The 72,089-nt window shown below is 42.5% G+C and overlaps 3 long non-coding RNA genes across 3 annotated transcripts; 2 read left to right on the top strand and 1 right to left on the bottom strand.

The window, feature by feature from the left end:
- Positions 1 to 51,118: 51,118 nt before the first annotated feature.
- On the top strand, positions 51,119 to 52,812 carry LOC146577170 (uncharacterized). The gene is made up of 2 exons (XR_014891631.1): positions 51,119 to 51,360; positions 51,686 to 52,812. It is a non-coding gene; the product is annotated as an uncharacterized LOC146577170 (long non-coding RNA).
- A 6,128-nt stretch (positions 52,813 to 58,940) lies between these two features.
- LOC146577169 (uncharacterized) lies at positions 58,941 to 59,411 on the top strand. The gene is made up of 3 exons (XR_014891630.1): positions 58,941 to 59,030; positions 59,122 to 59,182; positions 59,293 to 59,411. It is a non-coding gene; the product is annotated as an uncharacterized LOC146577169 (long non-coding RNA).
- A 6,108-nt stretch (positions 59,412 to 65,519) lies between these two features.
- Positions 65,520 to 66,068, bottom strand: LOC146577168 (uncharacterized). Its single transcript, XR_014891705.1, has 2 exons — positions 65,949 to 66,068; positions 65,520 to 65,623 (listed from the first exon to the last, which is right to left on the bottom strand). It is a non-coding gene; the product is annotated as an uncharacterized LOC146577168 (long non-coding RNA).
- Positions 66,069 to 72,089: the final 6,021 nt, after the last annotated feature.

Raw genomic sequence — 72,089 nt, 5'->3', positions numbered from 1 at the left:
AGCTGATGTTATTTGTTATATGTCACGGTGTCATTTCCGCTTCTTTCTCCTGTAACAACAGCCCGGCGCCGTGAGCAGTCGCCTTTTTTGCGCTCGCTATCCCTGCACTTTCTACCATCTGCAAACGCCACGGTGTTCGTGTCGTCATGAAAGACATGAACATCGAGCGTAAAAACAAAGGAGACTGCTACCGGCTTTTTATCTGCCGATCGCCGTGCTACGGTTGCAAGAAAAAGAAGCAGAAATGACGTTCTCTACGCGTTGAGACGTTCCCCGTCCGTCGGCTAAACGCTTGATTGAAACTTCAATGCGACAGTGACACCAAGTAGAATTATAAATGTCACATAGCGCCAAACATGTCTTTTTCAAAGCCTGCGGTGAAGAGAAAGGTTGGTGATGAGCACCGACAATTTCAGGAAAAGTGGGAAATGCAATATTTCTTTGTTGAGCACAGGGGCACCCCGACCTGTCTTATTTGCACAGAGAAAGTTGCGCTGCACAAGGAATACAATTTGAAACGTCATTACACAACTAGACATGCTGAGCTGGATGCAAAATACCAGGGAGACGAGAGAGCGAACCGGGTTGCCAGTCTTAAAACAGATCTACTGAGGCAGCAAGATTTCTCCAAGAAAGCAACCAAAGAGAATAATGCAGCAGTCGGAGCCACGTGGTTAGTGAGATGATTGCTAAAGCAGGGAAGCCATTCACAGAAGGTGCATTTGTCTAAAAGTGCATATTGCAGGCTGCAAATATAGTCTGTCCGGGAAAGAAAGGTCAGTTTAGCAACATCAGCCTTTCTGCCAACACCGCAGCAGATCGCATTTCTGACCTGTCAAGTGACATTTATGACCAACTGTGTGAGAAAGCCAAATGTTTCAGTGTATACTCAGTCGCTCTTGATGAGACCACAGACATCACCGACACTGCCCAGCTCCCAATGTATGTCCGTGGTGTTGATGACAGTTTTGAAGTGATGGAGGAGCTGCTCACAGTAATTCCAATGCATGGCCAGACCACCGCTCAGCAGATATTTACAAGCTGTGTGATGCCATTGAGAATGTTGGTTTGCCATGGAAGAGGTTTGTTGGAATAACAACAGATGGAGCGCCATCAATGACAGGGAGGAAACATGGACTGGTGGCACAAAACAAACTGGAAGAGGAAGGCGTGGAGGAGGCCATTGCTCTGCACTGCATCATCCATCAGCAGGTCCTTTGCAGCAAATGCCTGAAGTTTGACAATGTGATGTCTATTGTTGTGAAATGCATCAACCAAATCAGATCCAGGGGCTTAAAGCACCGAAGGTTCTGAGCTTTTTTAGAGGAAATGGAGTCAGAATATGGGGATGTGCTCGACTTCACTGAGGTACGTTGGCTCAGCAGGGGAAATGTATTAAAGAGACTTTTTGAGTTGAGAGCAGAAGTGAAGCCTTCATGGAGAAGGATGGAGTTAGTGTTCCTGTGCTAACTGATCCCAAATGGCTCATGGACTCAGCTTTTCTTGTTGATATGACACATGAGCTTAATGTACTGAACAAGACGTTACAAGGCCAGGGGCAACTTGTCAGTGCTGCCTATGACAACGTGAGAGCATTCTCCACAAAACTGGCGCTCTGGAAAGCTCAGCTCTCTCAGACAAACCTTTGCCATTTCCCAGCATGCAAGGCTCTCGTGGATGCAGGCACACCATTCAGTGCTGACGAGTATGTTGATGTCATTTTGAGGCTACAGGAGGAATTTGATCACAGATTTGCTGACTTCAAGACACACAGAGCCACCTTTCACATTTTTGCGGACCCCTTCTCCTTTGATGTGCAAGATGCCCCTTCTGTGCTTCAAATGGAGCTCATTGAGCTGCAGTGCAACTCTGAACTCAAAGCAAAGTTCAGGGAGGTGAGTGGAAAAGCAGACAAGCTTGGACAATTTTTGAGAGACTTGAGCCCTAGTTTCCCTCGGCTTTCCCGAATGTTCAAGCGGACCATGTGCCTTTTTGGTAGCACATACTTGTGCCAAAAGCTCTTCTCCACTTTGAACTTCAATAAGTCCAAGTACAGGTCCAGACTTACGGATGATCATCTTCAAGACATACTGAGGGCCGCAACTGCTTCCTCCCTCAGGCCAAATCTGGCTCGGCTATGCGAGAGGAAACGCTGCCAGGTCTCTAGCAGAAAGGAGTAGGCAAGAGAAGCCATGTTCAGAAGAACAGTTCATTTTCTACAGTGTTCCATTCATGTTCAGAAGAAGGTTATAGAACTGTTAATACAGACATTTCAATCTAAATACAGTAGATATAGAAGCCTGAAAGATACACACAAGTTCACTGACTAAAAATATCTTATTATTATTTTATTTATGTATTACAGATTGATTTATTTTCTTATTAATTCTTAATTTGTTTATTCATTTTTCATATTTTGTGTTAAAAAATAAAAATAAAGAGATTTGAGAAGATTGGAATTTTTTAACCATGCCTTTCTTGTAGAAAACCTAATGCGGCCCAGCCTCACCCAGACTCTGCCTGCAGTGGCCCCCAGCTAAATTGAGTTTGAGACCCCTGTCCTACACCATAAATCAGTAAGAGAGGGTACGACCTCTCTCATGGCCCCAAGTGGTGTGTGCATGCCAGAGCACTCTGGAAGGCACACAAAGTCTTTACAGACTACTAAGGATCAAACCTCTATCATCATGCAATCGATTATACAACTCTAAGCATATATGAGTAAATATTTCTAAGCATAAATGACAATCAACAATATAAACCTTACAGCTGGTTTTAATAACAGAGTTCATTTGTTTCTCAAATGAGAAAGAGCTATCGAGAAACACTCCTAAATCTTTAGTTCTGAACTTTTCCAGTGGGCCAAGGTCAACATTATTAGATAATGCTAATTCTTTTCCCTTACATTATAACAATGTGAGGAGTTAATGCTAAGTATACTGCCATTAGCGGCTAATTCTAATTAGGGGTGAATAATTATTAGTAGCTAATGCTAATATCGTTTTCTCTTCCCTTTTAACAATGTGAACAACTAGTGCTAGGTAGGCTGATGCTAGCAGCTAATGCTAATTTGACGTGAATTAGCATTATATTAGTGAGGAGTTAATGCTAAGTAGGCTGCCATTAGTGGCTAATGCTAATTTTAGATGAAAAAGCATTAGCAGCTAATGCTCATATTGTTTTCCTTTGCTTTGTAAGAACGACAGCAGCTAATGATACGAAGTCTACCATTATTAACAATTGTTAATTTGATGTAAATTAGCATTATCTGATAATGGTAACCCTTTTCCCCTGCATTATAACTATGTCAGGAGTTAATGCTAACTAGGCTTCCATTAGGGGCTAACTCTAATTAGGTGAATAATTATTAGCAGCTAATGCTAATATAGTTTTCCCTTCCCTTTTAACAATGTGAGCAGCTAATTCTAATTTGATGTGAATTAGCATTATATTAGTGAGCAGTTAATGCTAAGTAGGCTGCCATTATTAACTAATGCTACTTTGACGTGAATTAGCATTATGTGCTAATACTAATACTGTTTTCCCTTACTTTTTAACAATGTGAGCGGCTAATTCTAAGTACGCTCTTGTAAATAGCTAATTCTAATTTAGTGTGAATTAGCATTATTCAATAATGCTAACACTGTTTTCTCTTACTTATTAAAAATGATAGTAGCTAATACTAATACTCTTTCCCGTTGGGTAACAACGATGTGAGGAGTTAATGCTAAGTAGGCTGCTTTTAGAGGCTTATTCTAATTAGGGCTGAATAATTATTAGTAGCTAATGCTAATACCGTTTTCTCTTTCCTTATAACAATATGAGCAGCTAATGCTAATTTGATGTGAATTAGCATTATATTAGTGAGGAGTTAATGCTAAGTAGGCTACCATTAGCAGCTAAAGCTAATTTGAGGTGAATAAGCATTAGTAGCTAACGCTAATACCCTTTTCTCTTGTGTTATAATGATGTGAGACGTTAATGCTAAATAGGCTTCCATGAGTGACTCCTTTCCCTTGCATTATAAAGATGTGAACAGTTTATGCCAAGTAAGCTGCCATTAGCAGCTAATGCTAATACTGTTTTCCCTTTCTTTATACAACTTGAGCAGCTATTGCTAAGTAGGCCACTTTTCTCTGCTAAAGATTTCTGTGACCATGATAGAAACTCTGATAGGCTAATGCTGCTAAGCTAATGCTGTTTATGGGCCCTGTTAGAATCAATATTTCATTCTCATTCTGTTGTTTGAGAACAATAACAGAAAAATGTGCACTTCAGAACAAATTTATTGTGAATTCAGCTGTGAATGTACAGTTTGTGACCTAAATGTTCCTGCAAACAGACTCCTTGGAGACCCCTACATAAATATCCATGGACTATCCAGCTAGACTAGTGTGTCTGTCCCTGAAAATATTCCTGCATGTGTGATTGTTCATGTCTCATCTGCAGGAAACAAACAGGAAGTGAGTGAAAGACACGGGAAATGTTTCCAGCTCTTCCTCCTCTATCAGATTTTCTCTCCATACCTGAGAGTGTCCAGTCTCCAGCCTGGATCCTTCAGTCCAGCCGACAGCAGCTTCAGTCCTGAGGGACCTGGATGATTGTAGCTCAGGTCCAGCTCTCTCAGATGGGAGGGGTTGGAGCTCAGAGCTGAGGCCAGAGAAGTACAGCCTTCCTCTGTGATCAGACATCCTGACAGACTGCAAACACACAAAACAACAATCTATCTGTCAACAGTTGTTTTCTCTTTGTCACAATAACATCTATCCATTTACATCCATTCAATGTAACTTTATTTATAAGTGACAATACCCAACAGACAACAACAGTCATCTGAAGCTGTTTAACAGTGTAAGGTGACCGCCTCCACTGTGAGCAGCACTTGGTGATGGTGGGAAGAAGATCTCCCTTTGACACAAAGATCCTCCCAGTGAAAACAGGCTCCAGGAGGAGCATCTACCATGACTGGTTGCAGGGTGAGGGGAAAGAGAAGAGATGAGCTCAGAGAGACAAGAACAAAACAGAGAGACAAAAGTTAAGGACATGCAGTAGTGACATATAAAAGCATCAGGAGTGAAAAGAGGGGAGAAGAAAGCAGAGCATCATGGGAAGTCCACCAACAGCCTGAGCCTATAGCAGCATAACTAAGGGATGGTTCAGGGTCACCTGATCCAGCTCGAACTATAAGCTTTATCAAAAAGGAAAGTTTGAAGCTGATCTTCAAAGTAGAGAGGGTGTCTGTCTCCTGAACTCAAACTGGGAGCTGCTGCCACACCCAGTCCAACATAGCCAGGCTTTCTTTGCTGCTTTGACAAAACCTCAAATCCCAGTCAGAGACGATGAGCATCATCACAGTGATGATCATTTCTCTGTAACCCAGGCTTTCTGCTTCAGGATCTGTGCACGCTCACAGAACAAGGAGACCTTTAAACATCATTTCACTAACTGGATGGACTGAGCTCAGCCTACAGATGAACTGGTGCCAGAGATCATAAAGAACATCAAACAGTCAAATTCAACACTTTTAATGGAAATATGAGATTAATGCTGCAGACAATCATGAAGCTGCTGAATTCATGAACATCAAGAATGCAGCGAGTGGTAAAATAAAGATTTGACCTCAGTGTGCTCAGTGTTCCTGTCTATTCCTAACATATTCCTAACATGATAGCTGCACTTTAGAGCTCTAAAACTGGAACTGACACATGTTTAACCCTTTAAGACCTACCATAGAACCAAGTCCGCCAGAGCTTATATTATATTTTTACATGCTGTGGAGCCATTTTTGGGAGCATTTCAAGTTGCTATACATCAATACAACCATTATAGCCCAGATTTTAATAATATGTATTCATTAAGTGCATAGTAATTACATAAATTGCAAAAAAGTGCAATAAACTACAAAAAAATTGAAAATCGTTTTTGATTTTTTAACATATATTTGTAGTTAGAGAAATTTAAGAGTCTTATCCCTCAAAACTGTAAATACAAAAAAGTTGCACAAACTAGTTTCCCACCACAGGAAATTTATTTTGAGTGTCTTCATAGTTTTATTTTTGAAATACACCAATTTTTATACACTGCAGGAAAAATGAAAATAAATATTATACTGCAAATTTGCAAAAAAGCAGCATATGCATCAAAATAAACTATTTCCAGCAGTGCAATATGAGTCCTAAGCATCCCAGAAACGACACAGAAAGTCATAAAGTCAAAGATAACTTTTAAAAAGAGCAGTATAGGCCCTGAGGCCCTGATCGCAAAAAAGACTACATTTCCGCGAAAATGACGTCACTTCCGGTTTCGGGCAGGTAATGGCGGAAATGCAAAAGTTCGCGCTGACGTCTATTCCAACGTAGGAAGTGTTTTGAACAGCTGATCAGATCGGTAAAGCGTGTTTCTGGAATATTATGTTTTTGTTCCTGCAAGCGCTTTTTATGCAGTTTTTGCAAAGCTTTATGTGGAAGGAAACCGTGACCTAGGACACGCTGATGGCATCAGATGTAAGTACAACTCCTCCGGTTTCATATGCAAAAAAAATTTTTGCGCTAGCTCACGTGGTTGCAGTGCTACTGGGATTTAAAAATAGTTACGCATAACAGAGCGTTCCCGCTCCGATCGGCTCTAAAGGGTTAAACTCTACATGTTACTCAGTACATTCAGTTCTGACACTCGCCCACAGTCCAACAAAGGAAACATGGAGATCACATCAGTTTGTCAAAGTCTAATTATTAGGGCAACTTAACCTGTTATAATCTCGTTAACTCATTAACTGATTAACGTCAGCAATTATTTTAATCACAGTTTTTAAAATCATGATTATTGTGAAAGTGCTCACTGGCTCTGAATATAAAAGCCATGGGTCACAGGAGGGATGTTGATCAGTGCTGGCTTGAAATGGGCGTCATTATGCATCTCAGCCAATGGGAGCATTGAGGGTGGGCCTAATACTACTGCAGCGCTCACATGACCCAGGACAGAAAGAAAGGGGCGGGGACAGAAACATGGAGACAGGTGCAGATCTTTGACATGTTCATTTTAAACTGTTCCAGGAGGCAGTGTTGATACAACTAAAGTTATCTGTTGTTGAAGAAGTCGGTCTGAGGAACGTTCTTAGGATCAACAAATGACGGCATGTATGAGCCTCAAGACGCAGCATCACAAGAAGAACACATGAGCTGTAGAAAAAGGAGAGACTACGAAAGCCACGGCGTTACAACATGAACCAGCTGTTGGTCTCTCTGGAGACTACTGGGCGTGGCTGGGTAACCATGGTTACCTGGGAGTTACAGAAACGTGCAGAACATGTGATTCATGTTGCACAGCAGTGGGACATTTGAAATAAAGTCAGCACACTCAGTACAGATAGTGCATCAAATATGATGCTGCTGCCAGACGTCTGCCTTTGAACACGTCCCTGCATCGCCCACAACACCAAGGTTGCCATGGCAATCACAGCTGACAGGGACAAAGTGCACAGCTGGAAGCCTGCAGGTATATTTAACATGATGTATTTCTCAGTGTCCTGTCTGTGTGTGAGAGACAAACAGCCTCGGTATGTGTGTGTAAATACAGCATGAATATGTAGAGGACATGTTTGTGGATATAAGTAAATGAAAGCTCTGCGTCATTTGAATCTTCTTGTTTCTGTTGCAGGTCTGTGACTGAACTTCTGGGAGGAGAAACGTTGGTTTCATGCTCTGTGATTCTGTGTTTTGTCATCTCTCTCAGGTGATGGACAGCTCAGATGATGACCCCGCCTACGTGGTCAAATTCAAGTCTACATTCAGAACAGACCTGGAGACACGCAAGCAAAATGCCAACATTGTATATGTGAAAACTGCTGCTGGAGCCAGATTCAAGGAGCTCAAGTGTTTACCCAGATCTTACTGAACTTACTGCAGGAACAGAGGGTTGTTGGAGGGAAACCTGTGGAAGCAACAACATCCGAGCCACCAGAGAAGAAGTTGGCCCTGTTGGTGCTTCATCAGAGTGTGAACAGGAGGAAGACTCAGCTGAGAACAGTGTGGTGGATACAGAGCAGAGCCCACCATCAGTACAGAGGCCTGTCCATTAGAGTGCTGCTCCAACATGCAGCACATGTACTTGGCCACAGCTGCAACATCTGTACCTGTGAAAGCTTCTTCTCTGTTGCTGCTCATATTGTGCAGAAGAAGAGAGTTTCTTTATCATCAGAAAATGTCAATGAGCTTGTGAGTCTTAGCAGCTGGCTCGGTGCAGAGGAGGAAGAACATGTCAGTCAGAGGAAGATAAATGCAGTTCATGTTGTCAACTCAACCTGGACTGTTGAAAGAGTTTTTCTTTGTCTGGTTTCTGACTGAGATTCTCCAAAGGAAATCCAGCACAAACACACACTTCACACACTCAAAGTCCTGCACAGTAAATGAGCTGATGAGCGTTTGTGCTGCTGCCTGATAACAGAACAATAGTTCTGCTGCTTCCTGTTCTGCAAACACACATTTATAAATGTTCACTTGCTGTTGATCAAAGGTATGTTGGTGGCTCTGGACGCTGAGGGAACTTTGTAAAAAACTAGATCAAATGTTAACGTCCTGGCAGAGGCAAAGAACTTTGATTTGATATTTGATTAGATTCATGTTTCAGCTCAGACTGACAGAAATATTTGAACTGCTGCTGTGTTAAAGGGAACACTGCTGTTAGAAAGCACCTGATCTGTTTCTGCACACTGAATGTTGCACTTCTCATACTGCAGTACTATTAAAATAAGTACACAATGCACTACTTTTGAACTCATGATTGAATGTTGCTGTAACAAAGCCATTAATGTGATTCAAAGTGTTCATGGTTTCCCAGCACAACAAATGATTGCACAAGTGTGACTGATCCACTTTCTAATGTGTGTGTAGCCCACACTGTGTGTCACTGTGTCACAGGTGAGTCTGTGTGTCCAGGTTCTATGAGGACAACAGGATATAGTGACTGAGTCCAGCAGCTTAAAGTCTGACTCCATCCTCCATTTAAATAACTCACAGCAACAACTGAATAGCTTTGCCTTTGTGTAGCTGACACTTCATTTTAATGTCCTTCTATTCTGGTTCATCTGGTCTCAGTTTCTATAAGCACACAGGTTTCATCAGGACTCTATGACCTCAGTAATCTTTGCTGGGCCTTAATGCTCTGAACAAAGCTGCACATCACACGACTAAATAGAAATGAATCAGTCTTTCATTCTCACTGCTGTTTGACTTCAGCTCTCAATGTCCCACCATAACCCATGGAAAGAATTACTGTCCATCCAGGCTGCTGAACATGAAGCTGATGAAGGTGGAGTATTGTGAGGGCTGATGGAGATGATGATGAGGAATCCAGGAGCAGTGGGTGGATGGCAGCATCAGCATGAAGGATCAGTGTGAGAACACATCATCATCCACAAAGGAAACCAGTCTGAGTGTCTGACGCTCTTGTTAGAAAGACGCAGTCCCAGCAGTTAGCTTGTCTGCTAGTTAGCTGAGAGCTAGCTCACTTGTACATTGAATACCAAACTGTGTAAACCAGGGGTGTCAAACATATGGCCCGTGGGCCAAATCCAGCCCTTGAGATAATTTCATATGTCAAATATTGATGAATTTTCAGGCTTGCTGATAATCAATGTGAGCACGGCTGAGGTTTTATTCTGATGAGCAAACCATGTGGCCAAACACTTTAAGAGACAGACTGGGATCATACCATTATGTGAAAGAGGACATGTCCCATAGACAGCAAGGGTAGTGGTAGAGACCAGTACACAGAGAAATGGGAGCTGTACTGAAATGCAAGCGTGTCAGGAAAGAGTGAAAAGGCAAAATGAGCAGCATCTGGCTGCATTTCAGTGATATTGGAGACCACAAAGCTGAGTGCAACATTTATACAGGAGATATACAGGAGACGCTGAGAGCAGAACTGATAAAATTAGGAGCTGGCTAAAGTGAGACCCATTTTTATTTCCACCCATTTTCCACTGTGGAGGACAAAAGGTTTCAAACTGGTCCAGGTCTTAAACCTCACGTGTTCTTCCTAATAGCAGTAAATGGATAGAAATAAGGCTTTTATGAAAACACTGAATACAACTTGCTGCCTTTAAAAAGACTAAATGTACAGTTCAGTATTGAACACTACATAAAATAAACTATATATAAAGTGTGTCTGAATGGCAGAGATGCAGAAATATGTGCATGTAGCACAGAGCCACGGCTCAGTGTCTGAATGAGTCTCACAGACCTGAATGTGCTGTTGAAGCCATTTATAATTATAACGTAATTCTTTACTGGTTTGATCTGCTCCTTACCACAAGCCACCAGACGTAGAAGGTTTTGGACTTTTAACTATATTTTCTGAAGTTTTACAACTTTTCTTACTGTTAAAAACCTCGTTATGGCCATTCATGCTGTACAAAGTAATTAGACATGTGTGGTATCTACAGAAACGTCAGAATCTCAGCTAAAAGTTCACAAAACCATCTCAACAACCACCAAACAGCTGAAACAGCAGGTGAACAGATCACACAAAAAAGATGTAAACACAAATCCCCCTGATCATCTGTTTTTTAAACATGAAGCGTAGTTTTGGACGTTCATTTACTGCTGGTTCAGTGAATTTTGGTTGGACAGTGATGAAACCTGCAGCCTCAGAATCTGTGAGAAGTCTGCTTTCAGCACGCAACTGCATTGTTGTGTTGTGTCCTGTGGATCCACCTCTGCAAACTCATCACTGTTTTACCATCATGTTTCTACTTAGACAATAACAAAGGAAGCAGTTCCCAGGAACTACTTCCTGTCTTGTTAACATAAGAGTACGTTGCCCTTCAAAACACCTCCACTTCTCCTCTTATTAGAGGGCTGCCTTATTATTAATCTGCTAATTCTGTCAGTTGATGAAAGAAAAATGCTTGATCTCACCTGAGAGTTTCCAGTGTACAGCGTGGACTCTTCAGTCCTTCAGACAGAAGCTTCACGCCTGAATCCTTCAGGTTACTGTTACTCAGGTCCAGCTGTCTCAGATTAGAGGTCTGAGAGCTGAGACCTGAGGCCAGAGCTTCACAGCTTCTCTCTGACAGGTCACAGTGACTCAGTCTGAAAAATAACAGATAAACAATTACAAAAATAAAACACTTATGTTGAAGTGTAATGAGATACTATTATATTTAGCAATATTTCATCTTGTTTTGTCAGGAAACTGAGCACTGATGCAGAGCAACATGTGGAGAGAATCAGAGGAGAAGAAGTGAAGAGAGAACAGCAGTAAAACAACACTGAATTGTTCAGTGTGCTTTTGATATCAACAGAATGTGTCAAATTTCTTTATTTTGTATTTGTTTTAGTAGAATTGATGATTATCACTTAGATAACAACCACAGGCCAGGTCTAAATTGCACTTTGGTGACAGTTACACCCAGAAATATTTCAGAAACGTGGACAATTTGTGCTCCATTGTATTCAGTATTGAACAAACTGAGTACCGATGACCACTTAATATTTTTGATATTTTATTTGAGTTGTTCCACCTGATCTGTGTTAACTAGAATAAACATTTAAAAGCTAAAGCTATGATCACATATGTACTTACAGAGCTTTGTTGGAGGCTTTGACCACTGGCAGCATTCTCAGAAGAGCCTCCTCTGAAGCAGAGTATTTCTTCAGGTCAAACACATCCAGATCTTCTTCTGATGACAGTAAGATGAAGGTCAGAGCTGAGCACTGAGCAGGAGACAGTTTACCTGTGGAGAGACTTCCTGAAGTCCTGTATTGTTGGATCTCCTCCACTAGAGAACGATCATTCAGTTCATTCAGACAGTGGAACAGATTGATGCTTTTCTCTGCAGACAGATTCTTACTGAGCTTCTCCTTGATATACTGGACTGTTTTCTTATTGGTCAGTGAGCTGCTTCCTGTCTGTGTCAGCAGACCTCGTAGGAGAGTCTGATTGGTCTGCAGTGAAAGACCCAGGAGGAAGCGGAGGAACAAGTCCAGGTGTCCATTTGGACTCTGTAAGGCCTTGTTCACAGCACTCTGGTGGAGAGACTCTTTTTTTCTAAAAAAACTAGACCGCTTGGATGTTGTTTGTTGTTGTTCCATCAGATTGAGTCCAGAGTTGATGAAGGTCCGATGGACATGAAGAGCAGCCAGAAACTCCTGAACACTCAGATGGATGAAGCAGAACACCTTGTCCTGGTACAGTCCTCTCTCCTCTTTAAAGATCTGTGTGAACACTCCTGAGTACACTGAGGCTGCTCTGATATCGATGCCACACTCTGTCAGGTCTGATTCATAGAAGATCAGGTTTCCTTTCTGCAGCTGATCAAAAGCCAGTTTTCCCAGAGACTCCATCATCTTCCTGCTCTCTGGACTCCAGTGTGGATCTGTCTCAGCTCCTCCATCATACTTGACCTTCTTCACTTTGGCCTGAACCACCAGGAAGTGGATGTACATCTCAGTCAGGGTCTTGGGCAGCTGTCCTCCCTCTCTGGTTTCCAGCACATCCTCCAGAACTGTAGCAGTGATCCAGCAGAAGACTGGGATGTGGCACATGATGTGGAGGCTTCGTGATGTCTTGATGTGGGAGATGATCCTGCTGACCTGCTCCTCATCTCTGAATCTCTTCCTGAAGTACTCCTCCTTCTGTGGGTCAGTGAACCCTCTGACCTCTGTCACCATGCCAACACAGTCAGGAGGGATCTGATTGGCTGCTGCAGGTCGTGTGGTTATCCAGAGGCGAGCAGAGGGAAGCAGTTTCCCCCTGATGAGGTTTATCAGCAGCACATCCACTGAGGTGGACTTTCTAGGGTCAGTTAGGATTGTAGTTTTGTGGAAGTCCAGAGGAAGTCGACACTCATCCAGACCATCAAAGATGAACACAACCTGGAAGTCTTCAAAGCTGCAGATTCCTGCTTCTTTGGTTTCAGTAAAGAAGTGATGAACAAGTCCCACCAAGCTGAACTTTTCCTCTTTCAGCACATTCAGCTCTCTGAAAGTGAATGGAAATATGAACTGGATGTCCTGGTTGGCTTTGTCTTCAGCCCAGTCCAGGCTGTATTTCTGTGTTAAGACTGTTTTCCCAATGCCAGCCACTCCCTTTGTCAGCACTGTTCTGATTGGTTCGTCTCTTCCAGGTGAGGCTTTAAAGATGTCTTCTTGTCTGATGGTTGTTTCTGGTCTGTCTGGTTTCCTGGATGCTGTTTCAATCTGTCTGACCTCATGTTCATCATTGACCTCTGCAGTCCCTCCCTCTGTGATGTAGAGCTCTGTGTAGATCTGATTCAGGAGGGTTGGGTTTCCTGCTTTAGCGATGCCCTCAAACACACACTGGAACTTCTTCTTCAGGGTGGATTTAAGGTTACGATGACAAACTGCAGCTTGAAGTTCTGAATGAGAAGAAAAATAAACACTCAATTCCAAAAAGAACTAATCTTTAAAACATGTTGCTCCATCTTCCATCTCTGGAAAATGTTCATTTATCCAGCAGCTTAAATCTTTAGATAAATCCTCTTACTGCTCTGCAGACGGTCAGCCAGCTCCTCCTGCTTCATTCTCATCAGGAAGTCCACTGTGATCTTCACAAACGCCTCTCTGCTGCTGCTCCTCTGACTCTCTAAGCATTCTGGGTAATCTGGACTCAGAACCTTCTGGATCTTCTTCAGCTCGTTCTTCACAAAAGTGATGATGTTGTCCTCCAGCAGCTGGAACAGAATATTTATGAATGAGCCACCACTCTGAACCTCAGTATCCACAACATCCACTTCTTTACCATCAAGGGGCATATCATCCACGAACTCTTTACCAATTATAGGTTTGACTTTATCTGATTAACTGAGACTTTGTCCACAACTCCATGATCCCAAAACGTTGATGCTGTTCATATGAATGCAGCGATTTCAGTGGGAGAAACATTTCACTGGTGTTCAGAGCTGAACTACCAACAGGTTGATGATCAAAGCCAGAAACTTGGAGATGTTTCAGGTGACTGAGTTGATCGTACAGACAACTGGTCTTAAAGGTTCACTCTGTTTACACATACAGATCAGTATTTAAGGTTTGACTCTCATCATCCACTGGGGCACAAACTGGGCGTCATCAGGACACTACAACACAGAACAAACACCATCCCCACAGACACAGCAGCCAGGGAAGCAGAAGAACTTCACATCAAGAAGGTCCTGAGTAAATGTGAACGCTGGTTTGAGGGCGGAGTCAAGGAGGCCATTTATGTGAAAAGGAAAGACCATCTCTGAATGGAGGAGGGGCCTAAGGGTACAACTGTCACCATCTTACATGCTGTGATTGCAGCCATTCCCCAGCTCTCTGTGAACTGGACTCATGACCATTGATCAACAACCATTGATCAATGGTCCTGACAATATGCGTACCAATGATCAATGAACTGACCTCCCAGCCCATTGTTCCTTCAGTGGGCTGGTTTCAGTCATACAAATGTCCTGTTTATGAGATTGAAACCTGCAGTCAGCTGAGACTGAAGAAGTCACCTGATGATGATGAAACGTTTCTCCCACTGAAAACATCCAGATGAACAGAATCAAGCTTTTTGGGATTTACGTACCTGGATGATTGAGCATCAAGACACAACTCTGTGACTTTTCTCAGATGAATCAATCCTCTCCTCCAGCTTTGTTTACATCTACCAGCCCTGTGGCGCTGCCCAGGGACAATAATCTATGTGAGAGGTGGAAAGTCATACAGGTGTCTGCTCCTGCCTTCAGTTATTTTATCTACTGTGTGTCAACTGGCTGAACCTCCTCCAACTGTCTACTGTCTCCCTAAACTCAACAATGACTTCGTGATCTATCCATTCTCTGACCAAAGACATCCTGCTGCAGGAGGTTAACATAGCAGCCAATGATGATCCCACTCACTGTGAACAACACATTTGGACCTGATTTGCTGCTCTGGTTTACACGTGAACTTCCACTGCTGCTGTCACCAACTTGAGAGGCTCTACAGAAAAACTGGACTTGTCCATAAAAATCATAAACTACATTACAAGGACAGCATTGCTCAATCAACTCTAATTACTACTGACATGTTATCTCTTCTAACTAAGGTACAGACACTCAAACTTGCTGCTTTCAGTGAGAAGTCAAATGTCTGAATATGAGCTGGAAGCTGCTGAGAGTCCTCCTCCTTCCCGTGGGGTTTACTTTCTCTACTACTTTCACTATAAACACGCCCCTTTCATGCACCTGCAGAGGGCCACCAGCAGATGGAGCTGTCTTAAACAAATCCACTTGGATAGTTAGCTGTAGATGACTTTATCAGTATGATTGTAGGATTTTGAGTTATTCTTCAGATTTATTTAAACTCTTATATTATGCACAAGCGTTGAGCGACCCATAATTTCTCTGTACTTTTCATAAGAGCAGCCAGACTTTCAGCTGGTTTTTCTTTGCTCTGCAGGTTTTATGAAGGTGTGTCAAAGTTGTTCTTTGGACATTAGCTGCTTTTTAAATCATTTTCAGTCCTCGTACAGGAACATTCTTCAAGCTAAATCCAAGTGTGTTAGACCAGAGTTAACCTGATAGATATGTGTGGGTGTGTAACTCTTAGAAGCTGATTGGCTGCTTTTTATGGGGGCTGGGTCTTTGGAAAGTGTTTTAGTAATACACCCTGAACTGCACACTTTAACAAACAACATGAGATTTTAACTGTAATGTAAAACTCATGTGATTCACTGTTATTAAGCACAAACACATCTATGGCCCTGTTTCCATTAGTAGCTGCTCAGATCGACTCACCACAGGTCGCCACGACTGGACTGGATCCACTGGTTTCCATTACAGTTGAGGACCACCTAATGTGGTCGTCTCAATACAGCCGAGTGTCAGCTCACATCATTAGTAAGTGCTAATGCTGCTAATTTCCATCATATTTGTCATTTATTGCTCAAAGTTATTGAAGAAACAGTTATTCAGCTTCATCCCCACTGATCTCGACTACAAACTGTTTCACTTTGGTTTCTGTTTAAAGCCTCGATGTTTAAAACGTTTCCCTGTGATCACATTTGCACCGTCTGATTTCAAAGTTTGTTTCTTTTGGTCATTTAGTCCACAGAGTCCTTGGTGTTCTGAAAGGGACCTATAAATAAATGCATTATTATTAATATTAAAGTAGTTGTTGTACATGTACAGACCATAAATATGGAGTCCAGCTGTGTTTGATGCTGCTGGGCAGACTGACCACTGGGAACCTCTGAGCTCTGCTGCTCCACTCTGTGGAGGAACCATGAAGGATTAGATCAACACAGGATAAAGATCCAGGAGTTTCTGCTCAAATAACTTCATCTGAATCAAGTCTGTCAAGTTTTAAACTCTCAGATTGTGAACATATCAGTAATTTTCAGTCTGTTTTCATGGACGTCCTTTCAGTGGTGATGTCAGGGATGATTTTGAAGAAGCTCATCAAACTGAACCATCAGCAGATCACTGCTCCAAAACCAGAACATGATCCGAGTCTCCCTCCACCACCAGAACACCAGCTTTACTAACGTGGTAGATCAGTGTAGTACAGATCAATAACTGATGAGTCATTTGATCAAAATCACTGAGTGCTTCACGTCTGACCCTCTGATGCTTCTGTAGACATTTTGCATATTTAATGAATGTCTGACAGTTTTACATTCATTCTATGAACACAGTGGAAATGTTGTGTTATAGTCTCCATGTTGTTTCCAGCATCATAAATTCTTAAGTTCAGAAAATTAGATTCTTTCTTCACAGCTGAAAAACAACAACATTTATTCTCTATTGAAATCTGCATCGTCCACTCCAAAGGTCACAATCTGAAGGTAACATCTGGTTTTGTTCCCTGTGGTTAACTCTGAGCATCAGTATGGTGGGATTTATCCACTACATCCACACCACTGTGGTTCAGTGTTGTCCTGATGGAGTAACAGCAGCCAGTATGATCCAGGCTTTAGCTGCTGGGTCTCTGTGTGACCTCTCAGACTGTTTAACAGATCAGACACAAAGAGAATCAGAGCAGCTCTGTTCTTTAAAGACAAACATGAACCCACTCAGGTCACACTTTCCCCACAGATATGAGCATCACTGTCCTCAAACAGCAAATGACCAAGTCGAACATTTGGATCTTTTCTCTTTCATTGTTTTCTTTTTAATGAATCTTTGTAACAATCTGAGGATGTTTCAGGTCATATTTATCCAGGAAACACAAACATGTAAAGGAGTCATCACAGCTCTCTGACCTCGTTGCTCCAGGTTCACCACTGAAGTTTGGAGGTCGACCTTTGGACCAGTCGCTCCTCACAGACGGACAGCTGGACCCTGCAGACTGTGACCTCTGACCTCTGCAGACACAAACATGATTGAAGCAGCTGTGATCACACAGACTGCAGATAATGCAGCTGTTTCCTGTCAGTAACATCCTCTTAGATTAGAGTTCAGCTTTTTACAGGAAAACTGGACAAAACTGATTTTTGTTACAAACTCATTTTCATTTCCTCTCAGCTCACAAACACAGTCAGACAATCAACCAGAGTCAACACTGATTATAATGTCAGTGCAGAATTATTTCTGTTACTCAGTGAGTTCAGCTCTCTGACCTCGTTGCTCCAGGTTCACCACTGAAGGCTGGATTATGACCTTTGGACCGGTCACTCCTCACAGACGGACAGCTGGACCCTGCAGACTCTGCTCTGTCCTCCTCTTCCTCCATCATCATCTTCAGTCAGTCTGAGAGGTAAACCACAAACACTCAGTGAGTTCACATTAACAGGAGGAACTGAGTTACAGTCGCTGACCTCTGACCTGTCATGTGACCTAGAAACCAGGTCAATGTGTCTGTAGGTTCAGTCATCCAGGTCATGTGATCTAAGGAGCTTGGAGAGAAAAGAGACGTCTTTAAGTTTCTGGAAGACGTTTCATCTGAGAAGCTTCTTCAGCTCTAAAACCAAACGGTGGAGAGTCCCAGATATTTAAACCTGAGAGGGAAAGAAAGCATGTCGCTGACCCACCACTGATGTTATTTCAAGGAGGAAACTGAGAGCCTTTGCACCAGGAGCACAAACATCAGCTCCAGCAATGATCCACTGATGTGTTTTTATTCCATGTATGAATGTTGTTATTGACAGAGATGACGTTTGTGTGTCAGTGATGCAGTGACTGTTGTTGTTACCTGTACAGGCTGGTTAGACTCTATGAAACAGATCATACAGATCTCTGCATGTTAGAAGAGACTATTAAAGGTCATGAATGAGACAAAGGCAGGGAGGCGTCCTTTACAGCTAAACAGCAGAGTGAGAGAACAGCCAGCACCTCTACATTTATCACATTATACAGCACATGTATGATACTGACAGGGATGAGAAGAATTTAGTGATTCTGATCCCATCATTGATATTACTTATTGATTCTCAGTAGCTCTGCTCTGACAGTCACCACCATCACTGAGCAGCATATCAAAGACATTTGTGCACATTAACTGCATGTTGTGGCTCAAATGTTTGTGCATGTTGGAGGCATTTCCTCTTTGTTGTGATCAGTGTTGGTCATTACTCAAAACAGTCATTATTACACATATTACACAGAACACTTTGATTAAAAGTAATGGAGTACGTTACTTCATTACTCCTCATAACATTACTTTGATGTTAAAATGAACAAATGAGCATGTAACAACATAAAGCTGAGGTACAGCCCCACACACCAACACAGATCCTGATGAGGTCACGTGATGTTTCTCTGAGTGTTTATGAACACAAATCAAAGATGAAACAGCACAAAGACACTTCAAAGTGATTCTACTGTAGAAACATGAACAGGTAGAAACCTGCAGCCTGACTGCTCATCACTTTGTTACCTGTTCAAGTTCAGCAGCAGCAGCTCACTTTATCACGGTGCTGGTCTGGGGTCAGTGTTTACTCAGCTTTAACCTCACTCTGGGTTCTTGGCTAGCTTAGCGTTAGCTTAGCGTTAGCTTAGCTTTAGCTTAGTGTTAGCATGCTGTGTGCTAGCTTAGCGTCAGAGCTCTGCAGGTGTCTCCTGTGTAAATATTAATCACAGTGACAGTAAAGGAGGTAAAGGGCTGTGACGTCATCACGTACGCTGCGTCCTCTGTGGGCTCTGACTGAACTCAAAGTACAAACTACAAGTACACAAACACGAACGTAGCTCAGAGTGGCGGACACACTCGGCCTCGTTGGTCCAGCTGTGAGTCCGTTACCGTGAACTATGGAGCGGCAGATTTGTGCTGAACTAAGCTGCACACAGCTGATGTTAGCCAGGAAACATTACACACTGACTTTAATGGAGAGACCGGAAATACAAACACACACAGTTTGTTGTGTGAAGAAATCAAACACGAGCTGAACAAACAGTAAAGTTCCTAAAGACAAACTGTTAAAGGAGGAAACAAAGCAAACTTACAGTTTCTTCACACACCAACAACAAGCTCCACTCCACACCTGGACACTAAACACGGACACACAGGTGAGCTGCTTCCTGGAAGGAGGCGGGACTCCACCTGAAACTCAGCACAGGTGGGAGGGGCTCAGCTCTGTGTGTGCTGATGTGTTAACTTTAAAAATATGCCGTCTGACTGCTCAGACTGAGTCAGAGTAAAGTTCACATGCTGACGTGTGGAGACATGAAACCTTGTTGTAGCTGCAGGTGTGAACACACTGATCCCAGATCAGCTCTGCTGTATTTGTAACATGAACATTTCTGCTGCAAAGCTTCAAATGTTCAGCATGTTTCTCTGTTTCCAGTCTATAGATCCAGTCACACTTTCTACCTTCACCTGTGCAGTAAAGACTGAGAGCAGAGCTGAAAGCAAGCGTCCAATCAGTGAGCAGCATCAACACCTGAGCTTCATTCAGACTCTGTTATTGAAGATGTTGTTGGTACAAAGTTCATCTGCTGCTCACATGAATCCATGAAAGATTTATTTCACTGAATGTTTCTTCAAAGCTCATTTCAACCTGTTGAAGTCATGAATGAAAGTGCAGACTGAGAGTGGATCACATGATGTTTGAGGTGTGTCATGTGACATGTTCAGTATTGTCACACATGTCTAGATTGTCCCTGATATCATAACTGCTGAAACACTGATGATTATATTTGAAGAATTATTCCTGATGGCAGCAAAGTTTGAATGGAGCTCTCTGTCTGTGCTGATTTGTCGCCCTCTGGAGGTCAAAGCACAAACTGCATGATGTCACTGTAACCACCACAGTGACAGGAAGTGTTTTTATGACTGAAACACTGAAATGATGCTAACGGCTGTCGTTAGGCTCACTGACAGCAGTGCTGATGTGTTCATGTCAAACACTGGCTCAGGTCAGACTCCTTCATCCTTCTCCAGCGTGAGGCCGCCCTCAGACCCACAGGAGCTCTGACCTTTGACCTCCTGACCCTAACCATTTTAGTCTTGTTGCATCTTTAAATGCAAATCCTGTGAAATGGTCAGGGGCGGCTCTAGAGAAATTTTCTTAGGGTGGCAAAATCAAAGCCTTTTCCCCCCAAACACATATGCAGGTGGTTACATGTGGTTAAAATGATTCAAATGCAGTAAGTATGCACGTTTTTCATATAAATATAGTCTATAACTTAATTATTGTCTGTACCCACATGATTACACACTTTAGTTACATGAAACATGTGAGTTTTGATGTTATGTACTGTACAGCCTGTATATTAAATACATATGTAGCCCAATAAGTATAAACTCCAGAAAGCTACACAACATGGGGCGCTTCATTTACAAACACAAGTCTAACTTAAGTTTCACTGTTTTTGTTAGAAAACAGTCACATTGTTGCAGCTTAAATTACACAAAATGTCAGAAATCTGCACTGTCATGAACAAACATGTAAACCTCATTTTTCATGATTTGTTGGATTCACCCTCTGAGGTCTGAAACACAACCGGACATTTGTGACTCCTTTGAGTTTACGTTTGTATTTCACCCTCAGATTGTTTCATTTTATTTTTTCCTCCTCTTGCTTTGTTTGGTATCTTTTCAGCTCAACTGAATTTAGTTGTTTTTTCACTGACATACTGCATTAGTATTACTATTACTATTAATGTAACTATTACTGATCTGAAATCACACAAAGAACCTAAAATCCTAGCAGTATTTTTTACTGTAAAAAAACCACAGACGTGTTGGGTAAATGTTTATAACTTGAAATGCAAATATAAATTGTACATTTTGTAAACAGATACAACTATTTATCTAAAAATGCAGCCAATACACCTGCTGTTTTTTCATTTTCTACAACCATTTAAAATAGCACTCACCTTCCTTCATTTCCACAGTGTAACATCCACCCACCTGTGTAAAATCAGAAATTCCCATGGTGTTGTTCAAAATGTGCTCTGGCACAATCATAAGCATCACTTGCTGCTGAAAACAAGAAGAAAGCCGTCCTGCTATGGGCTGAACCATTTGTTAATGTGGAGGGGGGGACACTATGGAATATATCCAGTTCTAGCATTTATATTCACTGCTGACTGTAACTACGCTCAAACTGTTAAACTTATTTTAATAAACAACACTGTCATATGCAAAACTGGGGTGGCACTTGGGGTGGCAAGGGATCATTTTAGGGTGGCACTTGCCACCCCATGCCACCCTTCTAGATCCGCCCCTGCTGATGAAGCCAACAGGTTCGCTTCATTTGCAAAAAGCAGATATGAGTTTCTGAGGCCACAGTCTTCTGTGGCAGAAGGGGAATCAGGGGAAGCCCTGGAGGAGTCCACCACCCACCAGAAACAGGTCTGAGCTCTCACTGCAGTGGTAAAGGGGCTACACAGCCCACATGAGGCTGAGGGATGCAGCCTTCTGTCAGACTGTCACTAACACAGAGAAACACCCGTGTACACTCATACTCATGGGCACATACACCAATCAGCCTCGACCCTTTCTTCCTTTGCATTTGTGGTTTGGTGCCATAAATGCACAACATAGAAGAGCCACCTCGACGGGACAACACTCAGCGGTTCATCTGTCTCTCTTCCACAGCATGTCTTTATCCTGTCTTCCTTCTCTCACCCAAACCAATCACAGCAGATGGCCCCGCCCCTCCCTGAGCCTGGTTCTGCCGGAGGTTTCTTCCTGTTAAAAGGGAGTTTTTCCTTCCCACTGTCGCCAAAGTGCTGCTCATAGGGGGTCATATGATTGTTGGGTTTTTCTCTGTATCTATAATTGTGCGATCTACTGTACAATATAAAGCGCCTTGAGGCGACTGCTGTTGTGATTTATATAAATAAAATTGAATTGAATTAAGAAGCTCAGAAACAAAAGTGTCTGGACTTTTTTAAGTTTCTTGAAGACATTTCATCTGAGAAGCTTCTTCAGTTTTACACTGTGTGCACAATTATTATGCCAGAACTATTTTTGAGGATTAATGTCATTATGGACCAAGGACAGTACTCTGGGTCTCCTGCAGAACAACTCGAGCTGTGATACCTGAATGAAGAGCCTCTGCTGCTTTAAAGAAGGAGGCTCGAGGCAGAGGTGAGGTGCAGACCAACCAGCTTTTATTCAGCAACTTTAACAGAAGGATCAGAAAAATAAAACTATACAGCACAGTGATGCTGACTGAAGCCACAGCATTAAACTAAACAAGCATCGGATCATCTTTAACAACATCTAATAAATAATGACAACTATTTAATCCTGTATTTCCTACAATAAAGCCTGTTCAGATATTTGTTGCTGATGGAAATGTAAAAGGCTCCCAGGAACCAAAGGACAAAAACAGAGGCAACAGTCACAGCTGCAAAGGATCCCCTAACACATAAACTGGTTCGAAGATATTTTCTAGCTCTGCAGAGGAGCTTGATTGCACGGACAGTAAAAAGTGGATTCAATAACAGCAGCGAGCGCTGAGTGCTATAACGGTGCTGCGAGCAGCAGTGCAAAGGCTCACACAGAGACAGCAGCTACACTGTGTGTGGATGTGATCCACAGTCACAGCTGTGGGTTTCAGTCAGTGTGTCTCTAACTTCATGGTCACATTTCAAAGCTTATTGGAGCCAGAAGATGTTCAAGTAAAAGATTTATTGCTGTACTCGTCTACCAGGATAACAGGAGGTTCATAAAGCTGTGTAATACTTCAGCTTTCCATCATGGAGTAGTAGTTGTGTCCCTTTGTGTTCATTAGTGTGTTCACACGTCTACTTTAACTTCACTCTGTAATGAAAGGATTCAAATCACTGATAAATACATACATGCTGACTCTGAGTCTCAGTGAAGGAGGAAAGGATGGATGAAGGCAGCCTAGTGTGGGTCATGTGTGTCCAGCAGTCATCCAGGGCCTGGATCCATCTGTAACAGGAAGACAAAGTCCAGCCTGTAATCATCCTGTCAGGCACAGCGTTTCCATCCAGCATCCTGACGACGCTAACAACCCGTCAAACGTCTCCTCTGGTCCACAGAAGTCACACTTCCTGTGTCATGTTTACCTTTTTAAGTGTGCTATTCAAGCCTGTGTGACCAACTCTGACTCTCCAGATTCCATCCTGGTCTCTGCTGCAGCTTCTTCTACACGACTGTTTTCTGTATAATAATATCTGCCTTTCCCGTCTCTGTCCCAGTGTGCCTGCCACTCGTCCTTCATCTTTACCTTCATTATACTCTTCACCTCACTTTCACTGTATTTTATAGTCAAACCTGCACGACTTCTTCTTGCTGCACCTTTTTAAACTTATCGTCCTGTTCATTGCATCAACACCGATATTCACAGGGAGCCATAAGAAATCCACTTCTATCCCTCTGTGTTTGATTCTATACAGTAAATGAAGTATATCAAAAACAATATGTTGCCTAGAGTCTGAAGACATATCACCTGTGCTCACTAGCACGCTGCTAGAGTCAGTCCCAGGACTGTGGGTCAAACGTTCTCTCCACATGTTTAAGGCTGAGCTCACTTTATCGTCTGCCTGAAGGAGGGAAGCAGATGTTACTAAACATCACAATAAAACATATGAAATGGGTGCACATGAGGAAAGTCTGCACTGTTAAAGCCATGCAAACATCTTCACACATGAAGCAGCAACACCTCTCAGTTTAGCAGCAGCTGGTAAAAGCCACAGTGATCCTGGAGCCTCCCTGAAGGACTCGTTCATCAGTAACTGTCAGGAGGACGATTAAACCTTCTGCACACGTCCTGTAGTTACACACTCGGGAGGAAAGACGACGTCCTCGCTCTGCAACATGATCTGTGTTTCATCCAGGACGCTCAAACACAGACTGGTTTCCAAATATTAGACGCACTGGTTCTTCATGCGTTTCTACCTGAGCACTCAGAGTCATTTCTACAACAGGCCTCCTTCACCTGCTGGTGCCTCTGTTTCTGTGTTTGGCTGTTTCCATCAGTGCCTGATGTTTGTGATCTTTGATCTGTTCTGAAGTCTCTCTTTGTGACACAAATGTTGTTTGGCTTCTTTTGCAAACAAGGCAAAAGAACTTTAATGGATTCATTTGCTGATCTTACTGTTCTGATGCAAAGCCGTCCTTTCAACGCTTTAGAAAGAAAATCAAACAATGTTTTTAAAACTTTCCCAAAATGTAAAAGCTATTAAAACCATAAACTTCTGCTCCTTGATCATGTGATTCTTCTTCTAGACGGTCTGTAATTGTTATTGCTGATTGTCAATAAAGTTGTTTTTTATAAGTTATGTTGTAAAGGAAGCTTGTGGCGAGGGAGGAGGGGCGACTAAAAGCAGGTTCATATAGTGGGAAAGTCCTCAGGTCATGTGAGGATATTTACTGATGCGTCAACACTGTCAGATAAAAGAACGGCTGCTGCATTTGTTCTCCCACAAATAAGTTTGGTGATGAGTAAAAGAATTACAGATGATGTGGCAGACGTTCCTCATGTGCACCCATTTCATATGTTTTATTGTGATGTTTAGTAACATCTGCTTCCCTCCTTCAGGCAGACGATAAAGTGAGCTCAGCCTTAAACATGTGGAGAGAACGTTTGACCGACAGTCCTGGGACGACTGCAGAACAATGGTTTGTTTTTAATGATAAAGTTTCATAATGGAAATAAATGCTGAGCCTGTTTCATGATGTTTGCCCTGCAGCATCAGGCAGGATTAATACTGTAACAAACGTGTGTCACAGTTATAATGACTTTAAATGAAGACTTGGGTTGGATGGAGATGTCAGCTGGATTTGTGCTGACTGTCACTTTAAATGTTTTCAGTTCAGCTTCTAAATCTACTTTTGTATAATGTTTGCTGAGTTTTGCACTTCATGACGCTTTTAAGAAGAGCCAATAAATCCTGACTTTACACAAAAATAAAGGTTTAATGTGTTTAGTGTGACAGTGGAGGAGAGCGCACATAATAAGAGTCATTAACAGAATGGTGACAATTATAATCTGTCTCATTTTAGGAGCAGCTCACAGGCACAACAGACTACAGAGCAATCAAAGCACCAGTTAAACGTCCATGTGACCGGCTTACAGCCAATGAACAATCAGTCCCCACTGTCCCCACCAACATCACTGTACTGGAAAGACTGTGCTGCCATGGTCAGAGATGAACTGGTGCTAAAATGTAAGGCAGCTGATGTGTGTGGCCTTAGCAGCACAAATGCATCACGGCTGCAACGCTGCAGTGTGTTTAAACATTTGAACATTTCTGTGGCTTCAAACCAGCAGCTGCTCTGTACTCAGTCGTGTTTGTGTGTCTGTCAAAGTGATTGTTGTCTTTAAAAAGCCTTTTGTGTTGAGTTTTGTGAGCAGTGCCGAGCTTCTCTGTAGTCTAAGCTGAGTCGATATATTTGATTCCATGTTTGGTGTGATTTTCAAAGTCAGCAGCAGCAAACGCTGAACAAGCAAAGTTTGGGCCCATCAGAGACAGCAGTGGACCTGCTGACCTGTAGGTGTTGGAGGTGTTTGTGTGCAGCTGTGGGTCAGTCAGCTTTATTTCACTTATCCATGACAGAGCGCTGTTAGCTGTGAGTTAGCATCCACTGAGCTGTTTCATCTACTCTGTCACTGCCAGCAAGCAGAGCCCAGGGTTGGCTTCATAAGCTGGATGTGGCCTTGCTCAAGGGCACTTTAGCAGCACGTTCCCAGCAGTAACAGAGGGATTCAAACTGGTGACCCTGGAGTAGGAATCACCCAGAAAAGTCACCTTATGCCAGAAGTTTTAGTGAGACGGGAACAACATTACAGCTCTGATGTCATTGACCTGTGCAGTGAGGACATATTGAACTGTGAGGACACAGCTTATAGGTTCAACACTGACCCTGGGTCAGCATGTGCAGGTGACATGGTGTTGGTGTCACCACTACAGACAGCTCAGGTTCAACTGGTTCTTCTTTGATTTGCTTCTATAGCACAAAGGTTGACACCAGTCTGGTCCAGTTAGCATCTGAATCCATAAACGTGTGAGCTCGTCCCACCAGAGGACGTCAGCATCATGGGGATAATGTCTACAGCAGGAAAACACAGGGACAGTTGGGTTTGCTGCACATCTGGAACACACAGTTAGCTCAGATATGTTCATGTCGCTAACACCAATACAGTGACTGAGTGCTCTATAGCAGCTAATGCTAACAACTGTAACACTGCTGTTTGTCATGGTTTTCAGACCAAATGATAACAAATGTTGGGAAAAGTGAAATATTGGAACATGAAATCATAAATTATTACATTTAAACAACAATAATACAGCTAAATTTCCCCTGTTGGCTCATAAGCTGCTCACCTGGATGCTACATCAGTGCAGTCCTCTCTGAACATTAGATAATCAACACACACACACTTATTGTTGAGAGGCTGACTTCACTAAACTCACAGAAACTCTTAAGAAGCTCCTCAAATGATGACTTTGGAGTTTTGTGTTACTGTCAGTGTATAAAAGCTAGAAAAGGAAGAAAAGCAGGAGAAATGATCAAAGTGCTGCTGTGTGCAGGAAGAACTACAACATGTTAGTGAGAAACACAAACAGGGTGTGAAACACACTCCAGAGGAAACGCTGTGTGCAGGCTGTCTGTGACTTCCTGTATCTCTGCCACAGACTGGGACAGACACCAGTGAAACCAGTCACTGTGGTCATGTGCTTGTAGCCAGCAGCCTGTGATGTGAGGCTGCTTGAGTCAGTCGTCTGCTTCCACCATGTAAACCTTGGTGTCTCCTACATGCACAGATGTTTCCTGCAGACTGTGCTGCTCCAGCTGTCACACAGATGTTGAATCAGCAATATCTGTGTCACGTCCTGATGCAAAGCAACAGAAGAGCAACGTGAGCCACAGTAAGTGATGGAGGATGAACTGGTCCTGTCTCTGTTGGTGGGCTCGTATACTGGCAGGAAGGAAGCTTCTCTGGGATTTCTCCTTCAGCACCAGTGAAGCCTCTGTTTCTGTCACTATTGTCTCTTTGAACTGTGATTATTTTGTGCTTTCACAGCATTTTCCTGTTTCATGGTGTTTTAGAAGCAGCAGTGTGTGTGAGCTCTCAGGGCCACCGTCCATCCTGTATACTTGTTGTTTGTAGTGTCACCAGTGCAGTGATGACCACAGGGTGGCGCTGTGCTGCATCACAGGCAGCCTGCGCTGGGCCTGTTCCATATAACATATATATGAGATGATGATATGAAACATCGTTTGTTTCATGGTGTAAAATATGTTACATGGTTGTGATGCTCACTGTAGTGTCTGTATTAAAGTTCTCTCTTTCTCTTATATTTAATATAACCACACTACGGACGCTCGTTAGCAACAACACCGGCAAAACCATCGCGTGGCTCCGCCGTCCGCTTCTTTATTTTCCACATAAACCTTTCACAATAAAGCTCAAGATCCTATTGAGACTTTTCAAAATAAAAGGAATCACATGAAAGAGCATGCAGAGAGTTTAGGGATGAAAAGCCAAAAAGAGCCGTCAGGGGCTAAAACATGAATGTTACAACAGGCTTTTCCCCGCAGCACGCCGTGTGATAAATACTCACAAAGACTCACAAACGTGTCGTTTCATGCGTCGGTCAAACACTCGACGCCCAGCTGGAAACACTTCAGGGAAGTTCATCTGCCCGAGATTCAGAAAATCGCCATAAACGCTCCATATTCACCTTTACATGGAATATAAAGGGAAAAGAAGAAACACAGTGCTGTGTCAGCGTTAGACATATAGATATATCCTTGCTTTTAATACATTTGAAGGTGGGTGGGAGAGGTGCTTCTCCGCGTAGTCTACGGTCTCTTTGGGATCGCTAAAGCTTTTCCTCACATCACCATGGGTCACTAACAGCTTTGCAGGGTATAGCAGTCTGTACCTGACGCCGGTCATCCCACGTAGTCTTCCTCTCATATTTGCAAATGCGGCTCTGCGTTTCCAACAGAGGGAGGGAAATCTGGGAGGATGTTTATTTTAAAAACCCTTATACATCAGGTTCTTGTTCTCTGCAGCTTTCAGCAGAATTTCCTCACCAATGTGGTAGTAGTGCAATCTCAAGATGATGGGCCGAGGAAGATGACTTTGTTTGGGACGCTGGCGATTCGCTCTATGTGCTCGATCGATGAGTGGCTTCTCCTCGAGAGATAGCGCCTCCGCCAACAGGTGCGAACCAACTCAGTCATCTTGGGTCCCTCTGTGCCTTCTGGTATTCCTGCAGTTCTTAAATTATTCCTCCTGGAGTGCCTCAAGAGCTCCACATCTCTCATCTAACTTCTTTACCTCCGCAGACAAACGCTCCACAGTGGCCTGGAGAGTGGCGATGGTGTCAGAGTGGTTCGAGGCACAGTCCTGCAGTTCAGTCAAAGTGTTATCATGCCTGGCCACGTCGCTTTTTATGTCCGAAATTGAGGGCTGGATGCTCTGGTTCAAGGATGATATCTCGCCTCCTATGGTGGTAGAAATCTCTAATATGCAAGTGTCCAGTGCTAGTTAGTTAGTTCTAGTTCTAGTGGTTAGTGGGGCTTTATTTGATGATTCTAGTGTGTGTTACATTGTTGAGTCGCAGAGCTGTACAGTGTTACAGTTTCTGTAGAGTCTGGTATAAGGAACTCAGATCCCTCTGTGAATAATGTTCACTGAAACTGATCTGTAGTTAATGAACTAGTCAGGATTTACACTAGAGAATGTTTCTGCCATTACATGGCCTGTATTTGTAGAGCGCTTTACTCGTCCCTAAGGACCCCAAAGTGCTTTTTTGCCCAAGGACACAACGACCGAGACTGTCCAAGCCGGGGCTCGAACCGGCAACCTTCCGATTACAAGCCGAGCTGCCAACTCTTGAGCCACGATCGCCCCACATATTGTTGTCTTTTGTTGCAGACACCAAGTGTTGAGATCCTGTCTCAACCTCCTACATTCTTCCAGCAGGTTACACATTATTTTTTGTACTTGGAATCAAATATATGTGTCAGTTGGGCCTAGTGCAGGGGTCAGCAACCTTTAACACCCAAAGAGCCTTTTGGACCCGGTTTCCACGCAAAGGGTCAGGGTTCGGGAAAACACTGGGAGCCGCAAATACTTTGTGACATCTAAAATGAAGATAACACTGTGTATATTGTTTTTACCTTTATGCTTTGTGTGAACAACTACAGTGTGTTGCTTATGAAATCCATGAAGTGCTACAGAGAAAATTACATTTGATTTATGTAATGAACACATTTTGAGCTCTTAAAGAAATATAACAAAGGAAAGCTGAACTACAATGATCCATGTAGCAAACACAAACTGTTATATCGCCTTTGGGCTTTTGGAGCCTTGACCTGACTTTTAAAAAAAGCGCGTTCATGCAAACATCGTCGGGTCTGCCGTGATATGTTTACAACGGGACTTCTGCTCCTGAACCTCTGCGCACAGCGTCTGCAGGTAAGGTAACTTTATTTATACCCAAAGGCAAGGTAAATTTGCTTTACAGAAAAATGGCAGCATTTGACATCCCTTTAAAAACACACATACCTAGTAAATATATAAAGCTCACTGTGACACATACTTTAATATTTCGAATCAAAAACAGTTCTTATTTAATTCAGTGACAGCAACGGGGACAAAGCTGTTTTTATAACGCTTTGTCCTGCATCTCGGAAATAGAAACCTCCGTCCTGAGGGAAGAAGCTGAAATTCACCCCTTAGAGGATGGGAACCATTTTTAAGGATTGATAAAGCCATCCTCTGTACCTGCTCAGAGTACAGGGAGGCTAAACAAGACTGTGGCTCACCTATCAGACGACTGGACCATCTCACTATCTGATTCAGAGAGTTTTTCTCTGTGACAGAGGTCTGACCGAACCATGCCACCAAACAAAAGGATAAAACAGACTCAATAAAAGAACGATAAAACAAAGATAAAATTTTTTGGTCAATGTGGAAATGAACAAGTTTCCTAAGGCAATAAAGGTGCTGGTGACCCTTTTTACAAACTGATTTGCAATTTTGATCAAAGTTCAGTTTTTCATTGATTATGGTCCCAAGATATTTATATGATTGTACTTGCTCTATTTTCTGACCTTTAATTAAAGTGACTCCGTGCCCATTTTGTTGTTTCCTAAAATCAACAACCATGTCTTTTGTTTTAGATATGTTCAGCTGGAGATAAGACTCCTCCCACCACTGAACAAAGTCATCAATGACTGGGCCGTGGTTAGTTTCACCCTCTTTCAGTAAGCTGACAATAACAGAGTCATCTGCATATTTAATAATGACCCTGTTTTCATGTCTGTCCTGACACATGTTTGTATAGAGAGTGAATAATAAGGGCGATAGGACGCAGCCTTGAAGAGAACCTGTGGAGGAGAACACTGGGTCAGACAGAACCCCATTTATTCTCACTCTTTGTGACCTGTCAGTTAGAAAATCTAAAATCCAGCCCACCAGGTTTTTCCTGATTTCAAACTGTTCTAAAAGTCTTTTAATTAAAATATGGGGCTGTGTTGTATTAAAAGCCGAAGAAAAATCAATGAAAAGAAGTCTTGCAAAAGTCCCTTTACTCTCTACATGTTTAAGAATCAGATTTAGTAAAGTCAAAAGTGCGTCCTCCACTCCTCTGTTGGGCCTGTATGCAAACTGCATTGGATCCAGCTGACCTTCAGTCTCTTTCATAATCACATTTCTGAGGATTTTTTCAAAGACTTTCATGACAACTGAAGTGAGGCAACAGGCCTGAAGTCGTTTAGATTTAGGGACAGGAACCACGACTGCTTCTTTGCAAAGAGAGGGCACATGTTGTGTTTGCAAGGATTTGTTCAAAATAACCTGAAATATAGGCCTGAGTTCATCAGCACAAGATTTAATTAGGCGGCCACTAATATTATCAGGACCTGGCTCTTGTTCACATTGACTGTATGAAAGGCCTTTTTAACATCGCTGAGTTCAATGATAAAGTGCTGAGTATCTCTCAGTTTCTGTTTCAGTTCCCAAATATCCTCGCTGAAATCAGAAGAACTAAAACGAGCAGAAAACATGTTTAAAGCATTTGAAAATCTCTGTCTGAATTAAAACATCTAAAATGACCTGACTGCTGCTCTGGGGATTTTGAAACCCTGCTATGGTTTTCATACAAGTCCAGGCAGACCCAAAAGTTTTTGCAGCAAATTTGCTTTCAAGAAGGTTTTTGTCTGTTTTGCTTTCAAGATCTCGATTTTCATTTCCTTGGTAGCTGTCTGAAAATCGGTAACAGCCCCTCTTTAAAGGCCTGTCTCTTTTTCCTTAAACAGGATTTGACACTTTTAGTGACCCATGCCTTATTGTTAGCGTAAATTTTAACGCGCTTACGGGGTATAATCATGTCTTTACAAAATACTGCACAGGAGCTAGTAACATCCACCAAAGCGTCGAGATCATCTCCACAAGACTGAAGACGGGGCTGTACGAAGTCACTTTATCTCTACAGGACTGTAAGCTGTCGTCTGTGAGGCGTGAGCGTGTTTGTTTGAACACAGTTCACGGTGGAGAACAGCTGCTGACATAATGTGGATCCCAAGATCCATAACTGGCCTACCTGGGGCTGAAAGTCTCCATAAATGCAGGCGTTTCGGCGGCTACACCGGCTTCCACGAGTGTGACGCTTATTTTGAGAAAATAATAGAATATAAATGTATTTTTATATTTCAATATCACAATAATCTTCCAATGTAGAACTACAAGTTAAAAAAGAAGTAACATAAATCAAATCCACTTCAGCTAAATACTTCTCATTTATTTCCATCTTACATGCTGTGACTGCAGCCATTCCCACATCTCTGTGAATGGGACTCATGGACATGGATCAGTGGTTGTTGATCAATGGTCCTGAGAATCTGCATAATTAAGATGAAGGAACGGAGCTCCCAGCCCATCGTTCCTGCAGCTGCTTTCAGTCTTTATGCAAATGTCCTGTTTGTAAGACTGAAACCTGCAGCTGAGACTGAAGACGTCACCTGATGATGACGACACGTTTCTCCCACAAAACGCTGCGTCCAGATGAACAGAAGCAACAGACTCACTTTCCTGGATGATTGAGATGCATCAAGACTTCATTGTGTGTTACTTCTCATTCAGCACAGACACATTATTCCTGTTAGGTCATGTCAGCTGTCACTCAGTACAAGCACAACTGTGAACAACACAAACTTCTCTTCAATGTGTCACAGAAACACTAAGTGTGAGAGCCTGTATGACACACAGGACAGACTGTAAGCTCTGCTGGCTGCACAGCACTTTGTAGCAGTTTTCCAACATGTCCTCCACCCGTGATGTCAGTGGTGGGACCCCAGTCACAGCACTCAGCACCACCTCCTTTAAATGGATTTGATAGCAGTTCCTCCCGTTACTCGGTGCAACGCTTCTTAAATGTGTTTTTGCAGGATAAAACACAGCAGGTGGTGTAGAGAGGACGTCAGCTGACGGAGCAGAGGGAGGCAGACTGTGGATAAATGACAGAGTGAGAGGAGAGCAACCATGACAGAAGCACAGGTGTGGCAGATAGAAGTGGCTTTATAGACACTTATTGTCAGTCCTCGTGCATGCTGTGGAAATAAGTGTCTGTGTCATGAGGTGACATGTGAGCTTATCTTTGGTCAATAAAGCTGAACGACCAGTTTTCACTTTGCTTGTTACGCTTGTTTAGTGACGTCTGGGTTTCTGTGGAGCCCGAATTTTGATGAGTTCTGGTGAAATCATCTGAGATCATCTGAGCATCGGTGAAGAGTCAGCAGAGAAAGTGTGGGACAGAAGTTTGCTTTGGACACATGGACTGAAATCAAAAAGGAACAAACAGGATTTCCAATGGACAGTATGGAGAAGTGAAAGTACACAAAGGCTGTGCTGGAACACGTGTGTTACACTTTTTGACAGCTGAGAACAAAACACAATATTTTGCATCATCTCTGCAGTGTCTCTTCTTTCCTCTGCTGTTGTGCTTTTAGCTCCAAACTGTTTCAAATGGTTTGTCAGCAAGCTGACCTCTGACCTCTGCAGTACTAACTCCTGACCCGTACAAAGAGCGGGCGTTTCTGACCTTTGACCTGCAGCTGTATGTCTCTCAGTCTCAGTTCTTCTCTCCGTCACTGATGGAGCAGGTGTAGTTGCTGCTGACAGTCAGTCGTTTGTTTTCTCAGAGTGAGGCTGAAGTCTGAACTGTTCAGAGCATCAGGTCTCATCAACGTGCGCTGCTGTAACGCCGCTTTGTCCTCTGAGATCACCAGGTATGAAACCTGAGTGCTGACAGAGCAGCATGTTCCCCCTCATTCACCTCCACCACCACAGCCAAGGCATGCTGGGAAACTGAGGACACACAGACGGAGAACTGAAGTGTCTGCTGTGTGTTCATCTCAGAGTCCTCACAGGTGACACATTAGCTCCAGAACACCAAGCCAGGTGTTTGAAGCCTGACAGGGATTCTTCCCATCCAGAGGGAGGATTTAGCTGCACAACAATGAACATTAGTGTGTAGTTTAGAAACACAGACTGTGCCTGCACTGCATCTAGTGAAGAAAAGTGTTACTGCCAGAGAACCAGGCTCCTTTAAAGCAGCTGATATTAAGGTTGAAAAATCAACAATAAGCTGATGTAATCAACGTTTCACAAAATGGTCAGCAGCTAAAATCTGGAGCCGTTCTTTGGTGGTAATTAACAGTTTGTTCTTGTTAGCTAATTATGTCATTAAAGGTAGCAGCAGAAGCCTTGTGTTGAAAGCCCATTCACTCACACATTCACACAGTATGTGTGTGTCTGTGTTACACTGTGGACATCCCTTCTGTTGGAGCGCCATCTTGTGGCAGGTTTAAGAAATGTTCTTCTTGTAAATCCAAACTGATGCACCTCCATAGCAGACTGTGGAGGCTTTCAGTGACATGAAGACTTGATTTATACTGTCATATTCTCCTGTTACACAAAGCACAGCACGCTGAACATGGATGAACTGAAACTCCCAGCATCTGACTGAGGAAAAGCACAAATCATTCTCACACTGACTCCTGCTTGATTTTAGATTTGCTTTCAAATCCTCACACTTTCATATGAAGCACTAAATGGGCTCCAGACTGTTTATCTCAGCTTCCTGTCAAACACACTGCTGCTCACACCGAGGCTCAGTTTACTCCTCCAGCCTGGCTTAACCTGCTGTCTGTTAAAAACAGTCCCACACTCCTCTGTTTAATCCTTCTGATCAGACTCTTTGATTTTGTATTGTTTTTACCTGAAGTTGTGTTTTTGACATGGTTCTGTCTGTGAAATAAAGCTCACACACACACTGCTACAGTCCTTCATACACTTAGAAACGAAGCTGCTCCTTTCCTCAGTGCTGACACATAAAGAAGAGTTGGTTTTATATCCAACACGTCTCTGTTCCAGAAAACAGCTTCAGCAGCCTCTGAGTCTGAACTTGGAGTTGGTTATAAGCCACAGGCCTGTGTGCACAGCAATGAGGAAATATAATGCAGTAAGTGAAACATGGATGTGTGGAACAGATTATCCCAAAGGTTGATTCTGTTCATCTGGACGTTCTCAGTGAAACATTTGGTCTCTCGGTCAGGTGACTCCTTTAGTCTCAGCTGACTGCAGCTTTCCAAACCTTTGTCACTGGATCACTCACTTCATCTCCAACGTGTCCCTGACACAGACAGCTGGAGCCGTTACAGCAAAATCATTGATCATCGTTTTTAGAACATTAGCTGGTGTTGGTGGGCAGGCTAGCAGTGCTAATTGTTAGCACTAGTTCTGCTGCTCTCCCTTTGTCTCTGTTATTGTTGGTCTTTAGTGAACAATAGAAAGTGTCTTCATGAGACTGTTGCCTAATGTTCAAATGTAGATAACACCACCTGCACCAACCTGTTACACAGCACAACCCTCTGGTGTAGCTTTGGCTGGAGCACATATTGGCAGCTCCAGTGACATCACCACTCCATGGTGACATCATCTCTACAGACTGTGGCTGTTACATATCCTCACCTGGTAATAATAAGACTGTCCTCAGCTGCACACAGCTCCAAGATGAACAAACTGAAGTAAATACAAATTAGAGTTACCATAGATTGAAATCTTGTAATCAGAGCTAATTCTTAGTGAAACTCTCACAACATCATATCATGATCCTGGGTTAGTGTCTCGGTCTCAGATCACAACATCAGCACAGGCTTGGCTTGGGTGAGGTATTGAGTGGTTCTTGTCCATGACAGCTGCAGGTACAGTGCCATCAGCCATGCTGCACCACATGTCTGCCCAGGAACATTAGTGTGGCTGAGTCTCATGTAAACATTGTGCTAAAGTGGTGGGAAAGTGGCTGCAAGCTGGCTGCACTGTGTCCAATACTCTCAGTATGATATCCACAAACCTCTGAGTGTCACAGAGTGGGCCTGTGCTCAGCTCACTGTGCCCCATTCAATTCTACTTGCATAGTTTTACAAGTAAAATTAAAAGTTGCTCAATGATAAGTTATTGTAGTAACAACTAAGTCCATGGTCATTATTTGTTAATAGGAGCTTAAAGCTTCTGCACCAATCATGGAGCAGCAGGTTTAGAGCATGTGGATCTACAAAAGTAAGTCCCAGTAAGATGGGCTGAGCCTTACATACTAGAAGAAACATGTCATTCCCAGCAGATGAAGCGCCCTTTAAAGCAGGATCTCACTTTAAACCTAAAGAACTTGCTATGAGCATGCAGTGCATTCATGGTTATTATTCATACGATTGTGGGGAGCTAATAAAGTGCAACTATCACATTACATTTTATTATTAAATTGTTGTTAACAATCCCTTCACTTCTGCTTATCTAATTCATGGTTGCAGGATGGCTGACAGCTTCCATTAGGCAGGAGGTAATGTCCATTCTGGCCACAGTGCAACCCACAATGTGTAACTGACACTATTATATTGCATTATGTCACATTGTTACATCTTTTTAATAAATGATGACAGTCAGCTGAATTTGCTGCCCCCTTGGTGGAGGACATCAGGATCAGCAGCTCCATCACAAACACCACAGAAGAAGAACAACACTGGATCAGATGATCTGGACGTGTTTGACAGGGACAGTGTTCATGTTCATGGACATCAGGACAAAAACAGACGATGGAAACCTGCCAGATTTGAGCTAAACTGCTCGTTTCCATGTGTAGTCCCTGGGAGGTCACATGACCAACAAAGACACACAAGCTGTGTCCCAAAACGTCGGCTGCATCCTCCGGAGGCCGCATTTGAAGGCCGATGACGTCACAGCCAGGCGACGAAGGCTGTCCCGATTCCTCGACTCCTTCAAATGCGTCCTTCATTTCCCCGAGTTTGAAGGATGGGTCGGGTGTGTCCTTCGTGGCCCACCATATCCCAGAATTCATAGCGCGGCCCAGCCAAATTTCAGCTGCCAACAATGGCGGCCGCTACTAAGTTTTAAAATTTAACGAGGGAGCACTACTTACTTACAATGAATTCCTTACACTATATAATTTTCCCGTCAGTGTTGGAGAATTCTCAATGGTGCTTGGTGCCATACCCTCAGGGACTTTAATGTTATATAAAAACACTGACAGCTCAATATCTGCCTCAGTCACTCATATAAAATTCTTCATAAATGTGACCCAGCCAGTCACTATATGGTAACATTTAAAAGAGACATAAATACTAATTGAACTTTCTGTGGGGATCATCCAGAAACTGTGGCACATCTCTTTTGGTTCCTCTACACAGAGATTCTGGAAGAATTTAGCAGTTTTGTTATTGTCCATATTTTAAGGGAGTTTTCTTTACGATGGGAAAATGTTTTATTCTGTTTCTTTAAGTTCCCCAGGAAGAATGATAAATGTTTTTTTATTAAAAAGTTGTTAATACTTTTAGCTATTTTATATCCATAAATGTAAGTTTATTAATAAAACACCATATTTCTGCCTTTTTATAAGGATATGAATTGTACATACAATCAATTTCAGACTCAACCAACAAAAAGCCTCTCAGAACAATATTTATATGTTGAATTTTTTCGCCTACTCATATCATATTTTTTTTACTCCTGGTTCTGTATGTTCATGTTCTGTTCTTTTGTAAACTTCATCTGTTTGTATGTTGTATACTCATTGTGTTTCAATAAAGTTCGATTTAAAAAAAGGTACGTTCTAAACGAAGCTTCAGACGTCACTGATCACGTGACTCTGGCCAAACGAATCAAGCCTCGACACGGTGCTTCTGAAGCAGCGCGTTGATCTTTCTGACACACGCACCGGAGCGTCAGCTTCAAGCGGACCATCACTACGTCTCACATCTAAAGGTGTCAAGGTAACTTTGAACTGAGTTCAGTCAATCTGGAGTTTTTCCAAGTTTTCTGTTGCTCTCTGTGAGAGAAGAGCGTTAAAGGCGGGGCTCTCCAGAGTCCAGCAAAACAGGAAACCACAGCTGGGTGTGTGTAAGTGTGCAAACCAATAGAATGCATCGTGGTGGGGGGGGGCATCACGGGCAAGAAAAAAATAAAATAATCGGTCGTACCCATGCTTCCCCGACGTCATGCCAGCGCATACTGGGAAATTCGTAGGCACCGATCGGTTTTCTATCAGCCATTTGCTGGGAGTAAGGGAGGTGCGCCTGCTGCTGGCGGCACAGGGAGGAGAGGGCGGGGCGGCGGGGAGTCTCTGGCTGGCTGCAGCGGCATCTAATAACCAACTCGCAAAACAAAATAAAAACAACAAACAGATATTATGATACAGATTTATAATCTGCACCCATGTTTTTTCTAAATTCTATAAAGTGAGCGCGAGAGCCCTCGGTGCGCCTGCGCGCTGCTGAAGTCAAAGTAAACTTTATTGTCATCTCCGCTACAGACAGTCCAGCATATAGAGAGACGAGACGACGAGGCTGCAGTTACAGCGGTGCAAGTAAACAAACAATAAATATAAGAAGAGTAAGAAAATAAATCTACACTTTAGGACTCGGGGTAAAGGCTCAATAACAATTTAATTTATAATTTACAGTTTGATGATTTAAAGTCTCACACAACCCGTCAAAAGGGGCGGGGCCGGCTGCTTCCAAGTAGAGCACATTTCATTTATAATGATGTAAATCCAAGCCCATCATGGATTCACGATCTGAATCCTGGGTTGTGTGAAATCCCAGAAATCAACCTTAGACAAAGTGAATCTGTGAACTAAGGTGTAGGTCTGTTAGGCAGGGCCGTGCAGAGAGGTTTAAAGGGGCGGGTGCTCAAAGTTAAAAAGGGGCACATTGAACCAGGCTGAATAACAACAACACACTTTCATCAAGAATCTAATATGGGCAACAAGGCAAAGCAAACGTAGCCGATGCTTTACCTGATGGGTACAATGTTGCTGTTGAGGGGTTGCTGTGGATAGTGCTGGAGGGCAGGCAGGGCTGGACTGGGACAAAAAATCGGCCCGGGCATTTTGACTGGAGACCGGCCCACCAAAAATGTGACGTCATTCATGGATAAAATCGCAAAGGATTCTGGGAACTTTTGGCAAGCGGTACTAGCGCATGCAGGCTTTCAATTGAACTCAGTTACACAGCGATAAAAAGAAACACAAAAAATGGCAAGAAGCTGCTGTATTATTAACTGCAATAGCCGGTGTTGTGCCAAAAAGTGATTGTCTGCCAAAAACTGATTTCCGGTATTTGCAAAGAAACTGATTGCTCGTATTTAAATTGCTATAAATAACTTGTTGGGCTATAATATGTGAAACATATGTCAAATGCATCCCTCATGGATGACATAAAGTCATACTGAGCTACAAACAACATTAGTGTAACAAGGTAGAAGCCGCAATCAGTCTTTGGCAGTGACTTTTATATAACCTTTATTTATGCCGTAAAAAAAATCTAATTAACATTAACAATGTATTTTGTAAGAAGTAGTTGGACAGCAGAAATGGCTCAAATATTACAATTATTTTTCCACTACTAATTAATTACCGTTGAGCTCAAAGGTTATATTAATACACGGTTAACGAATGTGTATTTATGACGACGATTTGTGAGACGAACAAAGGTAAACGTACCTTTGTTCGTACGATGGTCTTTCGGTGCATTTCAAGGTCCTGCACCCATCCGTCGGTAAACTGTACCTGGGCTTGTTGCAGTGAGCTGAAGTTACTAAACTTCATGAGTGTATGCACTCACTCCAAGAACCGTATAATTATAAATCTGAGCGTGGTGAAAGTTGGGCAGCACGCTAACGTCTTTTGTCCCTCTGTGTGCTCGTAAGGGTCTGACCCTTTCACTCCTTTGATTTTTCCTCGTAACTTTTCTTTGTCTTTTCGTCGAGTCTGTCTTTGTACGGACCGGCATTGTTCTCCGTCGTTTTGTACATTCCTTTTTTGTGCAGCACAGAAAAAACAAGAAGGTATTGGAACCGGAGAATGAACGTTTTGCGGTGCTGCAATTGCAAATGCTTGTATTTGATGCGGTACTTGGATTGTTTTGCCAGGAGTTCCCGGCATGCAATGCGCAAAGTCACGTGGTCTGTCAATCGCTATAGGAAAAACCATAAAGCCTTTGCATGAAAAGAACTGCTTTGATGTACACTGCCTTGTTGGTATATATGTATCAATCTAATAAAGTTAAACCTACACCATTCTCCCTATTCGGGATTTTAAACAGTACATAGCGGAAACAAAAAGACTGCTTGGTAGAGTTAACCTCCTGAACTATCTACAACACATGGTAGAAACCTGAAATTAAGACCAAGAACACTAGAGGTGAGACATGATCATTAATTAATATTAAAATTAACAAATGACAGATTTAGGGATATTTTCATAAAGTATTTATTTACCAAAACAATAGAAAACAGCATGGTAGCACAATATATTTTGCTAACACAGCAACCTTTAAATATGAAAGGAGACAGAGAAAGAAAGGTGAGAAAGAAGAATAAGAATAACACTTAATTGAGTTTTTGATGGCATTTTACACACAGTACTAATACAGTATCTAGAAAATATGGGAAAATACTGGCATCATATACAGTACTTACTTCTGAAGAAATTATATGGGACCCTGAAAAACAGGACACAAGTGAAAGGACAAAGAACTGTGAATGGCAATTGATGGACTTGCTCAGATGATCACAGTACTGGCATCTTTATTCCAGAAAGGAATTAGAGAAATCATATACACTAGTACTTACGTTGATGAACTTAAAAAGTTGAATGGTCTCGAACCTCTTAAACAAACAATGTATGATCAGACCCTGACAAACAGGACAGAAAGGAATAAAGATTAGATGAATATTAAAATCTATAAAGGACAGATTATGATTGAATTGTATCACCAAAGACTATTCACTCATCAATAAAAGGTCACCTACAACACTTCCACAGCAGCAACACTGAACATATCTTAAGACATGGAAACCTTTATGAAGTGAAAGGACAGTGAAGGTTGAGAAAGAATTGTACTTAATAGATTTTTTCAGACGATGACAGTACTGGTATGCTTACTCTAGAAAAATGGTTGAATCATATTCCATATAGTACTTACTTAAAATGAACACACTTCAGTCCTCCTAAAATGACTGACAGCATCTGAAATGAAACAATGACAGATTAAGACTGTAAGAATATATGTTTATAAATGCCTAATACTCCAATCTCATATTTATTCTATCTATTAAGATGGACAAATTCTAAGCATTTACCAATCACTTGACTTGTTTGAAGTGAAGGTAGATACTAAATGTATTCATTTAGGCAATAACAATAAAGCTGAATTTAATATTAACAATAGATAATTAGGAATGTTTTGCTCATTTTTATTTCACCTCACCAGGTTACAAAAGGAGCTTTCTCAGCAGGTCACTCTTCTCAGCTACCCTGTCAATGACCATGTCAGAGTCCAATGACATGAGAATGTCCTTTTCAGTGGCCATCAGCATAAACATCTCCAGCTTGTTTGCAGACAGGCTGCTTCGGAGTCTGCTTTTAATGAACTTGAGTGTAGAGAATGTTCTTTCACAGGCAACCTGAGTGAGGGAGAGGGTCAGCAGGTACTTGTATGCCAGCCCAAGGAGACGATAGGCATCAGACAGCATGTTGAACCGCCTGAGTATTTGATAGCAGCACAGTGGGCAATTTTTGCAAGAACCACAGCTTTCGGTCAAAATTTCACTTTCTTCGTCCCATTCTTCAGATCTGTCCTTTGCTGTTCTGGTCGTGTACTCATCTACATGTGATGTCTTAAGCCTTTCCCACTGTTCAGCAAAACGTTTCAGTTCTGACTGAAGGTTATTAACTGTAGCCCTGCTGTCAAATTTAAGTAGACAGGCGCTGAGGTTCTGAAATGCATTACTTGGAAGAGAAACTGTTCTGACCTGGCTAAACTTCCTGGGGTCCAACCATGCCAAATCGGCAAGAAGAGGGCCATGTATGACAAATCGTCTGTGGATTGCTTCAATAACTGTGTCCAGGATGATGTTGTGCACTTTCACCTCATATGATTTCTCAGCATTGATTTGCAACTCATCTTCAGGCATCTCTCCGGCCATGCCTTTTCTCCTTTTGGCTCTCTTTTTAGGTAGTTCAGCCTCCACTTCCATGTCTGTGTTGGTCACCCTCTCCTCTAGTTTTTGATTTGTCTGTTTCACAAATGTGTCTGCAGCTGTCTTCACAGTTGGAAAGTCCCTGGCAATACTTTTGAGGCCATCTTGTGTGGCAGTCACCATATGATGGGCAGAGAGAATGTCCATCCCCTTTGACTGGAGGTACTTTGACAGAGGAGTTGTTGCTCAAACACTCTAAGAAATATCTGTGCTGTTAACACAGTTTCATGCTTCAAGAGACACTCTTTAAAGCCTCGTGCTTTGGCACGAACAGCTGGCTTTTCTTTTTCCCTCTTTTCAATGGCTTCCATCGTCAGCACTACATCAACGAAGAGGCCATCATCTGGTTTTCCAAAATGTCCAAAGATTTTCTGGAGGGCATCATGCTTGGCCCACCACCGTGTCTCACCTATTGGACTGAGGCGTCTGTGTCTTGTGTTTTCGGTTTGTTTCTCCCACAGATTAACCCTGTGATAGGACTCCTTGATGAACACAGCTATGTCATTAAGTAAATTAAAGAGTGATCCACTTTCAATGACACTTTGTGTTGTGTCAGCAATCACAAGATTAAGTATGTGTGCATAGCACCACACATGCACATGAGTTGGAGACTGGGCAGTCATGAGTGCTGAAAAGCCTTTGTACTGGCCCTGCATATTTGAAGCACCATCTGTTGCATTCCCAATGCACATGGCCTTGTCTAGATTCAGATGCTCTAAAACTCCGGAAAGCAAGTTTACAAAGTACTGCCCCGTGGATGCTTCGCACCTCACTATGGAGACAAGCCTCTCCTGCACAGACTCAGTAACATACCTGATGATTACTGAACACTGATCATAACCTGTGATGTCTTGGGTTGTGTCTAGCTGAACAGAAAACATCCCAGCTTTCTGGACATCACTGGCGATGCTCTCTTGAAGGAGATGGCCAAGTGCATCAATCACTGAGTTGACAGTTGTTTTGGAGAGTAGGGTGATGAGAGATCCTCTACCTCTTGATCCACTGGTCTGATGCAACTTCTTGCTTTTTTTCAATGCAGTCATTCAAATGTTCTCCAAGGCACATATCATACTTGCCTAATAACACAATCAGTTCCAGAAAGTTACCATGATCGATGGTGTTATCACCTAAAGTGTATGCAGCCTCATTCTCCACATGCCTATAGCTGAGTCCCCTCTTCCCAAGTACTTTGATCACATCCACTATACGCTCTAAAACTTGCCGTCTCTTTTTCACTTGTGCTCTGTGAGCTGACAACTGACTGCCAGCAAACAAGCTCCTGATGTTGCCTTTTGAGCACCTTAAGAAAAAAGCTTCAGCACAGGTCTGGTGTGTATTGCTCTTTTCATGCTCCTCTGTGCGCAGATGTATATGTCGCCAGTCACTCATGCCTGTTATAAATGTGCTGGTGTCAGTCAGCCTTGCAAATGCCAGACACACAAAGCAGAACAATAAATGGCGTTCTTTGCAATAAGTAAGCCACTTCCTGTTGGTGCCATCTTTACAGCTGAACACCCTCATCACAACTGCACTGCTACTGTTCTGCTGTGGGTGGTAATCTAAGAAGGCCTGTAATATGGCAGGTTCAGGGCGAGCAAAGTCATCGATGCCCTGGCTCTCTCTCTCCTGCTCTTCCATCTCTCTCTCCTGCTCTTCCATCTCTCTCTCTTCCTCTTCCATCTCTCTCTCTTGCTCTTCCATCTCTCTCTCTTCCTCTTCCATCTCTCTCTCTTGCTCTTCCGTCTCTCTCTCCTGCTCTTCCGTCTCTCTCTCTTGCTCTTCCATCTCTCTCTCTTGCTCTTCCATCTCACTCTCTTGCTCTTCCATCTCTCTCTCTTGCTCTTCCATCTCACTCTCTTGCTCTTCCATCTCTCTCTCTTGCTCTTCCTTCTCTCTCTCTTGCTCTTCCATCTCTCTCTCTTGCTCTTCCATCTCACTCTCTTGCTCCATCTCTCTCTCTTGCTCTTCCATCTCTCTCTCTTGCTCTTCCATCTCTCTCTCTTGCTCTTCCATCTCTCTCTCTTGCTCTTCCTTCTCTCTCTCTTGCTCTTCCATCTCTCTCTCTTGCTCTTCCATCTCTCTCTCTTGCTCTTCCATCTCTCTCTCTTGCTCCATCTCTCTCTCTTGCTCTTCCATCTCTCTCTCTCTTGCTCTTCCATCTCTCTCTCTTGCTCCATCTCTCTCTCTTGCTCCATCTCTCTCTCTTGCTCTTCCATCTCTCTCTCTCTTGCTCTTCCATCTCTCTCTCTCTTGCTCTTCCATCTCTCTCTCTTGCTCTTCCATCTCTCTCTCTTGCTCTTCCATCTCTCTCTCTTGCTCTTCCATCTCTCTCTGCTGCTCTTCTGTCTCCTCTGTCACAGACTTCTCCACTTTTGATGATAAATCAGCTGGTGCAACATGTAAGGATTGGCACAATTTGTTAAGATTTTGAGAAATTTGAGAAACTAACCTTAAGCATAAAATAAAATTTACTATCAGTAACTTCATAGCACCCGCCCAGCAGTATATAAACTCCGTCATGCTAGTTACGCTGTACTTGTTATTAACCTGTGCAGTTAATAAAAGGACAGGTAATGTTTGTCGCGCTGTTGCACACACAGCACGCTCGTTTGTTTCAGTTCGTCAGTAGCAACAAGACAGCTTACCAACGTGTACGTAATAAGCTAATACTCCTGGGTGCTACACACTACAGTGTGCGCTGTACACCTACTTACTGGTTGTGTCGCATCAGTCTGTGTCTCTGAGTTAACTTGTGTTTCTCCTACAGCTCCGGACCGCTAAAAATGCGCGTGCTCTTTGTGAGCTCGTTCCCGGCTCGTAACCAGCGCGTTCTGCTGTCAAGGGTGATCATTGGTTAAATGTGATCATGTGACTGATGCAAGCCAGATCCTTTTATTTAGCAAAACTGTGATTAATAGTTAAATATTATTGTTGAGGGGCACAGACAGGACTCCGCACCCACACACACATAAAAAAAATAATAATCTTTTTTTTTTTTTTTTAAAGTTGCCTCAACAAAAGGGCACCTTGGGCACCCATCAGGAAAGGGGCGGGTGCTCAAGCCCCTCTAGCCCCGCCCTCTGCACGTGCCTGCTGTTAGGTTAATTGTGCTGATCCTCAGGTTGGGGGATTTGCGTTTGTACTGGAGCGCAAAATTCAATCCAATGGAAGATGGACAACAAAAGTTCAAAGCCATCAGGTGCTCAGGTTAGAAAAAAGAGAAAAGATGCAGGTAAGCAGACGTGTGATTGGATAATGGCAGGTCATCCTGAACCAATCAGACTAAACTCCAAACAATACATTATGTTACAGATTTTAATATTAATTAGTCATTGTTACTTGTTGATTTGTCCTTTTCTCATTGTGTGACGAATTATGACGACTGTTTGGTAGCTGTTATTGTCTCTCTCTCTCTCTTCATGTGTGTTTCTCTGGTGAAACAATAGTTTTGTGTTAATGTTAGGGCTGCACGATTTTGCATAAAATGAGAATCACGATTTTTTGGCTTAGAATTGAGATCATGATTCTCTCATAACAATAAATAAACATAAAACAACAAATGTCTCACGTTTTGTTGTTGCAGCAAAATGTTGTCCTGCTTGAAATTCCGTCTCCACCGTTGCTCGACGCTGCGTGTACAGAGCAGGTAGTGCAACAATAGAAAAATAGTTGTGGGACGGCACTGTGTAGCGTTTGTCTAGGGTGTTGATCGTTTTCCTAAATCCCTCGTTTTGCACAGTGTTGATGGAGCCATATCTTTGGTCAGGTGATAAGTGATAGCCTCCGTAATGTCTTTGTGCCTGCGGGAGTTCGACGTGTATAGGGAAGCGCTGTATAAGGTTCCCGTTATTGATGTTTGGGTGGTTGACCGGGACGGATTTTCTCCTGTCACTTTCTCGTCATCCCTGACGTGCTCTCCGTTGTTGTTTCCCTGCTAATTTTAGCATCACACGGCACAGCTTCTGTATCACGTGGTATAAGGCTCCGCCCTTGTCATTTGTTGAGCAGGAAGAGTGAGCGCTTGTTTTCATGCAGATTACGTCCCGGATCAAAATGCGGTACATTTGATCTCTGTTGTTTTTGCCTGATGATTGGTTTGAGTCTTGACAATCCACATTGCTGGCGTTGCATCTTTCAATGCCAGCAATGGCAGGTATCAGTGCTCAAACCTTTTGTGTTTGTTTCCAACAAGTTACCCACCTCGGGAAACAAACATGTGTTCTTTTACTTGTCAGATGGACATATGAGACACTTTGACTCTTCAGTGCAGTGTGGAGCCTAACAAAGATCTGTTTTGTGTCCCAGCTGATCAGCAGGAGGAGGAGAGTCTGACGGAGCAGCAGAGGAACATTTTCAGCTACTTGGACTCAGCTCAGCCACTACAGAGGAAACAATGAGCTCAACACAGAAGGTGACAGACAGAGCAGGACCATATGACCAAAGATATTTATCACCATATACATTTGAACATTTGCCATAACGATGTAGCTGACGATAGAATTGACACCAGACAAAATACTTTACAGCTGCACAACTTTATTAAAAACCCATCAATGTATTTTCACTGAAACAAGCAGCTGTTGTTTATGTGCATTAAAGTTATATAAAAATGTAACAGTGCAAATGCAAATTCCTCGCTGACAGTTTAACCAAAAGGCGTTTCCAGTGGAAACTGGCCGACACATCCTGAGCATAACCATGTATAATATCCACTAAACTTCAGAAGAGGTTATACAGTCGTGGCCAAAAGGTTTGAGAATTGCATAAATATTGGAACCTGGAGAAGTTGCTGCTTAAGTTTTTATAATAGCATTTTGCCTGCACTCCAGAATGTTATGAGGAGTGATCAGATGAACTGCATCGTCCTTCTTTGCCATGAAAACGAACTTAATCCCCAAAAAGCCTTACCACTGCATTTCATTGCTGTCATCAAAGGACCTGCTGAGACCATTTCAGTGATCGTCTTCTTAACTCAGGTGAGAATGTTGGCGAGCACGAGGCTGGAGATCATCATGGCTGTATCCCGATTCAGGTTCTGCAGCTTTAAAGTCCTCAAGGGCCGCGTACTCAAAGACCGCTAAGGCCGAAGTGCGAGGCTCGTAGGCTCGTGAAATGGGACGTCTAGCCTCCGTCGCGCTGCCCAGGTTGCCTAGCAACCATGATACTAACAGCTGGAAACGTTTCATACAGCTTTGTTTGACAGAAATGAAGGAGAACATATTTAGTTCATTTGTTTCTACATGAGCTCTGTGTGATTTGATGAGTATCTGAGGCTGAGACCACAGGACTGTGAAACATGATTGTTGGGCTTCATTTCTGTGCTGAACAGTCGTTTAAGATTAGCTGTAAATAACAATTAGCTGATGTTGTTCATGAGACTAAAGTCAGTGTAAATATGATATGGCCAATATTATAGTTATTATATTAATCACTTCACTCACAGACAAGTATCTGTGACAGTGTGTATACAGATGTATCATATATAAGAGACAAATATTGTTCCTTTAATATGTTGGTACTAAATGTGGCTCAATGCTTACATATATGTGTAAAAAGCAAATGTAGGAGCTGTGATAACTGTGTCTGATAGAATGAAGAGTAGACTGATATATGAAATATTCCTTTATTGGGTGAGAAAATCAGACCATGTCATAACTGCTTTAAGTCATACAGAATAGATATCAGAGCCTTAAACAGGCTGACTTCTGCTAAATGGGTCAAACTGGGCAGAAAGTCTACAAACACATAACATCCTTATAGAATATGATGTAACACTATAGATCAACTTAGCTCAGAATATATAAAGCATATAAACAGTTACAGCAATATGATGCAACAAACACAGCAGCTACTGATCCAAAATACTCAAAGCTTCATAGAACTGAAACAAACATTTATTTTTAGGTCCATCCTGCTGCTGATACAGACTTTAGGTTTCTGAACATTAAACTTGTTGCTGCCTTTCATAGTGTGTAACTTGAAGGCCCTGAGTACTTTCTCCCACACTGGAAACACTGGGATGATCACATTATTTGAACATTACCTAATAAGACTGATTCAGCACAGACAGTTATGTTAAACTTTCCTAGCAGTCCTTCACAAACAGGGAACAGTCTGTCTATTCTCTCCATCTATCAGCTGCTGCTGGCTCTTCCTCCTCCTCTTCCTCACACACTGCTGAGTTTGTCCTGGTGGATCATCAGGGGTGCAAAGCCTCACAGATGATGTGCAGCAGTGGCTCCCTCAGTCTGTCCTCACTCTGGACACTTGCAGTCGTCACACATGGAAATCAAATGTGTGATAAGCTGCAGGATTCAGACACAAGTGTAACTTATAAACACATGTTCATACTTTTATTCCACAATCAGAGAGAAAGAAACAGAGAGAGAGTGCAGGACAGACAGACAGGTGACAGTCTCAGGTGTACACACTGCTACACAACAGCACCAGAGAAGCAGGATTTAGTGTTTGTGTTATTACGAGTGTAAACAAGAAGAGTTCCAGATGGTGCAGTGGACACATGTGTGACTGCTGTGATTAAAGCATCTTTCTTTCAGCTTAACGAGTGAACCGTCAGCTCGTTCAAACACACGTTAAAGTGCGTTTGGCTCGACACCACCGAACAGAGGCAGCAATATAACACAGCTAACATTAACAGTGCAGTGGATCCTGCTTGTGCCGTGATGTTCAGGACTGCAAACCGAGCAGCATCACTGACTTTCAGCTTGTTGTGTTTGTGGATATATGACTGACTTTAATTATCCACAAAATCATCACATTCTCTGTCAGATTAAGGTCGACTATTGAACGGCGTATATTTTAAAGGCTTTAAAACCAAGTTAACGCTGAAAGTACAAACATCACTAATGTCACATAACTCTGCCGACAAGGCATAGCTATGGCTATGAAATGCTCTTTGTGTATCACTTCTTCATTATGAAAGATGTCATTAATGCACTAGTAATGTCTCATCTGGAGTATTGTTCAATCATTTGGTCAACAGCTAATAAGACAGATCTTAACAGACTTCAGTTAGTCCAGAATAAGGCGTCCAGATTAGTGTGAAGATGTTCATACTATACTAATATTGATAAAATGCATAATAACCTTTCTTGGCTTCCTGTACAGGCTAAAATATTCTATGGCTTACTTGTAGTTCTAAAGAAAGCAATTCTGTTAAACACACCACATTTATTCTGCTCAGCTGCAGTATCCAGATGAAATACATCATCATATTACACAGTTTTCAACAAGCTGCAATTTAGTAAATGCTCGAGTTAAAAGTAACGTTTTGTAAAACTGTTACATTTAGAGCAACTTTTAAGTGGAATAAGTTGCCTTAAAAAATTAGAGAATTATTCAAAACTTCAATGAACACTTAAAAGCCGATTTACATAGCTTTTAGTTGTTGTAAATATTGTAAGACATGATTTGTTTTTGAAATTTGTGTAATGTGCCTCAATGTTATTGATATTATTATTATTATTATTATTGATTGCTTATATTTGAACAATTGTGAAACCTCACTGTGGATGTAAGAGTGAAATTATGTGGATATCTTGAATCCACTTTATTGTGTAATATTTTATGTGAGTATTTGACGGAAGACGAGCAACATCTGTTGTGGAAGCTAACGGGGTTCCTTTAGAATAAACAAACATAGGATTTATTATCACTGAATAATTCTGTATAAATCTATACAAATTATAGAAATATGTAATAGGAAACAACAAAATAATCTAAATTATAAAATAACGTGTGTGTGTGTGTGTGTGTGTGTGTGTGTGTGTGTGTGTGTGTGTGTGTGTGTGTGTGTGTGTGTGTGTGTGCATGAGTTTAGTGTTTGAACAGTCATGAATTATCTTTAACAGCAGGTTGGATGTAATGTGTTAGAACTACCAGCAGGTGGGGATAAGAGACCTTTAAGGTGTTTGGTGCCACGCTCCACCTTCAGGTTTAAAACTAGTGTTAATGGAGTTTGAAGGTTGAGTTTGTTCCACGACTGCATTTCACTCACTGCCTCTGTTTGTATCTCTGTCACTGCAGGACCAACATGGAGCCAGAAGTCAGCGCTCTCAGGAGGCCGACAAACCTCACAGAAGAAAGGGAGAGAAAAAACACACCTGTGACGAGTGTGGGAAGGGTTTTACTGTGAGGGCTAAACTAAAACGGCATCAGGTCATCCACACTGGAGAGAGACCGTTCAGCTGTGACTTGTGTGGAAAGTCTTTTTCCAGGAAGGGTCACCTAAAAACACACCAACTCATCCACAGTGGAGTTAAAGCGTACAGCTGTGATCAGTGTGGCAGAGCTTTTACTCAAAGTAGCAACTTACAGAATCATCTAGTTACCCACTCTGGAATTAAGCCATACAGCTGTGACGAGTGTGGGAAGGGTTTTACTGTGAGGGCTAAACTAAAACAGCATCAGGTCATCCACACTGGAGAGAGACCGTTCAGCTGTGACTTTTGTGGGAAGTCTTTTTCCTTGAAGGGTTCCCTAAAACAACACCAACTCATCCACAGTGGAGTTAGAGCGTACAGCTGTGATCAGTGTGGCAGAGCTTTTACTCACAGTAGCAACTTACAGAAGCATCTAGTTACCCACTCTGGAATTAAGCCATACAGCTGTGACGAGTGTGGGAAGGGTTTTACTGTGAGGGCTAAACTAAAACAGCATCAGGTCATCCACACTGGAGAGAGACCGTTCAGCTGTGACTTGTGTGGAAAGTCTTTTTCCTTGAAGGATTCCCTAAAAAAACACCAACTCATCCACAGTGGAGTTAAAGCATACAGCTGTGGTCAGTGTGGCAGAGCTTTTACTCACAGTAGCAGCTTACAGAGTCATCTAGTTACCCACTCTGGAATTAAGCCATACAGCTGTGACGAGTGTGGGATGGAGTTTACTCTGAAGGCATCACTAAAACAGCATCAGGTCATCCACACTGGAGAGAGACCGTTCAGCTGTGACTTGTGTGGAAAGTCTTTTTCCTTCAAGCGTTCCCTAAAACAACACCAACTCATCCACAGTGGAGTTAAAGCGTACAGCTGTGATCAGTGTGGCAGAGCTTTTACTCGCAGTAGCAGCTTACAGAGTCATCTAGTTACCCACTCTGGAATTAAGCCATACAGCTGTGACATCTGTGGAAAAACTTTCAGCTGGAGAGGGAGCCGAAATACACACCTACGCATTCACACCAGACATGATGTGTACTGCTGTGAACAGTGTGGCAAATACTTTACAACAGACGCACAGTTACAACGACACATGTTTACCCACACTGAGGAGAGACCTTATCAATGTGACCTGTGTGAGAAGACTTTTAAATCTCCACATCACCTGAGAGAACACAAAAAGATCCACACCAGAAAGAGACTCTACAAGTGCAGCTACTGTGAGGTATGTATTTATATTGTTATCTTGTCATTTTAGCCTGACTGTTTGGAACAACTCTGCTCATTAAACTGTGTTAGCATGTTAGCAATTCTACTGCATGGAAAAGCAGCTCTGAGTGATTATTCAGATTTTCCTTTCAGTTATGATTTTAGTATTACTGTAGTATTATGGTGGTAGTATTGTAGTTATTGCAGCCCAGTAAACTGAGTGTGTTAACTGAAACAGTCAAATGTAGTTGGACGTCTGCAGAGATGCTCTTTATTTCAGGCGACGTTCAGGATACAAATGTTGAAGGACTGACTTACACTGTCTTTGTGTCTTTGTTTAGAAGCAGAGCGACACAGATGGATCCAGTTCTCAACCCTGTCATCACTGTGGTGGTGGGAAAGACTTTCATTGTGACCTCTGTGGAAAAACTTTCAGTCAGCAAAAGACCCTAAAAGTACATCAACGTAGACACACTGGAGACAAACTGAAATACTGCAAAGAATGTGGGAGAAGCTTCACCACAACAAGTGAGTTAAAACAACATGAACTGATTCACAGTGGGGTTAAAAAGCACCTCTGTGATCAGTGTGGGTCATCATTCACCACTGCAGGTCAGCTTAAATCACACAAAGGAGTCCACACAGGAGAGAAACCACACAAGTGCAGACACTGTGAGAGAAGCTTCTCACAGTCAGGTATTCGTAACATTCATGAACGAACACACATGGAAGGAAACTACAGCTGTGACCAGTGTGACAAGAGCTTCAGGAATCTCAGTTCATACTCTGCACACAAACGATCCCACGTTACTAATAAACTGTTTCACTGTTACCAATGTGCCCAAACATTCACCTCATTGTCTGCTCTGTGCAAACATCAGCGCGATCACTCAGGGCTGAAATCACTCCCATCACTGGATCACAGTGAATCTGAAGACACAGAAAGATCCTCTGGTTTCTGTGTCAGACTCAAAAAGCTTGAGATCAGGCTCCACAGAGTTCAGATAGAATCATTTAAACTTGTGTTGAACTGAACTGGTTGCTGGGCTGAACTTCTACATAATACAGATCTACATGGGATCTTCTTTTCTGTATTTACTGAGTCAGTTTTGTCCTTTTTTCTCTGTCCTGGTTTTGCTCGTCTGTAAATGATTGAAACTCAGTCAAATAGTTCATTGTTCTCCAGCAAAACGTTTTGGAAACTCATGTTTAACCTTTAAAACTCTGACATGTTTTAGCACACAAGGCTTCATCGGGGAGTTCACTCATGATTGGACCATGAGAACAAAGGTTTTTAGTTCTTTCAAAGAGAGTCTTGGAGATGTTTGATGTTTCTGTTTTTCTGAAACCACCTGAAAGAAAAACTATTTTTCTTGCTTTATGTAGTGTGGAAGTTTTTAATGTTTCTTCATCTGTGATGTTCTTGAATGTGTTCACGTGAAGATGGTACAAATAAACTGTCCTTTCAGCTTTAGCTCCTAATTTATTCATTATTTATGGATGTAGCACAGCAGCCGTCTCTTGATTAACACATGGAGGGCTCGGGATCTGATGGTGTCGTCTCCCTAATTTGCCCACTCAGTAAATCTCACTCATGGCCAAGAAATTGAAATAAACCTTGTTTCCCTGCTGGATAGTGATCCACTGTAACTCTGCTCCTCCTTCCTGTTTAGGATTTCTGTGGCTGAAGTAAAATTCCCTCCATCCATCACTTATCCCAGCTAACCCAAAGTGAAATAAAGTTTTGCTGGTCTTAAAAAAGCATTACAATAATGGGCATTACCAATGCAAACTGAATGATACAGAAGATGAAAGAAGAGACTTTGATCAGTTAATAAAGCTCATGATCTTGATTCATTGTGGCTGCTACACAGATACTTCTGGGTCACTTCTCTCAGTTAGGAACCTTCCTCACCAAACTGACTGTTGGACCACACCCCTGGTTTCATGAGAAATTGTTTCAGCCATGATTTCTCTTCCTGTATTTCAGAGTAAAGACTGAAGTGACAAATGGAAGCATGTTTAAAAAACACAATGTGAGAGAGACATTGAGGTCCTTAGAAGTTACCCTGGGTTTTTCTGTCACCCTGCTAGATGTTACTGTTGAGAAATCAGTTTTACCCCGGTTCTTCTTATTCCTCGAGCATCCAGAGATGGCACCGGACTCAGTAGTCATTTTCACAAAATCTTTATTCATCTACATTCATCTTCATTCATCTTTAAGCATGCACTTCTAGAAGGGAAGATGAGGCCGGTGTCCCTCTACAAAAATCTTCACTCCTTTGTTGGTTACAGTCAGCTTTATAGAAGTGACCCCATCATAAAACCCCCTCTACGGTGTGCTGCAAACTCTGTCTGTGTGTATGTGCACGAGCACGTGAATGCCTACATGTGCACGTTCCCACGTGTCTATGTGAGTGCTCGTGAGTGAGTGTGTGCGCATACCTGTGTGTATGTGTGAGTGCACATGAGTGAGTGTGCGTGTGGATGTGTGTGTGTAACAGTTAAAACACTGTGGGGGTAGATGACTCCCTAGAGGTCATAAACCCCTACCTTGCATCCTCTGGGGAATTTCCACTCAGTGGGGGAGAAGCCTTCTAAAATCTACTCCTAACTTCACAAGAGAGTGAGGCCTTTATTACTTTACAAACAGTGTCCCTACAATAATTCTACATTCTATGATAACATATTTCTAAACTCTAAAATAAGCTAAACATTCCTACAAGTCCCCCTTTTTTATCTGCTCCATGGCAGATAAAACTAAACTAAATCTTTCACCATAATGTTTTCATACTGTGACTCCCCATTTCCCAAAAGTGGCATCATGGTGTCGGCCTTTGTATCAGACTCTCCCACAGCACGATTGATGAGTCTTACGAACAAGGCTCTGATACAAGGCACACAACAACACCCACATGTCACTAATACTGCAATGAAAACAGACAAAGAAACCATAATTGACATACGTAATAAAATCTTTCCATTGCCCAAAGACAGAGGTCGTCCACGCTTCCAACAGGTCATCTAATCCCGAATGCTCATACACTGCGGTGGACGTCTTTAGGCCTTCCAGAACTCGGGTCACAGAGCCGTCGGGAACTGTGTTATTTGGAATGAAAGTACAATACATATCCCCAAACGCCCCCTTTTTATCCCAACAACATATCTAACGCCATCCGATTTAGTACTGCCATTAAAGACGTTGGACTCAACTGTTCAGTAAGCCCTTGCATTTAATGACAGCACAAAGATCAAATGCATACGAGATTGTGGACCCTTTAACGTAGTCCAACTCTACACCGCCATAATAATCCAAACACTCATCTGATTTACCTGTTTCACTACGTTTGGTTCGCTCCACCGTGGCCTGTGATGGTGGAGTTGCTGGAATGGATTCAGGTCTGTCTCTGGGCAATTCACTTGCAAGAAAAATCACAGTTACAATCACAACAGTTATCACTCCTAACACTACCGTTTCTCTCCACTTTCCCCATAACCCCATTTTAGTTATTTCTCTCATCGCTTTTTGTCCAATGTAATCTCACTTGTTCTTTTGTTTTGTTTTGTCTTTTTGTTTTTTTTTAATTTACTTTTGTTTTCGTCGTTATTGTTATTATTATTTTTAAACCTTTATCTTCTGAGTCGGGTGATTCTCTCTTACTCTTCTTTCTTCAACTTCCGGGGTAGACTACCCTTCAGTCGTTGCATGGATCAGGGATTTATTCTGTCCCTGGGCTGGGATCCATGTGGGGGGTCTCAGCCGAGTTCCCCCTTTTTTCCTTTGCAGAGAGCCTTTCCGACCTCTTAGGCTCTTCCGCTACAGCACACTAGCTCCAGTGGTACCAGGTTTCGCCTTTCCCTTTCAGTCGGACCGCGTGTGAGGTCCTGGTCTCCACCTCGAATGGACCCCCCGTCCACCTGGGCTCGTTCCACTTTCGTTTGTAGACCTTCAGCCACACCCACTTTGCCTCTGGCACCTCACGACATCTACAAATTGAAAAAATAACACTCCTCTCGCCACACGGCTTTCGCCATGTGTCAACTCCCCAATGAGACATGCATAAGAATGTTGCACAGTCTCCCTAAAACAATCTAAATCAAACTTCACATTTGCAACCAACTATAGATCATGAAAGTGATAAAGTACTCAGCATAACAGACAAGTATCATGTGCAGGTTTTCTCCAATCATTAAATCACTATTATTACCATAATTTGTCCCAAATCATGAATCATCCCAATTTATTCCACAATTTAATCTGTGACTTCCCTTAAACAATGTCACTCCACCCATTGTATCACTATGAGCTCAATAGCCCATCTTCAAATATTCCATAAAAGCTGCATCCCTTATTTGTTTTTCTCATGTCACTTGTCCACTTCTGCTGAATGCTACATGCACTCTTAAAGAAAACAAAACCTGTAATAAAGAAACAAACATCCACCAATTGTTCTGCTAAAAACCACATCATCAAATCACATAAAAAACTGCAATGCTGTAGAAAAAATGCAAATGTTAGCGCTGCGCAGGTGTGTACACACTTTCTCACAGTAACTTCTGTGAGTACCACAAGCCCATGAATAACACACCTCTGATAGATTCACAAACATAAAAATGGCATTTAAAAGGTTAAACCATCACGCAACCTCAGATGTTGCTATCATCTTTCTGCTCCTGTAACAGAGACACACACAGAGATACATCCACACCTTTGTCAGGTGGGGGTTGACTTCACGCAATGGTGTTAAGTCAGTCAGTCTTGTCAGCTTTTACCAGTCAGTCAGTTTGTTTTATTTCCATTCATTCATTCATTCATTCATTCATTCATTCATTCATCCATTCTTACTTTCTTTGCTGATAGTGGAACCTGTCGTCGCATTTAGTTTCCACTCTCAGCAAAATGACGTCATTTCAAAAAGAAAAGAAGAACTTTAGATCAGATTACATCGCTGAATCCTTTTTGGACAGGGACTTGTCCCAATAAGTGGCTTTCTCCAGAGCCCATTTTAATGTGGAGAAACCCACCCGCAACGGTTTTCTTCCCGACGTGCAGATCTGCTTAAAGAAAAGAAATTCACAAACAAAAATCAGTGCACTGTTCAAAAAATAAAAATAAAATGAAAAATGACAAATAAACTGAAAAACAAAAGAAAAAATACAAAAGCCCGGTCTTAGGACTTGTCACAAAATGTTCTTTCTCTTATAGGTGAGAAAACACCCGTACTTCAAAAACAAAAACAAAACAAAACAAAAATCTGCCAGTTTCACTCATTTAAACTCTGGCTGCAAGATTCTGATCACCCTGCTCTCATGTTCCCCAAAATAATACTAATTCAGTCGTCTATGTATCAGTTCTCAACCCACTCAATAAACCAGACAGGATGATGGTAACCGTATTGCCTACTTAAAATTGTGTGTGTGTGTGTGTGTGTGTGTGTGTGTGTGTGTGTGTGTGTGTGTGTGTGCCCTCACAGAAGGAAGGTCACAAACCAATGATTCTAAAGACAGAACAGAAAGATACAGTTGGAAGATGAATGATTGCGTTTTTATGATGCGTAGTAAAACGACCCCTTCTTCTTCTTCTCTTTGTTGGTGTTGTTCGTGTGCGCGCACGTGTGTGTGTGTGTGTGTGCGTGTGTGTGTGTGCCTTAGAAGTCAAATAATACATTAGCCATACTTAAAAAAACATCTGAATTTCATTTAGAACTGAGATTCTAAGTTGTAAGCAGAAATCTTATGCACAGCCAGAAACATGTTTCCCCACTTTCACAATGCTGAGGTGTCAAATCCACAACCCCCAACAAATGGTTTGTTACACGCGGGTGTGAAGGGCAAGCTTTACTTACACAGCCTCACACACACTAGATTTTTAAAGTTTTTGGGTACAGTGGTTTAGCCACAGATGCAACATCCACTTTTGATAAAGATCCCTCCACTTGTTTATTTCTTAAGAAATTAAGCATCTTTATTAAGCTCTTATTTATAAATGTCTACACAATAATAGACACTGTGTGCTCTGTGACATTATAGTCTTCTACTGCTGCTTCCATCGGTTTGCATTTTAAACTCCCGGCCTTTCAGTTTGTTATGAACGACTTTATATGTTGATGATGAACATCAAGTTCACCAGGGAAGACACAAAGGACAACTGTTTGCCTTTCCTGGACTGCGCCGTGCACATTGAAGAGAACGGCAACCTCAACATCGAAATTTACCGGAAGCCCACACACACGGACCAGTACCTCCTCTTTGACTCCCATCACCCTCTGGAACACAAACTTGGAGTAATTAGGACCCTACACCACCGAGCAGAACATGTTCCCTCTAAGCCTGAAGGAAAAAAGAAGGAACACACACATGTAAAGGAAGCACTCAAAACGTGCGGCTATCCTAAATGGGCGTTTTTAAAGTCAGCAAAGAGGCAAAGAAAAGAAGACCAGACACCAGCGAAGGAGGATAAGAAGGACAGACGCAACAACATTGTCATCCCCTATGTAGCCGGTGTATCAGAGAAACTCAGGAGAGTTTTCTCCAAGCACGACATCACAGTGTATTTCAGACCCAGCAACACGCTCAGACAGAAACTGGTTCACCCGAAAGACAAAACGCCAAAACACAAACTTAACAACGTGGTGTTTGCTGTACAGTGCAGCGAGGAATGCCCAGACCTCTACATTGGAGAGACCAAACAGCCACTTCACAAGCGCATGGCACAACACAGAAGAGCCACCTCCACAGGACAAGACTCAGCAGTCCATCTGCATCTTAAGGATAAAGGACACTCTTTGAGGATGCCAATGTTCACATTTTGGACAGAGAGGACAGATGGTTTGAAAGAGGAGTGAAATAAGCCATCTATGTCCACTGTGAGCGACCATCTTTGAACAGAGGCGGGGTTTACGACACCAACTCTCTGCCATCTATAATCCAGTTTTGAGATCCCTTCCCAGACGCCTTAACGCCCACTCACACCCTGGGCCATCTGACCTCAGGAATTCGCATGACAAGGTGGGGCCAGGTTTCACAATGAACACACCCGAAACTCTGGCTGATTGGGACCCACACCCAGTTTCACACCTTGGCTCAGGCGATTAGAGGATCATCAGGGGTCCTTTTGTCCCTCTGTGGGGGGTCACTCCCACTAGGTTTATATCTGGGACTCTCCACCATTTGACCTTAGAACTGAAGAAGCTTCTCGGATGAGAGGTGAAACGTCTTCAAGCAACTTAAAGAAGTCCAGACGCTTTTCTTTGCAAGCTCCTTTGACTACGATGACCTGGATGACTGAGAACCTTCACAGACATATGAATATAAAACAGTGTGAACAACAAAACATCAGCTTTGGAAACTTTGATGTAAAATTCTGCAATTGTTTTCTCAGATATAGCATAAATCAAACTAACATACATCAGTGTATTATTAATGTGCACACACACACACACACACACACACACACACACACACACACACACACACACACACACACACACGTGTTACAATAAACAGCTCTTATGCTTCTGTATGATTCTCAGTGCTTTCCATTTGCGTGTCCACAGGTTGCTGTAAGTGGTGCTTGACTGCAGTTTGCTCTCATTTCAAGTGGTTTGCTGTCACAAAGCCAACAGGAAGTCCGGCCATGGTTGAGCCAACTGAAGATGGGTTGAAGGTGGCGTCCTCGTTTCCTCTGTGAGCGCGAGAGGACAGACAAAGCAAACACCGTTTGGACAGCATTAAAATATTTACACTGATGATTAATGTTGTGTCTTTGCACCTGTAGCGATACATGTTGGAAAATGGAGACTTTAGCCACCAAGACTGACGTGCCTGGAAACTTCCCTGTGAGTACGCCCACAAAGACAGGAAACAGTTTAGCCACCGCGGTTAATCCTCCATCATCATCATCCAGTATTTTTCACATCTTTTCTTCTGCTGTTTCCCTTGTTGTCAGTCACGGGGTTTGTGACTGAAATGCGTGTGGTCGACGGGAAGCCTGACGAGTACGGCCTGAATCATTCCATCAACACCGGACGGAGTGAAACCTTTGTTGAAAACAGATTATATGGTAACGTTGCATTTAGCTTCAGTAAACTGTGAAGTTACAGCAGCAGATTTACATCACGTGGCTTCACAGGAAGTAGTCTGGACCTCAGCGCTGAGGTTCAAGCAGCTCTGCTTGCAGATGGCATCCTTCCTGAAAATGTTCTTCATCTTCCTAAAACCAGAACTTTTACATTGGTGCTGAAGTTCTATATAAAAACAGCCTGAAATACAAAGTGATGTTGTGCACTGATTACCTCACACTTTCCATGTTTCCTTCTACAGAGGAGTGTCCGCCTGAGTGTTTTGTCTGATCTGTTGTTGATCGTCTCATTGACACTGCATGCAGATCTGACACCAGGGGCCCGTTCTTCGTACCTCGCTAAGTAGGTTAGCCGGATTAGATTGTTGACGATTTCGCGTGATCCTGGATCAGTCGGTTCCCCGAAGCTCATCCGGGACTTGCTGCCATAGCAACAGAGCCGTAAGCGTAAACCTGCTCGGGAGCAGGTTTACTTTATGTAAACAGGATTAGATCGCGGCCACGCAGGTATGTCCGCTTCATTTATACGAAAGCAACAGCGATATTTTTCCACTGTTTCACCATAAATAAATATTATCAATGTAACTAAAGATAATGCAGCACTTGATCCTTTTATTGATTTCACACAGATACATACAGGTCATTCCCTAAAAAAGGGAAATGTACTATTAACATCCTATTACATGTATGTGATTATTACAGATGTAATTCATATTTCAGAGTAGTAATTGCAAATTACTTTGTGTAATCAAGATGAGAGACCACGGCTATAAAAGCGAAGGTGGATTTGGGAAGCCTGTCGCAGCCATGTCCTGTCCGTATACGCGAGCAGCCCATTGCGGAAGGTGCAAGATTGATAAGGAGAGTTTTCAGAATTCAGCGTATATTGCGGGATAGACAGGATCCTTTAGCTCAGCGCGACAGTGTGCTCATTGAGAGATATCGATTTTCCCGTGAGGGTATTATTTACTTAACCAACTTGTTGACGAGGGGGTGCAGGACCACCACCTGTCTTTTGTTCCTCTGCCCTTTTCTTGGTTGCTGTTATGAACAAACTAACAGAGTAATAGAGTATTACAGGCCAGTATTACCTTGCCAAGAGACGAAAAGCAATCTAAGAGATAAATATTACCATTCTGTAGAATACTCCTGTATTCCACCTTTACTTGTTCCCATGTTCTTGTGGGTCCTGTTGTGGCTCTAATGTGAAAGGGGATATAATATAACATATTATAATATAATATAATGCCATATGATATTGGACAATATAGTGTCATATGATAGATCTACCCTACCGCCTACTGGTGTTGGCCAGAGGGGCCGATGGCGCGATATGGCAGCCTGGCTACAACCGTAGCTGCCTCCACCAGTGTGTGAATGTGGGAGTGAATGAATAGTGGTATCGTACAGCGCTTTGGGTGCCTTGGAAAGCGCTATATAAATCCAATCCATTATTATTATTATTATTAAATTACCTACGAGTTTGATTTGTCAGCAACTTTCTGCCAGCCCTCTCTCCTTGCTTTTGCAGCCTTTGCAGTGTTCTCTTGCGTTTTAATTAAACTCTGAAACTCCTGAAATCCCTCACTCAAGAGTTCTTGCTCTGCTGCCGGAAAATACCGAGCACGCCCCTTCGACATTTTCGCCGACCAATCAGCGGGTTGCCGATCAATGTTTCTACTATCGATGCGTAGCCCCTTTTACGACACCCAGTGATGTCACATTCCTGCGTCCAGCTGTAGTAATCGTCAACAGCAGGTGTGTTCGGGGAACCGGATTAGCGAGCTCACGGTTAGCGCGATGATTTGATCTTGGATGTGTCATTTGATCTTGGATGTAGTAAGCGACGTACGAAGAACGGGCCCCAGGGCCCTGTTTCAGGAAGCCGGTTTAGAAAACTCAGTGTGAAAAACGATACGCAGGGTTGAGTAACCCCGAACTGTCCAACTCGGAATATTCGGTTTCAGAAAGGCTGATAACAATTAGTTCAGTCAACGCGGAGTTGCTTTAACCCCAAGTTAAGCACGTGGACGAGGATACATAAAGCCCTGATCAGTGGAGCACAGATTAAGCGAGTCACCATGGAGACGGAGGGAAAGAAGGCGCGGTCAATGTATTTTACAGCGCTTGAGGCCGAAATTCTGATGGCAGCATATGCCGATAACATGCAAATTCCGCGGAAAAAAGTAACACAGCCACAGCTGCAAAAGAAAGTGAGCATGCATGGCAAAACAAAGCCGACAGAGTCAATGCGTGAGTGTTAATATAAACATTGATCTAGGGATTTCCACCCATTTAACACGTTATTTTATCATATGTTATTTTATTTGTTATTTTATACATTTTATTTTGTGATGTGATGTGAGCGCAGGTGCAACCCAACAGGCCCCAAACGTTCCTGGCAGCAAGTAAAAATGAAATATAAAAATATAGTCCAAACAGGTAAGGTGTAATTGTATTATGAGCCATAGTGCTTGGTCTGTTTGTCCCATGTAAATCAATTGCAGTTAGAGGCTACATTAATTTCCTTTCTGTAAGCACTTATTGAAATTATCTGAGCACATTACAAGTACATATTTGCTTACTCTGTATGCTCAAATGTGGCCCGTTATAGCCAACAGAAAAAAAGCGGAGGCCCGAAAAACAGGTGGGGGTCCTCCACCACCACCACTCACAGAGGCTGAGCAGTTGGCCCTCAGCCAAAACAGTGGGCGCCCTGTGGCCGAAGGCATCTCTGCGGGGACATCCTCTGAGTCAATAACCCCGCAAGACACAAGTGCCTACATAAGGGGTAAATTCAAAATAATACATGATGTGCATACATCCTTTCTTCACAGTCACCTTTGCAGTGCTGCTCATTCATTTGATAAACTCTTTACCATAATGGATTATTTTGTAGTGAAGTTATTTTCCGACTGATTTTGCCTTCCCTCAGGCTTGGTTGTCTTTGAGAGCATAATGACAATGAAGTGTAAGGTGCTTGGTATGTTTGTTAATTGCCATTTGGTCCCTTGTAAGTTATAAGTGACCTGTATGAACCTCATATTCTATCAGTTGATGGTGATGGTGTACTGCATCTGGTGCAGCCTCCTGTTGAGCCAGACCAACATGCAGTTGTGAGTAATACTCCACAGATTATATGAGTTTACAGTAGAACAGCAATGTTGTCTATTTCTTTACTACAGGAAAATAATGAAGAAACATTGACAGCTGTTACAGAGGAGGAAGCAACAGAGACACTTTATGAGGTTTACATCTTTTAATACTTTGTGTACAGGAAATACAGGCGACCAATAAAGCCAGTTGAACAAAAAATCAGTTTATTCTTCTTTCAACATGTTGAGGTGATGGGTCAAAAGAAATGATTGTGACATATGGTGTCTCTGACTGCGCTTCCATCTTGTATGTCCGTGGGAGGGTCAGGATGTTCATGGTTTGGATCACTGCTGATGTTTGGTTCAGAAGGACAGTGTTCTCCTCTAATTGTGGCAATGTTGTGAAGAATCACACATGCCACAATAATGTCACATGCCCTTTCTGGGGTGACCCTGAGTCTTTGCAGGCACTGGAACCGGGCCTTAAGCATTCCGATAGTCATTTCAATTCTGGCTCTTGTCCTGCAATTAGCCAGATTATATCGCTGCTGTGGGCCCGGTTCAGGGTCAGGGTAAGGGGTAAGCAAATAGGGTAAACATGGATACCCCCTATCACCAAGCAAGTAGCCAGTGAACTCTCCTAAGACAGAAGGGTACACTTCAGTTCAAATGTCCCTGAAGCAATTGGTCTTTATATATTTTAAAGTATTCTCAACTCACCATGTCCAAATTTTGTGCTCAGTGTACATTCACGGAATATTTGTGAGTCATGGACAGAGCCTGGCCACTTGGCTTCCACATTTGTGATAATGTTGGCAGCATCACATATGATCTTCACAGTGCAGAGAACACAAATTAGCATCCATTACTATAATGAAATAATTTGTTAGTTTGAAATGCTACAGGGAACTATGTACCTGTACATTAATGCTGTGGAAAGACTTCCTGTTCACATAGTCTCCTTCATTTACTGAAGGAGCAATGATTGGAATGTGAGTGCCGTCTGTACAGCCAATCACGCCTGGGAACCCTGAAAATAAATGTAAAATTTAAGTAGTAGTTCAAGTATCACCACATCATAAATTAAGTTTTGGTCATCCTGATACCTGCAATTTTGTGGCATCCCTCTTTGATAAATCTTGTGGGTCTATGACCGGGGAACACCACAAACGAGTACAGGAGACGTTTCAGTGCAACTGTAACATTCCTGACTGCCCGACAGACGGTAGCCTTGGAAACGTGCTCAGCGTCACCAATATTATACAGAAAGCTAATTAGTAAGAGTATTGTTACTCTCCGCAGGAGTAGTCCAGCAGTAGAAATCAGTCCAATAACAAGGTGTGTAACATCTAGCAGGGTGACAGAAAAACCCAGGGTAACTTCTAAGGACCTCAACGTCTCTCTCACATTGTGTTTTTTAAACATGCTTCCATTTGTCACTTCAGTCTTTACTCTGAAATACAGGAAGAGAAATCATGGCTGAAACAATTTCTCATGAAACCAGGGGTGTGGTCCAACAGTCAGTTTGGTGAGGAAGGTTCCTAACTGAGAGAAGTGACCCAGAAGTATCTGTGTAGCAGCCACAATGAATCAAGATCATGAGCTTTATTAACTGATCAAAGTCTCTTCTTTCATCTTCTGTATCATTCAGTTTGCATTGGTAATGCCCATTATTGTAATGCTTTTTTAAGACCAGCAAAACTTTATTTCACTTTGGGTTAGCTGGGATAAGTGATGGATGGAGGGAATTTTACTTCAGCCACAGAAATCCTAAACAGGAAGGAGGAGCAGAGTTACAGTGGATCACTATCCAGCAGGGAAACAAGGTTTATTTCAATTTCTTGGCCATGAGTGAGATTTACTGAGTGGGCAAATTAGGGAGACGACACCATCAGATCCCGAGCCCTCCATGTGTTAATCAAGAGACGGCTGCTGTGCTACATCCATAAATAATGAATAAATTAGGAGCTAAAGCTAAAAGGACAGTTTATTTGTACCATCTTCACGTGAACACATTCAAGAACATCACAGATGAAGAAACATTAAAAACTTCCACACTACATAAAGCAAGAAAAATAGTTTTTCTTTCAGGTGGTTTCAGAAAAACAGAAACATCAAACATCTCCAAGACTCTCTTTGAAAGAACTAAAAACCTTTGTTCTCATGGTCCAATCATGAGTGAACTCCCCGATGAAGCCTTGTGTGCTAAAACATGTCAGAGTTTTAAAGGTTAAACATGAGTTTCCAAAACGTTTTGCTGGAGAACAATGAACTATTTGACTGAGTTTCAATCATTTACAGACGAGCAAAACCAGGACAGAGAAAAAAGGACAAAACTGACTCAGTAAAACAACAGAAAAGAAGATCCCATGTAGATCTGTATTATGTAGAAGTTCAGCCCAGCAACCAGTTCAGTTCAACACAAGTTTAAATGATTCTATCTGAACTCTGTGGAGCCTGATCTCAAGCTTTTTGAGTCTGACACAGAAACCAGAGGATCTTTCTGTGTCTTCAGATTCACTGTGATCCAGTGATGGGAGTGATTTCAGCCCTGAGTGATCGCGCTGATGTTTGCACAGAGCAGACAATGAGGTGAATGTTTGGGCACATTGGTAACAGTGAAACAGTTTATTAGTAACGTGGGATCGTTTGTGTGCAGAGTATGAACTGAGATTCCTGAAGCTCTTGTCACACTGGTCACAGCTGTAGTTTCCTTCCATGTGTGCACGTTCATGAATGTTACGACTACCTGACCGTGAGAAGCTTCTCTCACAGTGTCTGCACTTGTGTGGTTTCTCTCCTGTGTGGACTCGTTTGTGTGTTTTAAGCTTCCATGCAGTGGTGAAGGATGACCCACACTGATCACAGAGGTGCTTTTTAACCCCACTGTGAATCAGTTCATGTCGTTTTAACTCACTTGGTGTGGTGAAGCTTCTCCCACATTCTTTGCAGTATTTCAGTTTGTCTCCAGTGTGTCTACGTTGATGTAGTTTTAGGGTCTTTTGCTGACTGAAAGTTTTTCCACAGAGGTCACAATGAAAGTCTTTCCCACCACCACAGTGATGACAGGGTTGAGAACTGGATCCATCTGTGTCGCTCTGCTTCTAAACAAAGACACAAAGACAGTGTAAGTCAGTCCTTCAACATTTGTATCCTGAACGTCGCCTGAAATAAAGAGCATCTCTGCAGACGTCCAACTACATTTGACTGTTTCAGTTAACACACTCAGTTTACTGGGCTGCAATAACTACAATACTACCACCATAATACTACAGTAATACTAAAATCATAACTGAAAGGAAAATCTGAATAATCACTCAGAGCTGCTTTTCCATGCAGTAGAATTGCTAACATGCTAACACAGTTTAATGAGCAGAGTTGTTCCAAACAGTCAGGCTAAAATGACAAGATAACAATATAAATACATACCTCACAGTAGCTGCACTTGTAGAGTCTCTTTCTGGTGTGGATCTGTTGGTGTCGTCTCAGGTGATGTGGAGCTTTAAAAGTCTTCTCACACAGGTCACATTGATAAGGTCTCTCCTCAGTGTGGGTAAACATGTGTCGTTGTAACTGTGCGTCTGTTGTAAACTCTTTGCCACACTGTTCACAGCAGTACACATCATGTCTGGTGTGAATGCGTAGGTGTGTATTTCGGTTCCTTCTCTGGCTGAAAGTTTTTCCACAGATGTCACAGCTGTATGCCTTAATTCCAGAGTGGGTAACTAGATGCTTCTGTAAGGTGCTACTGTCAGTAAAAGCTCTGCCACACTGATCACAGCTGTACGCTTTAACTCCACTGTGGATGAGTTGGTGTTGTTTTAGGTAACGCTTCAAGGAAAAAGACTTTCCACACAAGTCACAGCTGAACGGTCTCTCTCCAGTGTGGATGACCTGATGCTGTTTTAGTGAAGCCTTCTCAGTAAAACCCATCCCACACTCGTCACAGCTGTATGCCTTAATTCCAGAGTGGGTAACTAGATGCCTCTGTAAGCTGCTACTGTGAGTAAAAGCTCTGCCACACTGATCACAGCTGTATGCCTTAATTCCAGAGTGGGTAACTAGATGCCTCTGTAAGTGGCTACTGCGAGTAAAAGCTCTGCCACACTGATCACAGCTGTACGCTTTAACTCCACTGTGGATGAGTTGGTGTTGTTTTAGGCAACGCTTCCAGGAAAAAGACTTTCCACACAAGTCACAGCTGAACGGTCTCTCTCCAGTGTGGATGACCTGATGCCGTTTTAGTTTAGCCCTCACAGTAAAACCCTTCCCACACTCGTCACAGGTGTGTTTTTTCTCTCCCTTTCTTCTGTGAGGTTTGTCGGCCTCCTGAGAGCGCTGACTTCTGGCTCTATGTTGGTCCTGCAGTGACAGAGATACAAACAGAGGCAGTGAGTGAAATGCAGTCGTGGAACAAACTCAACCTTCAAACTCCATTAACACTAGTTTTAAACCTGAAGGTGGAGCGTGGCACCAAACACCTTAAAGGTCTCTTATCCCCACCTGCTGGTAGTTCTAACACATTACATCCAACCTGCTGTTAGAGATAATTCATGACTGTTCAAACACTAAACACACACACACACACACACTTTTATAATTTAGATTATTTTGTTGTTTCCTATTACATATTTCTATAATTTGTATAGATTTATACATAATTATTCAGTGATAATAAATCCTATGTTTGTTTATTCTAAAGGAACCCCGTTAGCTTCCACAACAGATGTTGCTCGTCTTCCGTCAAATACTCACATAAAATATTACACAATAAAGTGGATTCAAGATATCCACATAATTTCACTCTTACATCCACAGTGAGGTTTCACAATTGTTCAAATATAAGCAATCAATAATAATAATAATAATAATAATAATAATATCAATAACATTGAGGCACATTACACAAATTTCAAAAACAAATCATGTCTTACAATATTTACAACAACTAAAAGCTCTGTAAATCGGCTTTTAAGTGTTCATTGAAGTTTTGAATAATTCTCTAATTTTTTAAGGCAACTTATTCCACTTAAAAGTTGCTCTAAATGTAACAGTTTTACAAAACGTTACTTTTAACTCGAGCATTTACTAAATTGCAGCTTGTTGAAAACTGTGTAATATGATGATGTATTTCATCTGGATACTGCAGCTGAGCAGAATAAATGTGGTGTGTTTAACAGAATTGCTTTCTTTAGAACTACAAGTAAGCCATAGAATATTTTAGCCTGTACAGGAAGCCAAGAAAGGTTATTATGCATTTGATCAATATTAGTATAGTATGAACATCTTCACACTAATCTGGACGCCTTATTCTGGACTAACTGAAGTCTGTTAAGATCTGTCTTATTAGCTGCTGACCAAATGATTGAACAATACTCCAGATGAGACATTACTAGTGCATTAATGACATCTTTCATAATGAAGAAGTGATACACAAAGAGCATTTCATAGCCATAGCTATGCCTTGTCGGCAGAGTTATGTGACATTAGTGATGTTTGTACTTTCAGCGTTAACTTGGTTTTAAAGCCTTTAAAATATACGCCGTTCAATAGTCGACCTTCATCTGACAGAGAATGTGATGATTTTGTGGATAATTAAAGTCAGTCATATATCCACAAACACAACAAGCTGAAAGTCAGTGATGCTGCTCGGTTTGCAGTCCTGAACATCACGGCACAAGCAGGATTCACTGCACTGTTAATGTTAGCTGTGTTATATTGCTGCCTCTGTTCGGTGGTGTCGAGCCAAACGCACTTTAACGTGTGTTTGAACGAGCTGACGGTTCACTCGTTAAGCTGAAAGAAAGATGCTTTAATCACAGCAGTCACACATGTGTCCACTGCACCATCTGGAACTCTTCTTGTTTACACTCGTAATAACACAAACACTAAATCCTGCTTCTCTGGTGCTGTTGTGTAGCAGTGTGTACACCTGAGACTGTCACCTGTCTGTCTGTCCTGCACTCTCTCTCTGTTTCTTTCTCTCTGATTGTGGAATAAAAGTATGAACATGTGTTTATAAGTTACACTTGTGTTTGAATCCTGCAGCTTATCACACATTTGATTTCCATGTGTGACGACTGCAAGTGTCCAGAGTGAGGACAGACTGAGGGAGCCACTGCTGCACATCATCTGTGAGGCTTTGCAGCCCTGATGATCCACCAGGACAAACTCAGCAGTGTGTGAGGAAGAGGAGGAGGAAGAGCCAGCAGCAGCTGACAGATGGAGAGAATAGACAGACTGTTCCCTGTTTGTGAAGGACTGCTAGGAAAGTTTAACATAACTGTCTGTGCTGAATCAGTCTTATTAGGTAATGTTCAAATAATGTGATCATCCCAGTGTTTTCAGTGTGGGAGAAAGTACTCAGGGCCTTCAAGTTACACACTATGAAAGGCAGCAACAAGTTTAATGTTCAGAAACCTAAAGTCTGTATCAGCAGCAGAATGGAACTAAAAATAAATGTTGGTTTCAGTTCTATGAAGCTTTGAGTATTTTGGATCAGTAGCTGCTGTGTTTGTTGCATCATATTGCTGTAACTGTTTATATGCTTTATATATTCTGAGCTAAGTTGATCTATAGTGTTACATCATATTCTATAAGGATGTTATGTGTTTGTAGACTTTCTGCCCAGTTTGACCCATTTAGCAGAAGTCAGCCTGTTTAAGGCTCTGATATCTATTCTGTGTGACTTACAGCAGTTATGACATGGTCTGATTTTCTCACCCAATAAAGGAATATTTCATATATCAGTCTACTCTTCATTCTATCAGACACAGTTATCACACCACAGTTATCACCCCACTTCCCCTGCCGGTGGCGGACTCCCTCGGGTGTCGGTGCGTTGGTGGTTCTTTGTATCTGGGGGTGGGCGTCCGGGTACACACCGGCTCACTCCTTGGCGGCCGCTTATTGGGGCTCGCTCGGGCCATTTCAGAGGTGGGGTGCCCCCGGCCTCTCGGCCTGGGGCTCAGTCACTCAGGCACAACTGGCTGCCGGCGGAGCTCACGGGCGCGTCACTGCAACTCCCCCTGGCTTCTGCTCCGCGGCTGCTGAGTGAGCCCTCATCTGGGACTCTCCTTAGCTCTTACTGGGACAGTGGCACAGCTTCCCCTCTGTGGGTCTTCCTTGGTCTCTTGTGTTCTGGGGGCCTCTGGATGTCTGGAGTTTTGATCTCCTCCATACCTGCTTGATACCATAAAGGACAGGGCTGTGGCCCCCCCACACTCCCTAGCAGATCATTACATGGAGAAACCTTTGGAATGCAAGCATGCTGATCCACACAGGTATGCACACAGGTGTACACATGGGTATTCACAGACGCGGACTACAGCTTTCTTGGCTGCTGCCTCAAAGCACACTGTGCGCTGTCTATCTTGAGTGTTGCACAATATCGTTTATTATTTAGTAACTATTGATATCTACTGCTAGCTAGTTTATTGTGATGGTGCTTTTTTTTTCTATTATTATGTTGCTCTTTGTTGTTTGCTGTCTCCTCTGTTTTTTTTTTCTCCATACAGGTGACCCAGGAGTTTTGTTTGTTTTATTTGTTTGTTTTTTTCTCTCTTCCCCCCCTTCTCACCGTCTCTTCTCCCCTTTGGTTTTCTTTCTTTCTCTCCCCCTCTTTCTTTCATTCTTTCCCCCTGTCCTATCCCACAGTTATGTCTGTCCCGTTTGCAACTGAAAATAAAATAGATTCATAATTATAATAAAGGTCAATCAAATGGACCAATATGGCAAGGCCATGAAATTCAAATTCAAATTTTATTTGTCACGTACACAGTCATACACAGTACGATATGTAGTGAAATGCTTGGACAACTGCTCGTGACCTAAAGAAAACAAAAAAAGGAAAAGGCTATGAATAAGATAGGAAATAAATATGAAAAATTAAAAAGTGTAAATTTAACTAGGAAGGAATAAAATATAAATTAAGGTTAAAAATGAAATAACTGTACAACACAAATTAGAATGAAGGGTAAATTTAACTGGGAAGAATAAGATAAAATATATAAATTAAAGTTGAAAATAAAATAACTGTACAACAAAATACACAATACACAATATAGAACTATATAAGAATGTATGAAGAAATCTAAATATAAATAAATATATACACAATAACAGCAGCTGTACAAGTATTAACTGGAAATGAAGAATATAGTGACCAGTGTTGTGCAAAACCAAAGTCCAGAATGTCCAGTGTGTGTAAGAACTGTATGTGTGGGTCAGTACTGTGTGGTGGTGTGATTGAGAGACCGTATCGCCTGCGGGAAGAAGCTCCTCCTCAGTCTCTCTGTGTTGGTCTTCAGGGAGCGGAATCGCTTTCCTGACCTCAACAGAGAGAACAGTCTGTTGTTGGGATGGCTGAGGTCCTTCACGATCTTCCTGGCCTTGGTCCAGCACCGCCTGCTGTAGATTGAGTGCAGGTCAGGGAGCTCGGAGCGGATGGTGCGCTCAGCTGACCGCACAACCCTCTGTAGAGCTCGTCTGTCCTGCATGGTGCTGTTCCCGAACCAGGTTAAGATGTTTCCCGCCAGGATGCTCTCTATGGTGCACGAGTAAAAGTTCCTGAGCACCTTGGAGGGCAGTTGGAAGTCTCTCAAGCGTCTGAGGTGGTAGAGACGCTGTCGGGCCTTTTTCACCACGGTGTTGATGTGACAGGACCATGACAGGTCCTGCGTGATGTGAACTCCGAGGTATTTGAAGCTGTCCACTCTCTCCACTGGGCACTCGTTGATGACGGGGGTCTGGTAGTTCCTCTCCTGCTTAGTGCTGAAGTCCACTATCAGCTCCTTTGTCTTACTGACGTTTAGAAGGAGGTTGTTCCTCTGGCACCAGTTCTCCAGATTCCTAATCTCCTTCAGGTAGGCCGTCTCGTTGTTATCAGACATCAGGCCCACCACGACGGTGTCGTCAGCAAACTTGATGATGGTGGTGGAGCTGGTAGTGGCCACACAGTCATATGTGTACAAAGAGTACAGCAGGGGGCTCAGAACACACCCCTGGGGGGCTCCAGTGCTGAGAGTGGTGGAGGCTGAGACATGTCCGCCCATCCTTACTGCCTGTGGTCTGCCAGTTAGGAAGTTGGAGATCCACTGACACATAGATGAGCTGAGTCCCAGATGCTCCAGCTTGGTGGTGAGTGTGGAGGGAATTATGGTGTTAAATGCAGAGCTGTAGTCTATGAAGAGCATTTTAACATAATTCCCCCTTCTAGTGTCCAAGTGAGTGAGTGATGTGTGGAGGAGATGAGAGATGGCATCGTCTGTGGAACGATTTGGACGGTAAGCGAACTGTAGTGGGTCCAGTGTGTCTGGTAGTGAAGAAATGATGAAGTCTCTGACCAGGCGTTCAAAGCACTTCATCACTACTGAGGTGAGGGCTACAGGGCGATAGTCATTGAGAGAAGCAGGGTGGGGTTTCTTCGGGACAGGAACAATGATGGACTCTTTGAAGCATGTGGGGATCACCGACTGAGATAAAGAGATGTTGAATATCACAGTGAACACAGGAGCTAGCTGGTATGCGCAGTCTCTTAGGATACGACCTGGGATGCCGTCTGGTCCTGCT

The sequence above is a fragment of the Mchenga conophoros genome, linkage group LG3 (assembly GCF_057382185.1).
Source record: "Mchenga conophoros isolate Kocher_MC1m ecotype Shallow Benthic linkage group LG3, M_conophoros_male_GT1.1, whole genome shotgun sequence".
NCBI lineage: Eukaryota > Metazoa > Chordata > Actinopteri > Cichliformes > Cichlidae > Mchenga > Mchenga conophoros.
The sequence above is the reverse complement of the archived record's forward strand: the minus strand, read 5'-3'. Positions and strand labels throughout refer to the sequence as shown.